Here is a 55,506-nt window from a genome sequence, read left to right on the forward strand (position 1 = left end):
AGACAAGTCATGCTTGCTACCACAAGACTAGCTTTCCTTATACAGGTGAAACTCGGAAAATTAGAATATCGTGCAAAAGTCCATTAATTTCAGTCATGCAAATTAAAAGGTGAAACTGATATATGAGACAGACACATTACATGCAAAGCGAGATAAGTCAAGCCTTAATTTGTTATCATTGTGATGATCATGGCGTACAGCTCATGAAAACCCCAAATCCACAATCCCAGAAAATTAGAATATTACATGGAACCAAGAAGACAAGGATTGTAGAATAGAACAATATCGGACCTCTGAAAAGTATACAGTGTACTGTGCTTGATTGGCCAGCAAACTCGCCTGACCTGACCCTATAGAGAATCTATGGGGCATTGCCAAGAGAAGGATGAGAGACATGAGACCAAACAATGCAGAAGAGCTGAAGGCCGCTAATGAAGCATCTTGGTCTTCCATAATACCTCATCAGTGCCACAGGCTGATAGCATCCATGCCACGCCGCATTGAGGCAGTAATTGCTGCAAAAGGGGCCCAAACCAAGTACTGAATACATATGCATGCTTATACTTTTCAGAGGTCCGATATTGTTCTATTCTACAATCCTTGTCTTCTTGGTTCCATGTAATATTCTAATTTTCTGGGATTGTGGATTTGGGGTTTTCATGAGCTGTACGCCATGATCATCACAATGATAACAAATTAAGGCTTGACTTATCTCGCTTTGTATGTAATGCGTCTGTCTCATATATCAGTTTCACCTTTTAATTTGCATGACTGAAATTAATGGACTTTTGCACGATATTCTAATTTTCCGAGTTTCACCTGTATTCCTTCCTAGCATTGCAACAGCTGCCACAGCTGCCCCTAGCATAGCAGCAAGCATGGCCATGAGCTTAATTAGAGCAGCTTCTGCCACGTTTTGACAGAGTACAGCTTGCAATGCCGATTGCCGTGCTGAGGCACGTCAGTCTCAAAGCCAGACATGGAGCTCATCACAGCAATCACCAAGAATTATTAGAGAGAGAGAGCTGCCACTGTCTATTTCTCACCACAACATTACCTCACAAACAAACCAAGCCACAATTGATGGAAGATTCAAGGCAGGCACTCAAGTTCTGCCTTTGTCAATCTCACATCCCTCAGAACCAGATAGTTCCAGCAACAATAGCATATTTTCCTCAGTGCAGAGAAAAAACAGACTCAAACTTTCCTTCCTCATGTATCCTCTTCTTCAACAGAGACTTACATTATTCTCTGCCTCCCCGTCCCTTTGAATACATTCTGAATTTGAAATTCATTCCTTTTGTGTGTCTCACCCACCCCTGGCAGCCAATGGGGGCATAGTTACCCATGGCAACACTTGATTTGTATGATAACAAGCCAACCAAGAAGCACCGAGATCCTAAGTCAATTGGAAGCCAGTGCCAGAAAACCAATCAGCAAGGGGAAAAACAGGCCTCCAAGATGTCATTTGAAGCATTAACGGGGTGGTTCTGCTCCAAGTTTGAAACACACCCTATTTTAAGGGTGTTCTGAGATCAAAACAGCCCATTTTGCCAGCAAAACGTCCTGCACATACCTGCTTTGTAGAGGTCAGTACTGAAGGGGTTTTTGGGGCCAAAGTGGTCCCTACATGAAAAAGTGAAGATCCCTGACGTAAAGTGTCACTCACCATACACAACAGATTTTATAATATTCACATTACTTTCCAGTAAAAACAGACGACACTCACCTCATGACTGGACACCCAAGGGAGCTTGTGCATCAAGCCACCTACTTCACCCCACTGCCTGTAAGGAAATTAACGACTAAAAAAAATAAATCGCAAGAGTGAAAGGTGCATTGAAATAATTTCTTTATTGAAATGCTTCCAAGGAAATGCACAACCCATGTCACCTCTTCCCCGTTTCCCCTCAACTGGACTAAAAGGTCTGGGGAAGAAGAGCTCCTGCTTGGGACCTGATCATCCTGGGTCAGGAATGGGCCACCTCATTGATCCAGACGCTCTTCTTTTGCCCCTGGAAGTGGCACCATTTCCCCCCACACACCCCCTTTCTCCACCATCCTGCTAGCAAGTTCCACCCAATCCATGTTCCCACGATGTCACACACACAACCAGGACAGAACGGCCATACATATGACAGCCGCACGCTCCAGCAACCCCAGGCTATGATGCCTGGTAGGGACATGCACAAAATCTGCCAGCATCAATTCAAATTCAAAACCACTGAATAGGGCGGAGGTCCACTCAAATCGATTTGAATTTGCCCCAAGTTGAATTGAATTCGGCTTTCCAATTCAACCACATTTGAATCGATTCCAGCGAATTTCATGCACCTCCCTACTGCATGGATCGAGCCCCTTGCACAAGATGCTAATCAACCAGCTCGGGGGTGTCTGCCGGGCAAAACAAGGCGGCGGGCGGCTGTCCAATCCTGCATTAGGTTGCGACAGAAAGCACCGCCCTCTTCTCTCCCCAAATACAATACAATCGTCACATGACAGAAGACACTTTTTTCTTTCTTAAAAGCCAAGTCGGAAACGTTGTTATTGCAAACATCAGCAATGCAATTCAGTATCAAGTTAGTAGCAAGGAAGGATGAGCAACCAGACTGTATTTCAAAACACAGCACAGTACATTCCGGGCCTGGGAGGGCAAAACCCAGCATTTTCAGAGAGCAGCGTGTCAGGAACAGCAGGTGGTTGCCAGCAGATGGCGCTGTGCCGAGCAGGAAACACACCATCTTGGGGAGAGGAAGGGCTCCCATTTTGGGGCCCATCCATTGCCAGCAATGGAGACCTCCTTGGGAGAAGAGTGGGGCCAGTCTGGCCGAGAGGACACGCGGGGGCAACCGGGACAGAGAAAGGGCACAAGACCAAAAAACCAAAACCCTTGTCCAGGGCTGAATGTTCAACAGCATTTATTTCACTAAGAGGAGAAAAATCAAAGGGGAAAGCCAGAGCTTGTGGTTAGGGTCATGATTCTTTAATACATTCACAGGTCAACCTTACAAGTCAGAACAATGATTCGGTTGGGTGTGACCGCACAGCAAGCTCTTCCGACGGGCAGCATGGCTGTGTGGACAGCAGTCAGCAGTTCTCCCTTCGCCCGGCTGACTCGGACTCCCTCCCCCTCCCCGAAGAGATGCTTCCAAGACAAGGCTTGATCTTGTGCGGTTCACACAACTCCCCAAGAACGCTAGGAGTATAGGCACTTTTACCACTGTAAAAGCAGGACTGACCAACCTGAGTTGAAGCAGCCCAGACAGGCATCTTTTGAGGGGCGGGGGAGAGATGGCCCCAGTCTCCCAAACACCCACTGACCCTCCCCAAAAACCCTGCTAGTAGCAGCTGGCAATGGCCGGTCCATTGAGAGTTTTCCCTCGACTCAAGATGGACACTGATCCTCAGGGATCAATGGGGTTTCAAACATTTGCTGTCGCTTTATTCTTTGGACACCCCTTCTTGGGCACTGCTCTCTTTCTAGCATGGTATTAGGAACGGGGATGGGGGGCAATGCCCCAAGACCACCCACCCACTCACCACACAGGCAGCAGAGGCGATGGAGAGTCCTAGACACTCTCCACCCAGACGCTGAACTGCCACAATAGGGGGAGTGGAACCCAATGGCTATTTCCTCACACAGGGATCAGAAGAGCTTTCTGTCTCCAGACCCTCACGGCCTCCTTCCGGACTCCGTTCAGGTCCACATCAAATCTTCGATTAAAAAATATGGCAGCATTTATATTTAATCTCTAGTATGTATAGCAATCGCCTAAACAGAGAGGGGAGGCTGAAATGGGGCCAGGAAGGACGGCGGGGGGGCGCCTTCCTTTCCGCCAAGTTAAATGTCCTTAAAGTCAACATAAAAATGACCTGAGAAATGTTCTTGTACCTTACTTGGAATTAAACCTCTTATGTACACAGCAGAAATGGATCGATACAGACACACACACGCACGCACGCAATACACCCCCCTCGTCCCCGTCTCTTCCCTCCCCCCCACCGGCCAAACACGGCACCCCAGGGTGGGGCTTCCCGCCCTCTGGGGAAGCTTCCAGCTCAGACAGGTAGGTTTCTATTTCTCCAAAATTTAGTTCTTTGCATTGTGTATTCATTGTACCAGTGCAAATTAAAAAATAATAATAAAAAACAACTGCCAAGGAGAAGCCGCCCCGGAGTGGGTGGGTGAGGGACCGACCGAGCAACCCCGGGAAGAGATTCCAGCAGCAGGAAAGCGAGGCGGTGCCGGCTAGGGGGCTGCGGCCAGGGGCGGGCTGGGCTGGGCTTCTCTCCCCTCTGGGACTTTTCCTTCCGACTCCAGCTGATCGCTTCTCTTCAGGGCTTCTTGCAGCTGCTGGCGGCGCTGGACTTCCGCTTTCAGGTTCTCCAAGTCTTTTTGGCTACGGAAGGAAGCAGAGAGAGGAGGAGGTTATGGCCCCACCAACTGCCACCACAAAGCCTCCAGGGACCATCTTTGCTTGGAGGAGAGGGGAGCCTAAAGCCCAAGCAAAGGTGGCAGCGGCTTCTCTGGGGTTTCGGGCAGGAGTCTCTCCCAGCCCCACCTAGAGATGCGTAGCGTGGAGAAGAGGTCCAGTCAGCGCACTGCAGAAGAGTTTCCAAGAACAACTCTGAAAAGATCTTGGCTCCCACAGATCTCATCTTCTAAACCTCTGCTAACTGGGCAAAGAGGCATCTTTTAACGTGGTGATTCTCTTTTATTTAGCAGGGGGAGAGCAACTGGCCCTATCCACCCCCAGCACAGTAGCTCCAGTGACTGTTACTGGTGTCTATCTTATGTTTCTTTTTACATTGTGAGCCCTTTGGGGACTCAGGAATGCTGCTAGTCCATCAAACAGTAGAGGAGAAGAAAAGAGGCCTTGAAGAATATATAAAGGACAGCGAAGGAGATTCACTTCAAATGGCCAATAACGCAAAACTATTTAACACCAATGAAACAAAGCAGGCCTACAAGAAAGAACAAGTCAAGAACCGAGCAGAAAAATGGAAAAATAAGCCCCTGCGTGGTCAATATTTGCACAATATAAGTGGAAAATCAGACATCACCAAGACCTGGCAATGGCTTAAGACCGGCAACTTGAAGAAAGAAACAGAGGGTTTAATACTGGCTGCACAAGAACAGGCACTAAGAACAAATGCAATAAGAGCAAAAGTCAAAAAATCAACAACAAACAGCAAGTGCCGCCTTTGTAAAGAAGCAGATGAAACAGTGGACCACCTGATCAGCTGTTGTAAGAAGATCGCACAGACTGACTACAAACAAAGGCATGACAAGGTAGCAGGGATGATACACGGGAACATCTGCAAAAAATACAAGCTACCTGTAGCCAAACATTGGTGGGACCATAACATTGAAAAAGTGGTAGAAAATGAAGATGCAAAAATATTATGGGACTTCCAACTACAAACAGACAAACATCTGCCACACAATATACCAGATATAACTGTAGTCGAGAAGAAAGAAAAACAAGTTAAAATAATCGACATAGCAATACCAGGGGACAGCAGAATAGAAGAAAAAGAAATAGAAAAAAATCACAATACACAAAGATCTACAAATTGAAATGGAAAGGCTGTGGCAGAAGAAGACCCAAATAATACCAGTGGTAATTGGTGCCCTGGATGCAGTTCCAAAAGACCTTGAAGAGCACCTCAACACCTATAGGGGCCACAGAAATCACCATCAGCCAACTACAAAAAGCAGCTTTACTGGGAACAGCCTATATTCTGTGACGATATCTATAATAACCAACAGTATTGATGATAAAATTCAGCCATCCCAGGTTCTTGGGAAGGATTCGATGTCTGGATAAAACAAACCAGTCAATAATGCCTGTCTGACTGTGTAAACAACAACAACAATAATAATAATAAAAAAAACTAACCCAAAACTAGGAACATAGGAAGCTGCTGTCTACTGAGTCAGACCCTTGGCCCACCTAGCTCAGTGTAGTCTACCCAGACTGGCAGTGGCTTCTCCTAGGTTGCAGACAGGAGTCTCTCTCAGCCCTACCTGGAGATGCTGCCAGGGAGAGAACCCGAGACCTTCTGCATGCCAAGCAGATGCTCTACCACTGAGCTACGGCCCTGTCCTTTCTGTTTCAGCGTTGCCAAGCAAGTGACCTGAAATCCCAGCCATCCACCTCCTATCACAACCCCCCTGAAGCGTCCCCTTAAACCAGGGCTGCTCAACTTCAGCCCTCCTGCAGATGCTGGCCTACAATTCCCATAATCCCTGGCTATTGGCCACTGTGGCTGAGCAGGCCTGCCTTAAGCCCACGGCAGCGTGCCACCCTGCATGGGACAGCTTTGGCGCAAGGACCATGCTGGGTGGCAACCACCACCCAGCCACACCTGTTGGGGCAGGGGAGAGATGGGTGGTTTTCGGGGTCCCTTACCTTAGTGGAATGAAGAGAATCCCATTGATTATGTTGAGCTGCTCCAGGACGCTGGCCATGCTGGGAGCTGTGAACTGGGATTTGGAAACAAGAAGAGAGACTGAAGCATTTTTTTTAAAAAACACACACAAACCAAAACCAACTCACCACTGCAGGGAATTAGCTAGCACCAACTGTCTTCAGGAAGCTTTTGACCCAAGATCTGGTCCCTGAATTAAACCCAAGGACATCCTTAAGGATATGTGCAGTCAGTACAAGTTCTTAATATCATAAGGAGCTGCCATCTACTGAGTCAGACCCTTGGTCCACCTAGCTTAGTATTGTCTTAACAAACTGGCAGTGGCTTCTCCAAGGTTGCAGGCAGGAGTCTCTCTCAGCCCGATCTTGGAGATGCTGCCAGGGAGGGAACTTGGGACCTTCTGCTCTTCCCAGAGCGGCGGCTCCATCCCCTTAGGGGAAGATCTTCCAGTAATCACACATCAAGTCTCCCATTCATAGGCAACCAGGGTGGACCCTGCTTAGCAAAGGGGACAATCATGCCACAGGACCAGCTCTCCTGAATATCAAGGATGTGTACAACCATTACATATCCTTAATATGAGAGCCAGTGTGGTGTAGTGGCTAGAGTGCTGGACTAGGACCGGGGAGACCCGAGTTCAAATCCCCATTCAGCCTCATGATCCTTGCTGGGTGACTTGACTTTGGGCCAGTCACTTCTCTCTCCTCCTAACCGACTTCACAGGGTTGTTGTGAAGAGAAACCAAAGTATGACGTGTGCACTCATAACATATTCTTCCCCGGTTTTACCCCTGCGGCCAATTCCCTCCCTTGAGTACGCTTTAGACTTCAGGCCTTTGGGGCAGGGACGACCCACCTTCCCACGAGCCGTAAAGCCCCACGCACAGAGACAACACGCTGTCACCCACAGCCCAGCGGCCAGCAACCCTGCAGCTGGGCCACGAGTGGGTCACCCTAAGGAGCCGGGCGTGGGTGGGTGGCGTCCTCTCCCAGTTCCCGGCAGCAATGTTGGCACCGCTCTCTCTCTCTCTCGCCCCCCCATTAACGGGCAGCGCGGCCTGCAGGCCAGCCATTCCTCAGGTAGAGCCGTGACCAGGAAGCAGAGGCAGCCGGGCCTCGCTGAGCACCCCCGCAGGCTCCTTAGGACGGGCTACTGCCGTTGTGCATCGAGGGCACGGAAACGTCCGAGGCCGTCGGCTTCCTGCGAGCCGGCCTGATCTCAGCTCCTCCAAACGAGGGGGCCAGGTCCCCGCGGCGGCCCTTGGCCTCCCCCCCTGGGCCGCTCACCTTCAAGGGCATGATGTTGGCGTTGGAGCCGTTCTTGTAGATCTCGTTCATGGTGCGCTGCAGGGCCACGGCCTGCTGAGTCAGGTATTTCAAGTACTCCGAGCTCTCTTTGGTCTTCTCGTGCTGCTCACCAAGCTATCGGGGGGGAAACGTTGCGGGCGGCAGAGAGAGGCTTTTTAGAACCACCCAGCAATCCTGCTGTGCCAGAGAAGAGCCCAGCACCGAGGGAAGGCGCTGGAGAGAGCGCCTTCTCTGTCGTGAGCCCTGCCGCCTATCGAGACCGCCTGGAGAGGTCCGCTTACGGTCGATTACGGGGCGGCCTTCTTCTGTACACAAAGCAGATGCTCTGCCCCTGGGCGACAACGCCATCCCCACTCAAAGCCATCATGACTTTTACTCCCCCCCTCCCCGCTCACTGCTCCCCAGGGAGCCTCCTCCTCGTAGGTTCTGCTCCATGCAAGGCACAAGTATGTCCAGACCCACAGCAGAAGTGCAAGATGGCAGAGAAGAGCCTGACCTGGTGTTTGTAGATGGTGTAGCCTTCCTTCTCGTGCTGGAGGGCCGACCGGAACTCCGCTTTGCTCTCGTAGACCCGCGCGACCAAGTGGCGGCTGCAGAAGGAAGGAGACAGGAAGATGGGGGGAACCATTTCTGTGCTCATAGGAAGCTGCCATCTACTGAGTCAGGCCTTTGGTCTATCTAGCTCAGTATCGTCTTCACAGACTGCCAGCGGCTTCTCCAAGGTTGCAGGCAGGAGTCTCTCTCAGCCCGATCTTGGAGATGCTGCCAGGGAGGGGACTTGGAACCTAGATGCTCTTCCCAGAGCGGCTCCATCCACTAAGGGGAATTTCTTACAGTGCTCACATGTGGCCTGCCATTCAAATGCAAACCAGGGCAGACCCTGCTTAGCCAAGGAGGCCATTCATGCATGCTACCCTAAGACCAGCTCGGCTGAAGCAAGCCAGCGAGAGAAATCAGCCCTGCTTCTCCAGCTCACGAGGATCACAGTAACGGCTCCAAAACTTTGTGTCAAATATTTGTTAACGGAGAAGGATTCGTCAGTTACAGGCCGAGCTGCAAAATTTCACTGTTTTGCTCTAGGAGCTGGCTATATTGTGTTGGCTAACGGGCCAGATTAATGCATCGTTATGCAACTAGCATGTATAAACGCATGTAACTGTTTTAGCTGCGTTGGTTCTGGTCTAAGACTGTAAGAAGGACTGACACACACTTCTCAAAATGTACATACACTATTACTACTACTTCGGACAATCAATCAATCAATATTTATATACTGCACTTCAACCAATGTTCTCAAAGCGGTTTACATAGAAAAATAAATAATACATGGGTCCCCTGTCCCCAAAGGGCTCACAATCGGAAAAGAAACAAAAGACAGACACCAGCAACAGCCACTGGAGGGATGCTGTGCTGGAGCTGGAGAAGGCCAGTTGCTCTCCCCCTGCTATACAGTGGGACATATGTTGGTAACCTCCAGATTTGACTACTGCAATGTGCTCTATGTGGGGCTGCCCTTGTATGTAGTCCGGAGACTCCAGTTGGTACAGAATGTGGCAGCCAGGTTGGTCTCTGGGTCATCTCGCAGAGACCACATTAATCCCGTATTGAAAGAGCTACACTGGTTGCTGATAAGTTTCCAGGCAAAATACCAAGTGCTGGTTATAACCTATAAAGCCCTAAACGGCTTAGGCCCTGGGAATTTAAGAGAGTGTCTTCTTCATTATGAGCCCCATTGCTCACTGACCGTTGAGGTCGTCCGGAGAGATCCGTCTCCAGTTGTTGCCAGCTCGGCTGGCGGCCACACGGGGACGGGGCCTTCTCGGTTGCTGCCCTGAGACTGTGGACTGCGCTCCCTACTGAAATACAATCCTCCCCATCTCTGACCATTTTTAAAATGTGCAAAATATGTCAGTAACAGAATCAGAAATCAGCAGGAGGAGAACTGGTCTTGTGAGTGCAAGTGTGAATTGTTCCCTTTGCTAAGCAGGGTATGCCCTGGTTTGCATATGCATGGGAGACTGCATGGGTGAGCACGGCAAGATAATCCCCTCAAGAGATAATGGGGCCACTCTGGGAAGAGCACCTGGAGGCTTGCATGCAGAAGGTCCCAAGTTCCCTCCCTGGCAGCATCTTCAGACAGGGCTGAGAGAGACTCCTGCCTGTAACCTTGGAGAAGCCGCTGCCAGTCTGTGCAGACAATATTGAGCTAGATGGACCAAGGGTCTGACTCTGTATAAGGCAGGTTCCTATGATGCTCAAAAATTCCAAGTCTACAGAAATATTTTGCATGTTTCAGATGCTATCTATAATATAGAATGGTTTCTAAAAAGGTACGGCCTTATAGGAGATATCGTGTGCCTACTGACAAGCAAACATGCTACAGTTGTTGAGTTCATTTACCCTTGGAATTGCCCGTTCTTAGAGTTCTACATTAAAAGTGTATAGACAAATATCTTTGTCATAACAGCTGCCAACACAGTAACTCGCACATTATCCACAGGAATGGTTCAGATGTCGCACTGAAGTAAGGCTCTGTTTTGGTCTTCCCCTGTATTCTACGCTCAACTGAGGTTAAACACAAACCAAGATCAGTCATGCAGTTAGAACGGAGCCATCTGGGTTTATTCTAACCAGCCACCTTGAAACAGAGATCTGAACCGAAGGCTTGAAGTGAGTTTCGGATCTTGGTGTATTTCAAGCAAGTTAGAAGAAACCATCTTGGTTTACTGCCAACCGTAGACAGAAGCAAAATTCTTCCAGTTCACGAGTGGGTAGGGGAAGGTGTGTGTGTGGGGGGTACATTCCTAAAACTCAGGAATGTTGCATGGAACAACAATTCCATGTCTGGACTCACCTCAGTGCAACTTTGAGGGATTTGGCGCCATGGTACTTGGAGTTGATCTCCAACGCGTTCTCCAGGAACCGGAGGGAGAGGTCGTATTCCATGACACCGTGGAGGACCAAGCCAATATTGTTCTGCGGACAAACGCATCATGTGTCCGTTAGACCAGAGAGTAGGGGTGTGCACAAAGCGTTCGATCCCTAACGGGGTCACCTCGAACCGGGCCAATTTAACAGTCCAATCACGACCTGGACCAGAGGCAGTCTGATCGAGGGGCTATGCTTGTAAAGGGGAATCTGGTAAGGATTCCCTTTTACAAGCAAGGGGGTGGGGAAATCCTTGAAAAGTCTTCTAAAGGGCGGTCAGGGTCAGTGGCGAGAGAGCCCTTTTAAAGGTAGATTAAGGTTCTTACTGGCAGCTCCTCAAAGCCCCCCCCCCCCGTGGTGGTGACAGCAGTGGCCGCCAGGCCAGTAACAACCATAATCTATTTTTAAGGTGCCCTCTCACTGCTCCCCGGGTGTCCCATTGGAATTTCCCCAAGGATTTCCCTGCCCTTTTGCTTGTAACGGGATTCTCTTTTACAAGCATAGCCCCTCAAAACGCAAAACCGGTCTAGCCGAATGGACCAGACCGGCCAGTCGGTTCGACCAAACCCATTCACGGACCAGCGGTTCGGTTCCAATTCAATCTGAACTCGAACCGAACCACAAAATTTTGATTCGTGCACACCCCGACCAGAGAGGAGACAGCAGCAGCAGCAACAACAAAATGTGATTGATCGAAACCACCAGATGAAATGGGGAGTCGAAACGCTTACATCCAAAAGTGCCATTTCGGGGTGATCTTCTCCAAACACCAGCAGCATGAGGTAGCGGGCGCGGTAGAGCAAGTTGAGTGCCGTGGAGAGCTGGCTGTTGGCAAAGCAATACAAAGCGAGGTGCATCTATGGGGTGAGAGAGGGAGAAAGAGAGGGGTCCAGTGACATTGCTGCCCTCTGCTCCCGACACGCAGAAGCCTGCAACTGCCCTTGTCTGTAACCGGCTCCCAACTCTCCTACTAGGTACAGGCTAACATCGCAACAGTTCAGTGCTGGATCAGACCCAAGGAGGCCCATCTAGTCCAGCATCCTGTTCCCCACGGTGGCCCACCAGATGCCTCTGAGAAGCCCACAGGCAGGAGGGATGTGCATGCCCTCTCTTCTCCTGCTGCTGCTGCTCCCCTGCAACTGGGATTCAGAGGCATCTTGCCTCTGAGGCTGGAGGTGGCCCACAACCAGCAGACTATATCTATCTTTCTATCTCTATCTCTATTAATTAATTAATTAATTAATTAATTGCATTTATAAACCGCCCCATCCAGAGGCTCTGGGCGGTGTACAACAACTTTTTTTTTAAAAGTTGACTAATGACTAGTAGTCATTGCATAAATAAAACTTTGCAGCTGTATTCATGCACATATGCAACCTGTACAAAATCCCTAGCTCAGCAACTGCCCAGGCGGCCCACCCCTGCTATTTAGCTTGGGGGAGCACTCTGACGACCGCAGTGGGGTTACGCTGGGAAGCAGAGGCGGCTGGCGGCACCGTCAGCCCGGCTGTGATCTCCCCTTGGGGTCACGGGCCCTCCTACGCGTGTGTCGGGGTGGGGCATTCCCCCCGTGCTGTTTCCCTCGGACTCAAGGACCAGGACCCCTCCGTCCCAAACCCCAGGACCCTTCCGTCCCTATCCTGGGCTGCCTGCTGGGCCAAGCAGACGGCCCTCACGGCCCCCCAGCCCCAAGACGACTTACGTATTCCTGGATGGTGCTGGGGTGCTCGATGCCCAGGACTCTTTCGCTCATCAGCGCCGCTTTCTGCTGGTTACTTAAGGCCTGAGGAGAAAGGAGAGAGAGAGAAGGCTGCAAGGAGAGGAATCGAACTCTCTGGAACCGAGAAAGGGGACACCCCTCTGGTTTCCGCAGGAGCTTCTGCAAGCGAGCGTTTGGAGAGACTGTCGATCCAGCGGTATCTTTGCAAGCTCGGGGGTGTTCTTATGGGAAGCGGTCTCAAACCAAGTCAGACCACTGGCTCATCTAGCTCAGTATTGTCTACACAGACTGGCAGCAGCGGCTTCTCCAAGGCTGCAGGCAGGAGTCTCTCCCTGTCCTCTCTTGGAGATGCTCCCAGGGAGGGAAACTGGGACCTTCTGCATGCAAGCGTGAAGATGCTCTTCCCAGAGCAGCCCCATCCCCTAGGGAAGTTCTTACAGTGCTCACATGTAGTCTCCCATTCAATTGCAAAACAGGGTGGGCCCTGCTTAGCAAAGGGAAGCATTCACGCCTGCTGCCACAAGACCAGCTCTCCTCTCTTAGACCAGCTCTTCCCATGGCCACTGCTGTCCTGGACCTTGTTAAAATGGCTTTGTCTATGGCTTGCAAAATTTGCTTAAAGCCTCACTTCATTTCTTGGATTTTAACGATGGGTTAGTCATCTAATGCTACCTCTGAACACAGGTGAAGCGGCAGAGGAACAGCCAAACGTTGGTTGGGGCCGGCAGAGTTTTTTAAGGTGAGCTATTCACCTTGAGAAGGGATCTCTCTTGAAACAGGATGCACACAAATGCATGCAACACCACACAAATATCTGCAAATGTACAAACATGCACTGAAGATACACCTTCATAATGTAAGACATATGCCTCTCTCTCTCTCTCTCTCTCACACACACACACACACACACACAGTGTGGAGGGGAAAGGAAGACCATGCAATTACGGGGGGGGGGGGAGCTGAAGACGACAGAAAGCCAAAAAGAAAAGAAGAGAGGAAAAGTACAACATACAAAGTTGCTGTCTGCTGAGTCAGACCATCAGTCCAGCTAACTCTGGCCTGCCTGCACTGAGTGGCAGCAGCTCTCCTGGATATTTTGAAAAACCTCCTGGTTGGGGTTTTCCCTAGCTCAGGACCGACAGGCAGTGACTCTCTCAGGACTCAGAGAGGGTCCCTTCCCGGCCCTGCTGGCTGGAGGTGATGACGGAGATCAAGCCAGGGGCCTCCCCGTACCTCTGAGTAGTCCCCCATGATGTAGTTGAGGCGGGCCAGCAGCCGCAGGCAGGCACAGATCTCCACGTGCATGGCGCCGTAGACGTTGTTGAACAGGTTTAAGGCCTCGCTGATGAGCTCACAGCCCTCCTTCAAGAAACCTGAGCAGGCAAATCAAATCCAGTCTTTATTGTTACGGTCATTCGACCAGCAAAACACAATGTACAAAAGCTTTACATAAAAGCGAGCTTGACATAAAAGTGAACTTGGTCAAATAAAGTAATAAACTGTTAAAACATAAAACAGAACTATAACACCCTACTGCATCCATTACATAAAACAGAAGGCTCCACGCATTGTAATAATCTAAAATTTCATTCAATCCAGCCCCAGATCTCGCTTCTCAACATTTCTTATCCTAGTCTTATTAGCCAGAAAACAAAACTCCACCACGTTATAAGTTACTACATCCCAATGGTCTGTCAAAAGCAATTCCAGATAGAACTAGCTCAGAACTACTGGGGTACGCAGGCAAAGGGAAAGTCTGCCGTGTTTTCTGTCTGGGCAAGAGGGTTTCAGATCCAAGGTCTGTCCTGGCGTTTCTAGGAGGACGGATTGTAAACCGCTTGGGGAACTTTGGCTGGAGAGCGGTATAGAAATATCTCCAGTAGCAGTAGTAGTAGTAATCATCAAGACTTAAGTTTGGGATGAAGAAATTCCTCACTTAGTTAAAATGTTCCAATTACCATTTTGCTAAACAATACAGTCAATAAAGAGAAGCACCCACGTCCTTGGAGCCATCGTCTCCTTTGGAAGAGACAGGGCAGCTGAGGTGCCCCCCCCACCCCGGCTGAACTCTCACCCGCCACCGGAAGTGTACCTTGCTGCACTTTGGCCTGTCCGCTCTGGAAGAAGTGGAAGGCGTCCGAGGCCTTGGGGTTGACGTGCTTCACCACAGGGAAGATGTTGAGGATGTCCTCCTCGGTGAAAGTGGGTTTGTGTCGGCTGTCAAAGTTATACTCTTTCAGCAGGATCTGAGAACACACACACACACACACACACACATGTACACACCATTTGTGAGCACAAGACATTGGTATACCTTTCCAATGGCAACAGCAAAGGCAGCAACAGTCACTGGAGGGATGCTGTGCTGGGGGTGGAGAGGGCCAGTTACTCTGCCCCTGCTCAATCAAGAGAATCACCACGTCAAAAGGTGCCTCTTTGCCCAGTTAGCAGGAGGAGAGCAACTGGGCCTCTCCAGCCCCAGCACAGCATCCCTCCAGCGTCTGTTGCTGGTTGTTTATTATCCTTAAGTCTGCCCCTCTCCAGTGTTTTCCATATGGGGCTCTAGGAAAGACCCTCTCCACTTAGACAAACCCGCTCAGGGCCAAGGTAGACAGGAAGCAGGAGTTGTGCTTCATGCTTACACAGTAAGAGGAATAGATCTAAACAACTCAGAAGTTTAGCATTACGGAGTGTAGCAAACAGCTACATGAACATGCAGGCATCATCCAGGAATGTTTCATAAACGATCTAGAAGTTGGGGTGAACAGCTAAGTGGCCAGATTTGCAGAGGACACTAAACTCTTTCGGGCAGTGGAATCCAAAATGGATTGTGAGGAGCTCCAAAAAGGATCTCTCCAAACTGGGGGAGTGGGCGACAAAGTGGCAAATGCGGTTCAGTGTTGGCAAGTGTAAAGTGATGCACATGGGGGCAAAAAACCCCAACTTCACATATATGCTGAGGGGGTCTGAGCTGTTGGGGACTGACCAGGAGAGGGATCTTGGGGTCGTGGTGGACAACTCATTGAAGGTGTTGACTCAGTGCATTGCGGCTGTGAAAAAGCCAATTCCATGCTAGGGATCATTAGGAAGGGGATGGAAAATAAATAGCATAATGCCTTTATACAAAACTATGGTGTGGCCAAATTTGGTGTACAGTATCTTGGTCACTGTATCTTGAGGAGGACAGTGTAGAACTGGGAGAGGTGCAGAAAAGGGCAACCCAGATGATCAGGGGCCTGGAGCACCTTCCCTTTGAGGCAAGGGTACAACACCTGGGGGGTTTTAGTTTGGAAAAGTGGCAACTAAGGGGAGACATGATCAAAGTGTATAAAACTATGCATGGAGTGGAGGAAGTGGACAGAGAAATTTTTCTCCCTCTCTCCCAACACTAGAACCAGGGGTCCTCTCACAAAACTGAAGGTCGGGAAATCTAGGGCCCACCAGATGCCTCTGGGGAGCCCACAGGCCAGAGGTATGTGCATGCCCTCTTATCTCCTGCTGTTGCTCCCCAGCAACTGGTATTGAGAGGCATCGTGCCTCTGAGGCTGGAGGTGGCCCACAGCCACCAGGCTAGTAGCCACAGAGAGGAGTGCTTTCCTTCCACTCTTTCTGGAGCGGAGTACCAGTTCTGGGCTCACCGCCTCCGCCTCGCAGACGAGCATTTCCCCCTCCTCCCTGGTAGAATTCTCATGATGGCCAACCAGAAGCACGCACTGCTCCCGGACGAGGGTCAGACCCTAGTGACCACTGCGAGAAGAGTCCTAATATGGTCCGTCACATGTCATTTCTACTTCTCAGATGCCCAGCCTTGTGTAGGCAGCTCCCTGGGAGAAAAGATCAGTGCTATTTGGCGTGAGCTACCTGGATTCCAGTTTTCAGGGAGATTTCGCGCAGGAGGGTTATCTTCTGTAGACTGTACATCTCTGCTGCCTGGTCGACGCTCTCACTATCGAAGGAAAGAGAAAAGTTGGAGAAGGAAGGCCAAACTGATTGCACTCAAAGCTTGTGTCCAGGGCTCTCCTTCTCTTCCTCAAATCCCTCCCCGGCACAATTGCTTAATCCAGGGGTTCTGAAGTTTGGGTCTCTGGTGTTGTAGGACTACACTGCCCTGGGCCTCGCCAGCTGCCTTGGAACATTTATAAGAAAATTCCTTATGTAGATCACCTTTGCCCGTGTGGCGTGGGCGCCATCGAAACGACGACTCATGTTTTATTATACTGTGGCTTCTGTAGAAATATTCATGCTTACTGTAACACACCTTTATTAACTAGCTTTCCAGGCTATACGGATCTCTTTTATTTTCAGTATTTACTGCCTGATCAGAATGATGTAATTTCTTTAAATGTTGCCAAATTCTGCTTGACCAATTGTAAAATAAACTTATTTTACAAGTTTTATCTTCTGTATATCTCTGCTGCTTGTATCGCGATTCCTTTGGTCTCTGGCTGTAATAAAAGTACTACAGCTACAATCCCTTAATCCAGGAGTTCTCAACCTTGGGTCCCTGATATTGTAGGGCTACAGAACCCATCAGCCCCATCCACAACAGCTGGAGACGAGGGACGTGCAGACGTTGACACTGCAACGTTTCGAGTGTCTCCAAAACACTCTTTAAATAAAGGGCCAGTTTCAAGCTCAGAATAAAAACTCTGTTTTGATTCAAAATGTTTCGAGCGCCATTTTGGAAGCCTGTTTTCCCTTGCTGACTGGTTTTCTGTCACTGGCTTGCGATCTCCTGGCTTGATGATGGGGCTTTTGGGGAAATGTTACAAATTTGTATAAAACCACCTGCTTGCCCATTCCTTTTGTGGGTTGGATGGTAGTAGCACCTATCATGCCCTACCATCCAGCCTACTTTGGTATCTCTAGGCGCTAGCCGTGGGGAACAACAGGATAGTCCGCGTTTCCCCATTCTTCCCTATGACGGAAACACTCAAAACGCTTCAAGGTTTGTTCCGCTAGAACAACTAGGTTGACGGCTGTTCCAACGAAATGTTTCGGCTGTCTGCGTTTTGCTTCGAGCTCGAAACAAAAAAGGCAAAATCCAATTCATGAACATCCCGACCGGAGACGGTGGGCCTGCCCAGGGATGCTGCCTTGTGTTTTTGCGGCCGGAATAAAGAAGTCTGGATCTGCCTTGTGATGCCAGGCCTGCTCCAGTGTGCTTCTGTTTCGTGCAAGACGGCAACCCCCACGAGCAGCGCGTTTCACCCACCATTCCAGAGGGAAGTCAAAGTAACTCTTGGCCTCCAAGCAGATGTTCTTCCACAGATCCTGAGGGCTGGTGCTGGTCCAGGCCGTGTTGTCAGCATTGCCCAAGTTCCGATTTTTCCTCCTCTTGTTCTTCTTCTTAGACACCAGCTCATCGGCGGGAAGGTGAGCGACCGGGTTCGGGAAGGAGCTCAGGAAGCAGTTGAGGAAGTGGCTGATGGCAGCGGATAAGCCCAAGAGCTCCACGCCCTGCGAGAGCAGAATACGAGTCAGATGCTGTGTGGGTGTGTGACCTCCCAAAGGAGCATAGGCAGCTGCTATATACTGAGTCAGACCCTTGGTCCATCTGGCACAGTATTGTCTGCACAGACTGGCAGTGGCTTCTCCGAGGCTGCAGGCAGGTGTTTCTCTCAGCCCTAACTGGAGATGCCAGGGAGGGAGCTTGGAACCTTCTGCATGCAAGCAGGCAGGCGCTTTTCCCAGAGAGTCCCCACCTCCTAAGGGGAATCTTTTACACGTGTAGCCTCTCATCCAAAGGCAAACCAGGACAGAACCTGCTTGGCAAGAGGGGACAATTCATGCTTGCTACCACAAGACCAGCTCTCCTCCCTGAAGGTACCTATGTTGCTCTGACACTCCCGGCACTCTGGAAGCAACATGATAGTCGCTCTTCAGATACCAGTTGCCAGTGGGCTAAGGGCAACTGTGGCTTTCATGCCCTTTTTTGTAGGTCATCTGGAAATACCTGGGTGGCTACCGAGGAATACGGGATGCTGCCATGGACAGACGTTTGGCTTGATCAAGCAGGGCTGGCCCAACAATTGTAAGTCTGGACCAGAGGACACGACGGAGCTGGGAGAGGACCCCAACCCCTTTCCTACGGTGGCCAGAAAGCGAGAGTTCGCTGGAGCCCATCACGTGCTTTGCAGGCCAAGCACCCAACTTTTTATCAATGGAAATGCCAGGGGAGAAAAACCCTGAGAGAAAGACACACACACACACCCCTCTGCACCTCTTTTGGACCTTAATGAGATTGCACTTCAGGTTGCCAGGCAACGTCCACAAGAGACCGAATGAGGGGACGGCTTCCCTCGACTGGGAAAGAGTGTGTGTGTGTGTGTGTGTGTGTGTGAGAGAGAGAGAGAGAGAGAGATGGACTGACACAAACCCCGAGAAAAGAAAAGGGCACCAAAAGGGAGACATGTGGGGTGAGTGAGTCCCACGTGTACCTGCAGGTAGGTCCTGAAGATGTGTTTGGCCGACCGAGTGATCAGTTCTGCAATTCCTATTTTCTGTACCAAGGAAAAGGAAAGAAGCAAAGAGGACTGGTCAAGCGATGGAAGCACACAGCAATCTGTACCTTCAACTTTTTTTGGGGGGGGGTCCCTTTTTCTTTTAAAATATAATAAAGGCTTCAAGCTGTGCATTCTGGAAATTCTGTGCTCGAACCTTCTCCCGCAGGTCAAAAGGAAAGCATGCTTGCATTTCAACAATGTAGCCACCGCCATTTGAGCCTACACCGTGTCTAGCGATTGACTGAGAACAGAGGAAGCTGCCACATACTGAGCCAGACCCTTGGTCCATCTAGCTCAGTACTGACTTCACAGACTGGCAGCAGCTTCTCCCAGGTTGCAGGCAGGAATCTCTCTCAGCCCTGTCTTGGAGATGCTGCCAGGGAGCGAACTTGGAACCTTCTGCATTTCCCAGGAGTTGCTCCATCCCCTGAGGGGAATATCTCACAGTGCTCACACATCAAGTCTCCCATTCAAATGCAACCAGGGTGGACCCTGCTTAACTAAGGGGACAAGTCATGCTTGCAACCACAAGACCAACTCCCCTCTGGGAGACTGTATTATTGCTATCTGACTATGTGCCCATGAAATTAAGGGGACTCACCTCTTTTATTTCAGGAAGACTTATTTGGATCCTGCCCATGATTAGGATTATATATATCATGCTATTTTTGAACAAAAAATTCTGAAAGTGCTTTGCATGGCTAGGAGTAGAAGAAAATGTTTCCCTGCCCCTAAAGGGCATACAACTCGAAAATGGGCAGCAGACACACCAGCAAGAGCCCCTCAGAGGGATGCTGGGCTGGGCTGAATTGGGGAGAGTTTATTTTATTCATTTCAATTTTTATGCTGCCTTTCATTAAAACAATCTCAAGGTGGAACTTCAGCCCTCCTGCAGATGTTGGCCTACAACTCCCATAATCCCTGGCTATGGGCCACTGGGGCTGGGGATTGTGGGAGTTGTAGTCCAAAACCAGCTGGGGGGGGGAGAATTTGAGCAGGTCTGGCCTAGACAGGCCAAGCATTTCTTGTCCTAGAACACAGCTTCATATATCCAAACACTGTATTTCTAAACTTTATGCGGATTTAGACAAAAAATATTAGATGGTATAAGGGCGATGAGACATGCATTCACTTCGAAGCATTTCTCAATGAGCTCCTTTAATGCTCAATTGAAAGCTAGAAGTTTAAAAGTTTAAGACAGTCAAAAGTTTAAAAACATGTTTTTAAACTTCTGAATGTCTTAAACTTTTAACTTTCAATTGTGCATTAAAAGGAGGTCATTGAAAAGAGCAAAAAATATTATTATTTTAATGAGCGATGGTTGCCTGTCCCCAAGAGTTAGGAATGCACCATAAAATGTATATGTACAATCAAATATGGAGGAAGCTTAATATATCCAAGGAAACTCTCCATATATCCAAGCAAACTCCAAAAGCGGTCAGAACAGAGCCTCCAAACAAAGAGAGGTGTTTCCTTTTACGCCTAGGCTTACAAAAGGCAGCTACGATAAATATTTATATATATATACATATACTGCTTTCCAACAATAGTTCTCAAAATGGTTTAACACAGAAACATAAAGATATACACAAAGAAGATGGGCCCGTGTCCCCAAAAGGTTCAAAACCCAAACAAACAGACATAATAAGACAAAAACACACACACCCCTCCAGCAACAGCCACTGGAGGGATGCTGTGCTGGGCGCTTGATAGGGCCAGTTGCTCTCCCCCTGCTAAACACAAGAGAATCGCCACTTTTTAAAAAGGTGCCTCTCGGCTGGGTTAAGAAGGGGTACCAGTCAACTTGGAACTTTGCCTGGGCAAAAATGATCCCCAATAACAACACAGCCGCAAGATCTTTGTGTGTGTGTGTGTTTTAAGTGGCAACCAGCAGTGAAACTCACATAGACGTGATCGAGCTGAGTCCGGGCCGGGGTCTTGGCGATGAAGTCAACCACTTTACCCAAGTAGCGCATGTTGATACCTCGCTGGTGCATCGCTTCTGCTAAGGTGGCACCATCCATCGGCAGCATGGTGTGGTCAAGGCAGTCTTTGACCTGCAAGGGCAGGGAAACCCACCCACCCCAAACAGAGCAAACTTAGCCACACTGGCTCTAGGACGGCTGGACCTGTGTGGTTTTATGCACTTTTTAATGCACTTGGAGAAGCAACAATTAAAGAAGCCTGGGAGAAAACAGGCGGCGCTTTAAGAGGCCCTCCGACTTATCTGGCACTAAAACAACCTGGACCATGCAAGCAGAGAGACAGGCAGGGCTTTCAATATTCTCCGAGTTAAACAGAGAGCTCAGGCCTGCTTGTGAATCCCCGAGGCCCGTTTTCTAGCCCCACAACTGCAGTTTGCTCACCAAGCCCGGGATCTGGTAGGAGACCAGAAAAGCGGCAGCGTCCTTCAGTAACCTCTTCTGATCTTGAATCTGTTCTTTGCTGGACTCCGGGAAACGCACCCCTAAGAGGCAGAAAGGAATATTGGACCACGAGAAGAGGACAAAGGAACAGCTTCTTCTGCCTTTGCCAGCCTCTCCAAGAATGTTTTTGTTGAGAAGGGGTATATAAGCATGCGGAACAATAAATCCAATGAGGTTTATTAGTCCATACATTTCACTTTTAGGCTTGAGAGTATGTATACAGTAAAGGTAAAGGGTGCCATTGAGTCAGTGTCGACCCCTGGGGCCCACAGAGCCCTGCGGTTGTCTTGGGTAGAATACAGGAAGGGTTAACCATTGCCTCCTCCCGCATAGTATGAGATGTTGCCTTTCGGCACCTTCCTATATCGCAGTTGTGGCGACGCGAGGGAGCCTAGCCCTGCTCTGAGCGTCACCTGCGGAGGCAAGCAAGAATCTTTGCAGGGCAACTTGCAGACTGTTTCCCCATTAAACCGGGCGAGAGAGGGCGGTTGCCCGGGGGGCGAAAAGGACGCCCGCCTCTCTTGGCCTGGAGCACTTACCCGGCGAGAAGATATCCGGGTTGAAGCGGATGTCGAAGGACGTGTTGCTGATGGAGCCCACAGCTTTGCAGGCGTTCTGAATCACCTCCCTGCTTTTGGGGTCCACTGGGCACCAGAAACACAGAGAGAGAGAGAGAAACAACATTTACAGAGAGGCTGCTGCAGGCCAGAAAGGAGGAGGCACCCCGGCCGGGGAGCTCTTGCCCTCCGCTCCTGAAAAGACCGACATTTGGGGGAGGGCGCAGGGTTCTGGCTGACCTGTTTCAGAAATGGTTGCGGGGAGGTGGGACAGGGACCTAAGAATGGCCCTGCTGGGTCAGGCCCAAAGCCAGCGTCCCAAAGCCACAGAGGCCCTCCAGATGCCTCCTGAGAAGCAGGGGTGAGGGCATGCCTGCTCCCCTACAGGTGGCATTGAGTGGTATTAGGACGACCAGCAGCAAGGTGGATGGGCTTGATGACGACAGCCATGAATGCACCACTCACTAAGAGACCTTCAAGGCTAAGTGGAAGACAGACCACCATCCTGGAGAGAATCTCTCTCTGTGGCCGCTAAGAGTCAACACCGACTTGACAGCACTTAATCAGATAACCTTTATGTCAATTATCTTTAAGCGGATTTGGATAGGGTATGGATATCTCCAGATGCTGCTAAGTTCAGCTTAGTAACTAGCAAGCAAAGTCCGACAGAAGATGTGCGTTTCGCTAGAATAGGTCGAGAATGAAATGGGAGTGGGTTTTAATCTGCTGCAAAAATGTTATTTTGTTCTCAAGGTTGCTGGTTGACTGGTATATAAATATTGACTAGCCTAAGAGATTTTAAACCTTTTCAGTCAGATTCATGTTTTTATATTTTAGCTTTAACATTTTAATTTTATGTATTTCTATAGTCTCGTTTTATGTGTGAACTGCCTTGGGATTGTTTTCATGAACGGCGGTATATAAAACTTAACAATAAGTAAATAAAAAAAATAGATTTCCCTTCTGTTGATGGCTCTGCTTCTAGTCGATGATCAAAATAAAGATCCATGCATTCCCTGCCTCCACAAGATACAGCCAAGCCAGCCGTCTCACATGGCCTAAATGGAGCCTCCACTTTCAGAGGCAATATTCCTCTGAGTTTCAGGCAAGACAGACGTGGAGGGCTATTGCCTCCAGGCCCCACTTGTAGGGCTTCCTGGGAGGCATCTGGCTGGCTACTCCGGGAAGCAGGATCCTGGCACGAGCACAACCAATACCTGCTCCATCGTCCGAGGCAATGGTCTCCGTCAGCTCTTTGACCTGGTCCAGCCCAGACACGTTTTCCACCCCTTTGCCGTCTTCCAGCTTGACCTCGGCCAAGAGGGGCTTCTCGCTGTCCCCGGCCCCGTTTTCCGGAAAGGGCGCCGTGGGGCTGGCACTGCCGTTCTCCAGCGAAGCCGAGCCCTCTGGCTGGCTGGCCTTCTGCTGCATCAGCTGCAGGGCAGCCAGCTTCATGAACATGAGGTACCTGGCGCGGAGAAGAGGACCAGTCAGCCCAACGCAGAAGAGTTCTGCACATACAGCTCTGGAAAGACTTCGGTTCCCACCAGACGACATCTTTTAAAACTAACCCAAACTAGGGACATAGGAGGCTGCCATATACTGAGTCAAACCCCTGGTCTGTCTAGCTCAGTACTGTCTACCCAGACTGGCAGCGGATTCTGCAAGGTGGCAGGTGGGAGTTTCTCTCAGCCATATCTTAGAGATGCCGCCAGGGAGGGAACTTGGAACCTTCTACTCTTCCCAGAGCGGCTCCATCCCTTAAGGGGAATCTCTTCCAGTGCTCACGCACGCCGTCTCCCAGCCAAATGCAAACCAGGGCAGACCCTGCTTAGCAAAAAGGGGACCGGTCATGCTCACTACCGCCCAGCTCTCCTGGACAAACACGGAGTGCTGGGAGGCCAAAAAGGCACCCCAAAGAGAAAAATCCCTCGGGACTCACCGGTGTTCCACAAAGGCGTCGACCAGCTCTTGCCGAAGGCAACACAGCTTGTGCCGATGCTGTTTGGGGAAGCCCATCTTCCGGCACTCCTCCGGCATGGCCTCCCCCTCCACGGGCAGGAAGTTCAGGTCCGGGGGGAAGGTGCGCAGAAGGTCGAGGATGTAATGGCGGCTGTCGTTGCCGATGATCCCTTTGCACTCCACCGAGGAGCACAGCTCCACCTCCTCGTCCTTGTCGTTCAGCACCTCGTGCTTCTGGATCTTCAAGGGCCGGCTGGTCTTCTCCAGCAGCTCCAGGTACTTGGGGTGCGAGACGACCGTCTTGCCAAAGTCAATCGAGCCGTAGATGACGCTCTGCTCCTGCTCCCGCTCCAGGATGCCCGGGATGATCGACTGGGCCGTCACGCGGTAGCCCCGGTAGTCGATCACGACCGTCCCCAGCGTGTAGAGCCCTTCGACGTCCACCGCGTTGTACGTCCGGACCCCGTTGAGGTCGTTCGTCGGGGCCACGTAGGCGGCCACGTCCCCCCCGAAGTCCTTGTAGTGGTCGCGGACGTCGAAGCCCAGGCTGAAGAAGATGTTGTTCCAGATGAACATCTGCATCTTCGTCTCCTCGCTGGGGTTGATGGCCATCACGTTGCCGTCGATGACGGCCATGGCCCCCCTCGTGGCGGCCGCCGTGAAGTCGCTGTGCACCTAGAAGAGACGCGCCGTCACCCGAGCTGCATAAATGAGGCGTCGTTGACGCAGGGCGTCTGCGGCCACGAGAAAGGGATCCTTATGCATGGCTTTAAGGGGGGTTTAGGTAAATTCATGGTGGACAGGTCTATCAAGGGCTGCTAGCCCAGGGCCTACAGACCACCTCCAGCCAACAGGCACCAGTGACTACTAGCCTGGGGGCTACAGGCCACCTCCAGCCTCAGAGGCAAGATGCCTCTCAATCCCAGGGGCAGGGGAGCCACAGCAGCAGGAGAGAGGGGGCATGTCCTCGGTTCTTGCCTGGGGGGTCCCAGAGGCATCTGGTGGGCCACTGTATGAAACAGGATGCTGGACTAGGTGGGCCTTCTCGGGCCTGATCCAGCAGGGCTGTTCTTACGTTCTATGTTCTTAAAAGGGAAGGCACCTAGCTCAGGATCTTCTCACAAGACAGTGGCACAGGCTAGGATGCAGATGCATAGCGTGGAGGCAGATACAAGCTTAGAAATGCTTCGGTCCCGCTTGGCTCTTCCCTGGCTGCGGAGAGCCTGGCTAACTGAGCAAGGAGGCATCTTTTTAAAGTGGCGATTCTCTTGTATTTAGTATGGGGAGAGCAACCAGCCCTATCCAGCCCCAGCACAGCATCCCTCCAGTGGCTGTTGCTGGTGTCTAGCTTAGATTTCTTTCTTTCTTTCTTTTTAATTTAATTTAATTTTAATTTAATTTAATTGTGAGTCCTTTAGGGGAATGGAGATTTATTTTCATACACACACAATGTATTTGTTTATTTCTAGGTGAACCACTTTGGGAACTTTGGTTGAAAAGCAGTATATAAATATTTCCCGTTTTCATAAATATTCTTCGTGTTTTTAGCCACAGCTCCTGAGTCTGGGAACCAGGGTATTTCCTGTGCCTCTGCCGTGAATGAAATACAGCCCAGAGACCACTGGGAGGCCCTTCCCAATGCCCCCCCCCCCCCACACACACTTCCAATGTCCAATTACTAGCAGAAAGACAACACTGTGCTGACGTTTCTCTTTTCTAAACAATGAGGACTAGAATTTTAGTCCTCACCTTCCCTGCCCACCCCCACCCCCTGAGAAAACCAGACCTTAAAAATGGCTCGTTCCCGCAGCAGCCTCTCTGGAAGATTTTTGCGGGGCAGTTCTCTGGTGGTCTGCAGCTCTTCGTTCCAATCGCGGGTCTGAAAGCAAGAGGGTGGAGAGAGAAGGATGAAACCCCCACAAAAGGTTGCCGATAGGTTTCCGGGCAAAATACAAAGTGCTGGTCATAACTTACAAAGCCCTAACCGGCTTAGGCCCAGGGTATCTAAGAGAGCGTCTTCTTCGCTACGAGCCCCACCGCTCACTGGGGAGCTCCGGCTCCAGTTGCTGCCAACTCGTTTGGTGGCTAGACAGAGACGGGGCCTTCTCGGTCGCTGCCCCGAGATGGTGGAATGCGCTCCCTGCTGAGACGCGATCCTCCCCATCTCTGGCCGTTTTCAAAAAAACATTTGAAAACCCCCCCCCCCCTTTTTTTAAACCCAAGCTTTCTCAGGTTTTTTAAAAAAATTAATACTGTTTGTTTAGTTTTACGGTTTTTAAATTATTGCATTGTTTTAACTTTTATATGTGTTGTTATATGTCTAACTGTTTTAACTTTTATATGTGTTTTAATTGTTGTTAGCGGCACGTCACCAGCTCTGACGAGTAAACTGTTTAAACACACACATAATCTGCTTTTTGCCATTAAGGGCTCGTTATTTTTGCGGCTGATTCTACATAAGCTGCTCTACAAACTTGGTTGGCAGAACTTTTGAGAAGCAAAGCAAACAGGCCCTGTAATCCCTGCCCGAGCTTCATTTCCGGAAGTCTGCGTTCTGGGCAGAAGGAGAATTCGCCTGCTTCCATCCAAGCACCGGGACTCTGAATTTAAGGTGGCCTCCTGATTTCTAATATCAAACAACCTGGGGGGGAACCTAGTCTTGGATTCAGGTAAAGACAGTGATAACAGACCCAAGGGGAACTTCAAGACCCACCCAGGTCTCGTTACCTGTCCCGGGATATGCTCCTCATAGCCCAGCCTAGAGGTATAGGCGTCTTCGGCTCTCACGCAGTCCATGGCGTGTTCTGCGACCGGTGCTGTCCAGCTGTACACTTGGAAAGGGGTGGAGATCCGCTCCAACGGGTGTCTCTGGACGCTGGTTGGGAGGCAGAAAGGCACAGAAGCAACCGTCACCGTTCAGTCTGCAGGCGGCAGTAATCTGATCCATTTCCTTTAATTCTTCACAGTCTAGTATACTGTGGTTCGGGTGCAATTTCCACTCCTTGGAACTGGCCCATCTTATTGAAACAGGGATGCACCGAGACTGCACATGCGGTAGTGAGCATGAATGGTCCCCTTAGCTAAGCAGGGCCTGCCCTGGTTTGCATTTCAATGGGAGACTAGATGTGAGCCCTGGAAGAGATTCCCCTTAGGGGATAATGGGGCCACTCTGGGAAGAGCATCTGCCTGCTTGCATGCAGAAGGCTCCAAGTTCCCTCCCTGGCAGCATCTCCAAGAGAGGGCGGAGAGAGACTCCTGCCTGCAACCCTCCCTGGAGAAGCCGCTGCCAGTCTGGGTAGATAGTACTGTGCTAGATGGACCAAGGGTCAGACTCTGTATATGGCAGCTTCCTATGGAATTGCAATGCCTTCCACAGCACTTTGGAAGGAACCAGGGCTTTTCAGTGGGCATTCCTGGGCATTCATTCTAGTACACTCCCCAGAGCATCAGCTTTGCACTGAGACAGTTCCAAGACCCCTCCCTGGCAGTATCTCCAAGGGAGGGCTAAGAGAGACTCCTGCCTGCAACCTGGGAGAAGCCGCTGCCAGCCTGTTTAGACAATACTGAGCTAGATGGACCAAGGGTCTGACTCGGTATATGGCAGCTTCCTACACCCCTATGTCTGCACATGTCCTCTTGGTACATCTGAAAACACTGCTTAAAAACAAAACATAACCAGAACAAACTTAATTCAGAACAAACCCAGGAATGTGGGGAAAGGAGAGGCAGAGGTGAAGACGAGAGGAGAGGAATAGAAAGTGCTGGTGGAGAAGGAGAGGAGAGGAGAGGTGAAGGAGGAGGAAGAGAAGAGTGGAACAGAAAGTGCTGGTGGAGAAGGAGAGGAGAGGAGAAGGAGGAAAAGAAGAGAGGAATAGAAAGTACTGGTGGAGAAGGAGAGGAGAGGAGAAGGAGGAGGAGGAAGAGAAGAGAGGAATAGAAAGTGCTGGTGGAGAAGGAGGAGGAAGAGAAGAGAGGAATAGTAGGTGCTGGTGGAGGAGAAGAAGGAGAAGGAGAAGGAATAGTAAGTGCTGGTGGAGAAGGAGAGGGGAGGGGAGGAGAGGGGGTTACCGTTTCTTCTGCAGAGAAGCGAAGTTTCTTTTGAAGGTAGGACTGATCTGGTTGAGGAGCTCTACCAGGGAATGGCTGAGGAAGCTTGGGCTGGCGGGCTTGGGGTTGAAGTTGTATGCTGTGGACCTGCAAAGAGAAAGCAGTCGGAGTTTATTGGCGAGGACAGGGCCGTAGTGCAGTGGCAGAGCATCTGCCTTGTATGCAGAAGGTCCCAGGTTCAATCCCTGCCAGCATCTTCCAGAAGGGCTGGGAAAGCCTCCCTGTCTGAAACCGCAGAGAGCTGCTGCCCGTCCATGCAGACAGTCCTGAACTAGATGGACCAAGCGTCTGACTCAGTAGAAGGCAGCTTCTTCTATTACTAGGGGGCAGTAACTCAGCGGAAGAGGAGCATCTGCTTTGCCTGCAGCAGGTCCCGGGTTCAATCCCTGGCAGCATCTCCGAGTAAGGCTGGGAAAGATCCCTGTCCGAGACCCAGGAGAGCTATGACAAATATTTATATACTGCTTTTCAACCCAAGTCCACAAAGCGGTGTAGACACATGGAAGTAAGCAAGCAAAGACGCCAGCCAGCGACTTACTGGTTGAGGTAAAACCCCCGGGTGGAGGCGGTGATGCTGACGTGCCGGTCTTCCGTGGTGATGACGTAGAGGTACATCAGGTCTCCGTGCATCTTGCGGTTGCCGGGCGGCGGGTTCCAGCTGCTCATGGTTAACACTTTCAGGCACTGCAGGGGCTGATGAGTCGGACCGGGGCGGGAGAGACGAGACTGGATGTCAGCACCGTCGAGAGAGGAGGACAGGCCAGAGGATATACAGTTTGGGGGTATTGGGAAGGGCCAGATTGGGGGGGAGGGACCTGGACAACTGGCGATCGAGAAGGGAACCATTTTGGAGACATACGTTAAAAACGTGGGCCCCCTTGGGACTTTATGAAGATATTCACTGGGGGGATGCCTTGTAATTCATGTCTCTGTTCAGTTTCTGGATGGCATGGCCGTGCTGGGTTAGATTCCCGGCACCCTGTATAAGGATATTTCAGGATTTATCCCAGCTTTTGTTCATCGAGTCTTTTAGGAGGAAACTCAGTGGCATCAGAGTCAGGAAATTTGATGGGATAAAGGTTCCTAAGAGGTTTTAGCTGGATCCCAGGTATTAAAACCCTTTTTCTTACTAGGGTGGAGCCACTCTTTGATAACTGGGGGACATAAATAAATGGCCATGCTGGAAGAAAAACCAAATTTATAGTGAGTGTAGACGCTGTCCGTTTTTCTAGAAAACTGTTATGGGGATATCCAATGTATATATAAGAGCCAGGGGGCAGAAGGTGGAATGCCCAGCGATGGGGCTGGACGGAGCAGGACGGGTGGGTGCCCCTCCCCGCCCCGGTGACTCTACCTTCCAGTCCCTGTTCTGGGGCTGAAGGGGGCAGAGGGGCTTCTCCTTGCCCCCTGGCAGGATATGTTCCGGAGGGGTGCAGTCGATCTGCTCCATTTCTGTACCCTTCTTCTTCCGTTTACCGCTGTCTAAAACCAAACAAACGAGCAAAAGAAAGAGGATCAGCACAGACAAGAGGGGGAGAGGAGAGCAGAGCAGAGCTGGTCTGGTGGTAGCAAGCATGACTTGTCCACTTTGCTAAGCAGGGTCCACCCTGGTTTGTATTTGGATGGGAGACCACATGTGAGCACTGGAAGATATTCCCCTTAGGGGATGGAGCCTCTCTGGGAAGAACAGCTAGGTTCCAAGTTCCCTCCCTGGCAGCATCTCCAAGACAGGGCCCAGAGAGACTCCGGCCTGCAACCGTGGAGAAGCTGCTGCCAGTCTGTGAAGACAATACTGAGCTAGACAGACCAAGGGTCTGACTCAGTATACGGCAGCGTCCTATGTTCCTAAGCTGGCTGGTCAGCTTGGGAAGCTACTTATGTACTGTACTGACCAGAATAGGGGATTCCTCTGAATTTAAGATGACCCTCTTAAAATAAGTTCAATACAGGTTGTACCTGTATCAGGGGTGTCTGCAGGACGGGGGGGGGGGGCAAGGTCCAGCGGGTGGCAGGATATAAGTTCACGTGTTAAGGGGGCTGTCACACCCACACATCCCCACCCAGAAGACCAGCTCTGGCAGCCACGAACCTCCAAGGTCTCCATCTGTGAAGACGCTCAGGAACGACAAGGAGCTACAGTCGACCCCATTGAAAGCATCCGAGGGGTCGAGACTCTTCAGGAGGTCACGGATGTGACGGACGTGGATCCTGGCTTCCCGGACGGTGTAGGGCTCTGCGGGGGGGGGGGAGGGTTGGGAGAGGGACAGAAAATTCAGGACTGACAAAAGGAAGGAACTTTTAAACACAACGCATAATCAGCCCATGGAATTCTCTACCACATAATGTGGTGGCAGCCAACAGCCTGGATGGCCCTGATAAATTCACAGAGGACACGTCTATCAAAGGCTCCTAGTCTGGGGGCTATAGGCCACCTCCAGCCTCAGAATCAAAATAGCTCTGAATCCCTGTTGCAGGGGAGCAGCAGCAGGAGAGAGGGCATGCCCCTTTCAGCTCCTGCCTGTGGGCTCCCCAGAGGCATCTGGTGGGCCTCTGTGGGAAACAGGATGCTGGACTCGATGGGCCTCCTTGGGCCTGATCCAGCAGGGCTGCTCTGATGTCTCTTTTGCCCAACTCTTGGAAATGCCACAACACTCAGAAATGCGACTCTGTGCCCTTTCACAGCTTAACTTGTACACCGCCCAGAGCCTTTAGATGGGGTGGTTTATAAATGTAATAAACAATAATAACTTCTATCCTACGTAGGAGGAGGGTTGGTCTTGTGGCAGCAAGCATGAATTACCCCCTGATATGTGAGCACTAGAAGATGTTCCCCTGAGGGGATGGAGCTGCTCGGGGAAGAGCATCTAGGTTCCCAGTTCCCTCCCTGGCAGCATCCCCAAGATCAGGCTAAGAGAGACTCCTGCTTGCAGCCTTGGAGAAGCCGCTGCCAGCCTGTGTAGACAATACTGAGCTAGAGAGACCAAGGGTCTGACTCAGTATATGGCAGCTTCCTAGGTTGGTTGGTTTGGGCCCTTCGAGTTTTACCTTCAACCACTTTCAGCACAGAACCCTCCTGCAGGCCTTCGATGGTCTTCAGCTCGGCAAAATTGTCCAGGACATTGCCGTCCAACTGCAGGGAGAAGCACGTCCGGTGGCATGTATCTTCACGGTCCATCAATACTTGGTGGATCTCCTGGACCATCTCTTGAGGAGAGACCTTTCAGGAGGGATGGAGGGGAAGAGAAATAACAGGAGACCAGCTTAGTTCTCCCAATGTGGCTTCAGTTCACCAGAAGCTGCAGCTGCCACAGACAGAAACAAGTTGGGCCACGCCAGAAAATCTCCTTCACAAAAGAACCCCCTGGTGATGGAAAGCTAGCCTGCCAAGGAAAAGGCTTCTGGCTCAGTTTTCTTCCTTCCTGATGAGCTAGCTTGCCACACACAGGGTTTCTTTCCCCTGCTTTAAGGCAGAGGGTTCTCGAACTAGGGCCCACTGATGTTGTTGGACTACAACCCCTATGATCCCCTGCTGCAATGGCCAACGGCATACTGTAGCTGGGGATAGAGAGGAGAGCTGGTCTTGTGGTAGCAAGTATGACTTGTCCCCATAGCTAAGCAGGGTCTGCCCTGGTTGCATATGAATGGGAGACTTGATTTGTGAGCACTGTACGAGATTCCCCTCAGGGGATGGAGCCGCTCTGGGGAAAGCAGAAGGTTCCAGGTTCCCTCCCTGGCAGCATCTCCAAGATAGGGCGGAGAGAGACTCCTGCCTGCAACTTTGGAGAAGCCGCTGCCAGTCTGGGTAGACAATACTGAGCTAGATGAACCAATGGTCTGACTCAGTATATGGCAGTTTCCTATGTTCCTATGCCAAAGCCAAAGGTCATTGTGGCTGGGGATGATGGGGATTGTAGTCCCAACAGTATCTGGGGATTCAGGTTTGAGACCCCACCCCCTGCTTTGAAGCCAATGAAACTGCTCTGCCTTTCAACTGAATGGAGAAAAACTAAACAGGTTTGGACAAATTCATGGAGAAGAGATCTATTGACAGCAACTAGTCTCCAACCTCAGAGGCAAGATGCCTCTGAATCCCAGTTGCAGGGGAGCAACAGCAGCAGGAGAAGGGAGGGCATGCACATCCCTCTTGCCTGTGGGCTTCCCAGAGGCATCTGGTGGGCCACCGTGGGGAACAGGATGCTGGACTAGATGGACCTCCTTGGGTCTGATCCAGCAGAGCTGTTCTTAAGAACATGTAAGTTTGATGGTATTTTATACTGCTGCTGGTTCTCTCACCGGCTTGCTTTTCCCTTCATTTCAAGACTGGATCCTTCATTTTATTACGAACCGCTCTGCATAAACAGACTGTTTAGAAAAGCAGTCTACGTATGTTTTAAACCCACCTACCCAAAACAAAGGTGGCCTGTTCTCCATGTGGTCAACTTTTGCAGGTTACAGAGATGTGCACTCTTCACACGACTGCCTGCCTGTCCTGCGAGGACAGTGAAAACGACCACGTCCCCTCCTTAAACCAGAGGATGATTCCAAGGGGAACGGAATCAGTTACGTAGCCCCTTTTTCAATAGGACTGTGGCCATAAGCAAATTCTCACGTTGATATTACGCAGACCCACTAGCAAAAGATCATCTCCATAAGGAAAGAGACTTACAAAACCGTTCAGTATTATCAGCAAGAGTCTGAAGCATGCAAAGTAAGTTAGGAATTGTGATTCCATTACTGATGTATTTTGTCTGTTTCAGACACTATCGATAATATTTGAAGGTAGTAGTAGTAAGTTGTAGTAAGTTTATTGCGGTCACAGACCAGATTAACAAACAATAACAATTAATAGCATTAATAAGAAAATTCAAGATTTAAAGGTTTTGTTAAAATATGGCCTGTTCTCTTGCCAGTGGGTACACATAATATCAACTTGAAAATCTGCTTGCGGCTAGTCATTGAAAAAGCGGTAACAGGCCTGATTCCGTTGCCCTCGGAATGGCCCCAAGGTCCTGCTAGGGAGTTCTCAAGCTAGACAAAGGCTGTCCAGACAGATCAGCTTAAGGTGGCTTATACTAAGATGCTACAAGAAAGGAGAACACTCGTTAATCTAAGCCTGTTTTAGAACTAGCAGTTCAAGTGTTTCAGAGGGCTTCTTCTCCCTGACCTGTGCCTCAGTTTCCCTCAGGGAGCTCGTTCTACCGACATTCTCTCTCCCTGCCCCACAAGCCTCTGTCTGGCTTGTAAGTTTAGGAATGAGCAATTTAGTAAATTTTAGTGATTTTCCTGGCTTGCAATTTTAATTAGTCTCTACTGATCAGTGTTCAGAAGGGCGACGGACCAGGCGAGGCATAAGGCAGGGGTCACTCCAGCTTCCACTCACTTGCAAGGGGAAAGGCTCCACTCCCGGCGCGTGGATCTTGACCGTGAAGCCCGTGTCCTGGATAACAATGACCTCTTGATCGTTGCCATCGTCCGCGGGGTCTGCCTCTTCGTGGCCGTTCTGCGGGGTTTCTTCCTTGTGGTTCTCATGCAAACCATCTCCGTTCATTAGGGTTATGTTGGATGGGTGTTCCTCTGCCCAGAAAGAAGAGGGAGGGAGAAAAAAATTAAATGTCTAGCCTGGGAGAGACCTAGAAGTCTGGTGGGTGTCACTGGAGAAAATCCTAGTTGATTAAATCTGCATACAAGAACACGGTTCAAGAGCAGAAGTGCACACTTGTTCTCCCCCACTCCTTTTTAACCCCCCTGCGGGGTAGGTTAGGCGGAGCGCGCGGCCAGTCCAAGCTCACCCCCAACTTCATGGCAAGGTGAGGACTCGAACCCAGCTCGTCCCCACCACCAACGAGCCTAAGCACTAGACCACACTGCCTCTTGTCCCTTCGGGCACAGCAACAGCCTGAATGACGAAGAGGAGGAGAACCAATTCTCTCTTCCAGTTGAGTCTTCCCTGGTCTGGTCACCCACAGGAGATGCTGACTCGCCAAAGGTAAACAGGCCAGAGCCTCGGAAGGCCAGGGTGCCACCAGAGGCCCAAACTAGGGATGTGCACGAAATTTTGCTCGAATCAATTCGAATCGAATTGGAAACCATTGAATAGGTTGGAGATTTGCTCACACTGACCTGAATTCACCCAAAGTCAAAACGGGTTCGGTTGAATTCAACCGATTCTGATTCAGCTTTGGGTGAATTTGAATCGTGCTGTCTTATCTCCTTTTTCTCTCACCTGCTTGAAGGCCCCCCTGTGTCCCCTGAGGAGGTATGCATCATGGCGGGGTGGGGGGGAAGGAGAAAGAGAAGCAGTGCATGTACAAAAGGAAAGGCGGGGGGCGGGGAGAAACAGAACAAACACTAAGCCAGTTTGCAGAACTCTCTTAATTTAAAACCGTCACCACAAAAAGAGGGTGTGGATCGCGCAGCACAGCCCCAGGGCACCTATAACCGGTACTCCCACTGCGATCTCCGGATCGTGCAGAAAGGAGTTCCCTTGCGAACCTGCTCTCCCGAAGACGAGACTGCAGAGACGGACCGCTCCCATGGGTGGCGCGCGGCCCATTTTCAGGGGCGGCACAGAAATCAGCTTGTGGCCAGGGACGCGCAGTGGCACAATGCCCGCTTTGCAGGCAGAGCGCATTTCTGAGCAGACCGGGGGGGGGGGGGGTTGGGGGTTGGGAGTCTGAAGCCTGGGAGAGCTGCTGCCAAGTCAGGCCTGAACGAGATGGTCGCGCGAGAGAGAATGGTCTGACTCCAGAGAAGGCAGCTCATGCTCCAGGCGGAACCTGTCCTTGTGGTAGCAAGCCTGAACGGTCCCCTTTGCTAAGCAGGGCCCACCCTGGTTTGCATTTGAATGGGAGACTACATCCGTGAACACTGGGAGAGATTCCCCGTAAGGCAAGCCGGCTCAACTTAGCCCCCACCCACCCACCAGCTGTTTTTGGACTACAACTCCCATAATCCTCAGCCACAGTGGCCAATAGCCAGGGATTAGAGGAGTTGTAGGCCAACATCGGCAGTAGGGCCAGAGTGGAGCAGCCCTACCATAGGAGATGGGGCCGCTCTGGGAAGAGCAGCTACCTTCTTGCATGCTGGAAGTTCCCAGTTCCCTCCCTCCTTGGCAGCATTTCCAAAATCCTTGGAGAAACTGCTGCCAGTCTGGGTAGACAACGCTAAGCTAGATGGACCAGGAGTCTGACTCAATATATGGCAGCCTTCCTATGACCCTTTCCCATTCCAAGGAAGGAAAGGATGTCGCAAGAGAGATTTCGCTGATCTTGTGGGAGCCAGCATGACTTGTCCCCTTCGAGATGCAGAGTCTGTCCTGCTTGCAAATGTATGGGAGACTTGATGTGTGAGCACTGTCAAGAGATTCCTCTCAGGGGATGGAGCTGGGGGGGAAGGAGGTATCTTCAAAGCTACAGCCCTCTCCCAAGAGTGACCCAGCTCCAGGTATGGGATGGTCCCAACGGTGCTAGGGATGCAGGAAAACGCCTTATATAGAGTCAGACCCTTAGCTTACTGTACACTGACTGGCAGCAGCTCCCCAAGGCTACAGGTACGAGTCTCTCCCGACCTTACCTGGAGATGCTGCCAGAGAGGGAATTTGGAACCTTCTGCATGCCAGCTTGCAGGCTCAGGGTGGTTTTATTTTTCCATTTGTTTGCATGCAGCAGGTCCCTGGTTCAACCCCCATTCAGAATCTCCAGGTAAGACTGGAAAAGACTCCTGCCTGCCACCTTGGACGCTGCCCATCTGTGCAGACAATACTGAGCTAGATGGACCAAGGGTCTGACTCAGTAGAAGGCGGCTTCATATGTTTTTAAGGATAACTTCTAGATGTCTGCTTTAAACAAAACACACACACACACACACACAGAGAATTTCTTCTTTTCCTCTTGGGAAGTTAAGCTAGCCAACACAAGATCAAGGTTCCAAGTCCTCTGGCTTGTAACTGGATGGCCAGGCTTTACCCGCCTCTCCGCAAATCTTGTCGGCTGGCCTGCAACCGTCCAACGGCACTCCTGATGCTTGCAGAGTAACTTGCTACATCAAACATTAACCCGTTTTGCCTGGAAGTATACGCGGGAGAGCAGTACACAAGAAGGGGCCGGCGAGCAAGCTCCAAATTGGCAAGCAAGCTCCGAATCCTGTGGCTAAAAAGGTCGGCTCGAGTCTACAAAGGGGCACAGGAAACTGCCTTCTCTCCGCATGTTGCCGAAAGCATGCCTTTGGCTTTTTCTGTGTTGCTCCGTATGCAAACTGCTGAACGGCTGACTAAAACTCATACGGTTTAAGATCCCTTTAAACTGGCAGTTGGCCCTGTTAAAACTTACATACTTGCTCACTGGATACTTTGTGGGAAGCCTATAAAGGAACATAGGCAGCTGCCATGTACAGAGTTAGGCCACTGGTCTATCCAGCTCAGTATTGTCTTCCCAGACTGGCAGCGGCTTCTCCAAGGTTGCAGGCAGGAAACTCTCTTTACCCTCTCTTGGAGATGCTGCCAGGCAGGGAACCGGGAAGCATCTGCATGCAAGCAGGCAGATGCTCTTCCCAGAGCAGCCCCCCCAAGGGGAATATTTTACAATGCAGTCTCCCACTGAAATGCAAACCAGGGTAGGCCCTGCTTAGCAAAGGGGACGATTCACGCCGGCTACCACAAGACCAGTGCTCCTTGAGGCCTGAGACTCAGTCAAGGCATTTAATTGGAGAGTCAGAGATTGAACCTTAGCCCCTCTGCATGCATAAATCAGGGTGTGTGTGTGTCTGTGTGGGGGTTGGGGCTAGAAACCCACACCATCACAGGCCTGGTAGGACCCCACAGATCAAATCCCCATCCAGTCACGAAGCTAAAAGTCCACGCAGAGGACGAATTGCAATACCGCTGCATAAACTTTACCCGGAGCCTAGCCAGATGCTCTAACCAGTATGCGACACTGCCTGTTCATTCAGCTCAGAAGCCAGGGATGTCCACCAGGCGTTTCCCCCCACCCACCCCCACCCCCACCCCAGCATATCTTTGCAGCCACAGGAGCTGAAAACATCTTCAGAAATATTTCTGAAGAATGCTGAACTTTGCTCCGAGTACCCAATTGCTAGCAAGCACACACACACACACCCTGAGCTTGAGCTGCCCCACCACTAAACCAGGAATTAAAATAAAACTTTCTTTTGGAGGCAAGTGCCAAAGATCAGAAAACATTTTGCTAGTTCCAGGAAGGGAGGGATCAATGGCACAAACAACAGTATTCTTCGCTCTAAGGGCGGCGGGGGGGGGGGGGGGTGTCCTTCAAGGGCAAGAGAGACCTCTTGAGCCCCAGCGCCACCTTGCAAGGATCATGGGAGTTGTAGTCAACAGCATGGAATGCTGGGAAGTGTAGCCCTCCCCAGCGCTTCCCTCCCCAGCGCTGAGAAAAGCACCGTCCGGTGTGGAGGTCAGTGCAGCGGGAAACGGCTCTCACAGCAAAGATTCTTTGCCCGAGTGGCACCCGCTTGAAAGACAGTGAGGTCCAGTGGGTGACCACCCCCAAGACTCTACCACAGCTCAAATCGGGTAGGACAAGTCGGCCCACTAGACACCTAGCACAGAAGCCGCCTTCTTCCTCCTCTTCCTCCGCTGCTGCCTCAGCCGCTGATCCGCTTCCCACTCCGGTTCGAGGCTGAACTGGCCACCGACGCCAACCTTTGGGTCCACCGAGAGGCACCCGACTCCTTGAGCTCCAGCCCCATCACTTCCCTCTTCCTCCACACCACGGGAAGGGCCCTCCTGAGCAACCTGGGCTCGTTCCCCAGGCGGATTTGAGCTCGGCTCGCCTGACAGGCTGCGGCCGCCCCGGCCACCGAGCACAGAAGTGGCTTTGCCGTTGCAAGCGAGTACCCTGCTCTTTGCCAGCGGGGATCCCGAACCCGCGCTCTGGCCCCTCACCAAGGCTTCTGAGCACTGGGGCGCACTGAAAGCAGGGAACCTGTGGTCCGAGTCTCTCCCATCACTCCGCCTCGTATCCTCTTCTGGCTCGTTGCTCCGGAAGCTTGAGCTGCGACCCGCCAGCGCCTCACAAGGCTGGCAGGCCCGACGCTGCCCAGAATAGTCCAGAGGTGGTGTCGATTCTTGCTCAAGGTCGGGAAGGAGGGCGGCCATGGCACAAGACCCCCGAGCCGGCCGGCCGGGAGCGGCAGGCAGCTGGCAGCTGTCGACGGAGGCCTCGCCTGTCTGTTCATCGCCGGAGAAGTCTTGGCCGGTCCCCTCCTCACTCCGCAGGTATTCACACGGAGCACAGCCCAGGAGAATATCTGGGTAGGGAGCCGGGCCCAGGGCGGATTCCGAGACGCCCACCTTGGTCGGGCCTCGGGCAGCGGCCTCGTATCCCATGGCGGAATGATCCGACACGAGCGGAGACCGCTCCCCAGGCGACGTCTCCTCACGCACCCAGAAGAGCAGCTCGGCAACGTATCGGCAGCACCCGGCAAAGAGGCTGTTCCCCATCATTCCCAGCGGGAGGGAGGATGCACGAAGGCACTGCCGAAAGCCGCCACACTGGCCGGCAAACTGATGCTCCCAAGAGTGAGGAGTTCAGAGGGTTTCCGAGACCCTCTCGTTCCAGATCCTTAAGGAACGAGCATGCTTGACAAGCTTCCAAAATAAGAAATCCGAAACATCCGGGAAACTCGGCATCCCCACGGCGGGAGTTCCGGTGGGGTTACCCCCACCCCCGGCCACCATTCCCTCCCACAAGCCGGAGCTCCAGAAAACTCCCCAGCCCTCTAACGCCAAGAGAAACCTGCAGCCCCAAAAGATGTCGGGGTTCCTCTTCTCGGTTGCCCAGGAGAACACAGTCCCGAGAAGGGGATTTTCCTGACCCCGAACCCGCAAGAGACAGAAAGAGCGGTGGCAGCTTCAAAGTCAGCTATAAATAGAGCCCAGAACGTGACGCTGGACGGCCAAAGAGCGACCCTGCCAAGGCCAGCAACGAGGGCGGATGCACTGAATGCGAGTTGCTATGGCATGCCCAAACTTCTGAACAGCCATCCATACCAAGGAGGCCGTTGGGAGGAGGATTAAGGGATGGGAAGTAGGTTAGAGGCCTGGTTCCCACAGCGGGGGGTGGGGGAAGCCCTCTGCCTCCAAGTGTACAACTTCGGGCAAGTGGAACCCGAGAGAAGGCAGGAATAACTCCCTGCCCACAGAAAGCTAGCTTCGCAGGCAGCATTCCCTGTAACAAGGATTCCTAGATGCTGTTGACTACAACTCCCATAACGGCCTTTGGCCACTGCGGCTGGGGATCGTGGGAGTTGTAGTCAACAGCATCTGGGGATCTCTGTTACGGGTAGCATTCCCAGATGTTGCTGACTCCTACTCCCATACTCCCTAGCCACAGTTGCCTTTGACTGCTGAAGCTGGGGATCGTGGGAGCTGTAGTCAGTGTCCAGGAATCCCTGTTAAAGGGAACACAGCTAGACTGTCATCACGCGAACACACTGCACACAGAAAACGAGCCCGTCACGGCAACTACAAATCCCCGACACACGTTTACCCTGTCGAGGGTCCCGTTTCTAGCTTTCTTCCTCAGATGCCAAGTGCATAAAGAGCCCCACCAGATGTGTCCAGAGGAGGAGAGCTGGTCTTGCGGTCCTCTCTTGATAAGCAGGGTCTGCCTTGGTTCGCATTTGAATGGGAGACTGCTGGGAGATATTCGCCTTTCGGGGTGGGGCTGTTCTGGGAAGAGCACCTGCCTGCTTGCCCGCTGAAGGTTCCAGGTTCACTCTCCAGGTAAAGCTGGAAGAGAATCCTGCCTGTAATCTCGGTGCCAATCAAGGGCAGACAATGCTGAGCTAGATCTGGACTGCACAGCTCCGGCTGTTCTGCAGAGCCTGGACTACAACTCCCATCAGCCTTGACTGTTTAGTTTCCCCACTGGGTTTCTGGACCAAGAGTGAGCAAGATCAAACATTCAGCCCAAAGGTTGTTTCCCTGCACAGCCGCTCTGTGTCTGGCACGCTTGTCGAAAGACGTTAACAGGGCGTGGCCGAAACACTCAAGATGCCTCTCGGATCCTTTGAGAAGCCGAATCGGAAAGACGTCCAAAGGTGCTTCTCATTTGCCTGGGGTGGGGTGGGGTGGGGTGGGGGGTGAGAGTTTGGAGATTCCGAAGCAGCACGCTGCCACTTGAAAAATCTCACACATTTTGCTGAGCTGGCCGATCCGGCAGACCAGTACGAACCGGGAGACCGGCGCACTCTGCAACATCCCAGAGTGGAAAAACTAGTGTGACCGGTCTCCGCGGCTGGCGAGATGGTGAAGCGGCCGGGGGGCGGGGGGGAGATATTGTGAAGTTACTCAACTTCTTTCTTTCCTGCACTGGCCAAAATGGCTGCAAATTTGGCCAAGAAAAATGGTTCTGCACGATCCGTTTTTGTGAAAGAGGACACAACTGCACAATCTGTGTTAGGTAGCCTTTTTTGTTCATTATATCCATGTAAACTGCTTTGGGAGGAGAGCTGGTCTGGTGGCAGCAAGCATGAAGGGACCCCTTTGCTAGGCAGGGTCTGGCCTGGTTTGCATTTGGATGGGTGACTACATGAGAACTTAAGAACAGCCCTGCTGGATCAGGCCCAAGGAAGCCCACCTAGTCTAGAAGCCTGCTTCACACAGTGGCCCACCAGAGGCCTCTGAAAAGCCCACTGTCAAGTGCTCATTGCATGCAGAGGGCTCCAAGTTCCCTCCCTGGCAGCATCCCCAAGACAGGGTGGAGAGAGACTCCTGCCTGCAACCTTGGAGAAGCTGCTGCCGGTCTGTGCAGGCAATATTGAGCTAGATGGACCAAGTGTCTGACTCAGTATATGGCAGCTTCCTATGTTCCACTCTTAGGAGGAGAGCTGCTTTTGTGGGAGCAAGCAGGGATTGTCCCCCTTGCTAAGCAGGGTCCACCCTGGTTTGCATTCCAAATATACTGGTGTTCAAAATGTACTTGGCTGTAATTCACCTGAACAAGAATTAAACAGCCCTCTACCCAGGGGTGCCCAAGGTGACTCATCATCAAGGGTGGGGAAGTGCATATAAACAAATCCAAAGTTTGCTGGAACTGACTTTACCAACATTTTACAGGACACTGACAAGCGTGGGAACTGATCTAGTTTCCTGTGGTGGGGAGCCCACAGGCTGGGCGCTGAACGGACTTCTCCAAGAGTTTACAGCACACTGACCAAGCAGGAGCTGTTGTCGCCCGTTCTGCCCAGCGGGCACTGGGGAGTTGCCACTGCCTCCTCTCCAGCCCTGCTCCTGTGCAATTCGGCAGCCACCTGGCACACACAGATTAAGCAGAATGTTTGCTCTGTGCTTTATGGGGGGGGGCGTCGCTCAGTGGTGGATCCTTAGCTTCGTATGCAGGGGGTCTGGGGTCCGATCCCTGGCAGCATCTCCGGGTAGTTTTAGGAAAGCCTCCCCCCCTCCCTGAAATCCTGAAGAGCTGCTGCCAGTCAGAGCAGACAGCACTGCGCTGGATGGGCTGGGCTCAGAAGGCAGCTTCCTGTCTAACCTACCCGCCCCGAGCGATCATCGAAGCCAGGATGCCAAACCCAGCAGGGAGAGAGAGCGACTTGAGTCCTAGGAACGCCTGCCTTCCTGGGAACATCCCCGGCATGGGGGTGACAGCCTGCAATCTGGCCACCCACAACGGAGTGAACTTTGGCTTTCGCGTTTCCAGCTACTGAACAGCTTATTTCTACTGTGGGGGAGGAAAGCAAGCACACACACAGACACAGACACACAACACCACACACCCCTCCCTACAGCAGTGCTGGGAGGATTTCACAGAGCCCAGCTGTCTCTGCTGAAAGAACGGTCTGAGAATCTGAGCCCCGGAAGAAACAGGCCTGGCTTGATTCCATGCAAGACAGCCCCCCCCAACACCACCATGGTTACCCCCGTCACCCTGCTGTGTGGAGGCAGGCTGCAATCACTCCCCACAGGCACTCTGTCCATGCTCAGAGAGCCAGGCTCATTTCCGTGCACTTTCCCAGAGGCAACATGAAGGCAACCTGACTTGGAAAACAAACTTCTTTTGCAGGCACGTTTAGGAACATAGGAAGCTGCCTTCTACTGAGTCAGACCTTTGGTCTGTCTAGCTCAGCACTGTCTTCACAGACTGGCAGCGGCATCTCCAAGGTTGCAGGCAGGAGTCTCTCTCAGCCCTATCTGGAGATGCTGCCAGGGAGGGAACTTGGAACCTCAGACACTCTTCCCAGAGCAGCCCCCTCACCTAAGGGGAAGCTCTTGCAGTGCTCACATCACCTGTCGTCTCCCATCCAAATGCAAACCAGAGTGGACCCTGCTTAGCAAAGGGGACAATTCATGCTGGCTGCCACCAAGCCAGCTCTCCCCAATTATTTGCAGCTTGCTTTTCTGGTCACTCTCCAACAAAGAGTAGAAAGTTGTCAAAAAGAGGGGTGTGTCTGTGTGTGTTTTGTAGAAATGTGTGCCTGTCTCTTTAAATCCTTCATAGAACGGGGGGGGCACCCTAAACCATGGCCAATTCTGCAAACTCCACCCTGCTTGGAATGGTGGGGAGAGGGAGGGAGGCTATTTGAGCGGTTCCCCCATCACCCCCCCTCCACAGAGCTCCAGATTTTTTGCCCTCCCCCTTGCAGGCCCAGGAAAGGAAACAACTTCGACCCACCCCTGAAAGAGGGCCAGGCTTGCGGGGGGGGGGGGATCAGAAATCCTCCATCCATCTCCCCCCGCCAAAGGGTACCTTAAAGGAGGCTGCGACCAGGAGAGAAAATCTCCATCAGGGCCACTAGGGGTCCTCGCACCCTCCTCGGATTGGCTGAGCTGGGAGGTTTACCCCACTGAAGGTGACCTTCACAGGGAGAGGGGAAAGCCGGCCCCGAAGGACGGGAAGCCAGCCGCCGGGATCCCTCGGAGGATCCAGAGCACGGGCAGGGCTCCGGTAGTTTCTGCTGCCTCTCTCTCTTTCCTGTTGCTAATGCTGCTTTTTTAATTAATCTAATAATAATAATAATAATAATAATACCACCCCCTTTAAAACTTGCCCGAGCTTGCTGATTTGCAAGGCACCCTGAGCCAGATTCGCGCACCTGACATGAGGCGGCCGCCTCTAGTTCCCGGCATCTCCCATTGTGCCTCTGTCTCCCCCATCCCTCCCCGGCATGAACGAGAGCTGCACTCCCTGCAGGCTGGACATTCATCAGGTAGAGCTGCACGTAGGACAAGCCGCTATTCCCCGAGATCAGATCCAGAGCAAGGGGTTTCAGATAAGAGCACAGACCAGATAGAGCCAAAGCGTGAGGAGTCCTTTCCTGGAACTCAGAGCGCGCCAAGTCTGTCTGCAACGTGGTAGTGCCCTTCTGACTCTTATCGAGCTCGGTGCACTCTCGTACCGCGGAGGAAAGGAAGCAGAGAAGGGCCTCTCCCTCGGAAAGCAGAGCGCTGCTTTCACTCTGGGTCTGCCCAGCATCCTAGACCAAAGACCTGGGCTTCAGTCAGCTTCAGAGAGGCCCCTTCTGCAGCATGACCAGCATCAAGTGGTCCGGTCCCGTGATGTCAACAACCTCAGCTCCAAACCTGAGTTAACACACAGCCCCTGACCGAGAACTTGTTGTGGCGACTTCCCTCTCTCAGCCTCAGTCTTTCCGCCTGTAAAATGGGGAGTGCCACCATCTAAACACACCTGTAACCCCAGACTCACCCACCGTTATGAGCAAGAGAACTTAAAATACCCATACTTAGTTCTTCCACAAAAGGTTTCCCACTTCTCAGACTTCTATTACTGGAAAAATTTTGGAGACAAAAGCAAGCACTAATTCACACGGCACATAACTAACTTATGGAACTCTCTGCCACTGGATGTGGCGATGGCCACTAGCTTAGATGGCTTTAAAAGAGGCTTAGACAAAGTCATGGAGGGCAGGTCTATTGATGGCTAGTAGTCTGGTGGCTATAGGCCACTTCCAGCGATGCCTCTGAGTACCAGTTGCAGGGGAGTCACAGCAGGAGAGAGGGCACACCCTCAACTCCTGCCTGTGGCTTCCAGTGGCATCTGGTGGGCCACTGTGGGAAACGGGATGCTGGACTAGATGGGCCGCCTTGGGCCTGATCCAGCAGGCCTGTTCTTCTGTTCTTAGACAGTGAGGAGAAATTAATATGGTGGAGGTGGGTTTTTCCCATTGAATAAAAAGGTCAGATGTCACTATCTATTTAGGGCATCAGGAAATTCTGTATAGCCATTTTTATTTTTTTGGCGAGAGAGAAATTAATGCAAATCTTATACAAACGAAGGGGAGGTTTTTGAAAAAAGTTTCCCAGAACTTTCTCCAACTGAACATTTTCTGGAGACTCACATCTCTGGCAACCACCGCATTATAAATATACCGGCCATTATGAGATTGTAGAGTCAAATGTCTCTTTAGGCACCATGCAAATTCACCATAACGAGCGTTCCTGGCCACCAGAGACAAAACCGTTACCTTTTAAGGGGAAACAGCAACTTCGATGACCATTTTATTAAAAACCCAATCCCTGGGTCTCCTAATTAATCCATTTGCACTCCGAGGACTCTGGGAGGCTCTCGCTCAATCAAGGCAGGAAAGAAGTTCAGGAAACTTACGAGGCAGCAGGAAGGGGACAAGAATGGAGCCTCATTCTCACAGGTACGAAGGAGAGATCTCAGCTGGCATCCAAAACACATTCAGCTTTACGCTCAGGATTCTGGGTACCCACCTTATAGGTGTGCCCTTCAAGGAGAGGAGAACAGCCATACTGCTCAGTGGTTAGAGCACAAGCCTTAAGTGCAAAAGGCCCCAGGTCCAAAACCTGGCATTTCCCGTTCACAGATGACAGTCTAAGAGCTGCTGCCAGTCCGAGCCCAACGCAGAGCTAAATGGACCAACTGTTTGACCTTCTTTACAGCCTTTCATAAGTTCGAACTGCCCCTTCAACAAGCAATGGAAGCCATTCTTGATCATGCTGTCCGTTCCAGAAGTGCAGAGACAAACTCTGGCACGCCACACAAATTTATCACATGTATAAAACATCAAATATATGCATCCTTACAGGGAGTATATGAGTGAACATACCACACACACACACACACAGAGAACACAAAAACAAAACAGTTTTGCAGAATACCTGGGAGCACTTAGCCCGATTAGGAACCTAGGAAGCTGCCATATACCGAGTCAGACCCTTGGTCCATCTAACTCAGGATTGTCAACCCAGACTGGCAGCGGCTTCTCCAAGACATTCTCCAAGACGCAGGTCAGACATTATGCTGTACAAGTGTACAGGTGTGTGTACAACGTGCTCGCGTGAACGACTGGTACCTGTGCTCGTGTTAAAAGTGAACCTGGATACAGGCCCTTCAAAGGCATGGGACAGATCGGGAGTGTACTTCTGTGCCTGCGTTCAATTTAATGTGTGAATGACTGTACCCTTGTTGTCTGAGTGTACAACATGATGTCTGGATCAGACTCTTGTCATCACTATGAACACAGGAAGTCAGGCGTTTGGACCATCTAGCTCAGTACCGTCTACTCTGACCGGCAGCCTGGTGTGAAACCGAGGCCTGATATGGATTATACGGTGCGGGCGATATGGGCCATACGAAGCGATACAAAGAAACCCGACAGTTTCCCCCTCTGCTGGCTCCTGCTCCGTTAGGGAAAGAGAATTAACTTCTGGCAGAAGTCACAAGCCAACGCCTTTCGTAACGCCTTTCCCTTCCTTCGAAAACGCCCAGGATTCTGCAGGAGAAATGCTCTCGGCACACCTCCTCTCTAGAGACGGGGCTCCCCAACCAAGGAACTGGGGACGCCTCCGTTATATCTCAGCGTTTCTGCATCTACCTTTCCCAAGCGGCATCTGAGCCATTAGCCTTTTGGGCCACTGAACCCAGGGTGCATGTCTGCGTGCTCCTTTCCCCGGTGATTAAACAGAACACCAGCCTGTACGTTGCTAGCAAAGGAAAATTAAACACACCCAGAAATGTCGAGGCTCATCCCTGCTTTCCGAATATCGCCACCAAACAAAGCTTCCTTCTACCGAGTCAGACCCTTAGTCCATTTCGCTCAGTACTGTCTACACTGACTGGCAGCAGCTCTCCAAAGCTTCAGGCAGAAAACCCTCCCAGCCCTACCTGGAGATGCTGCCAGAGATTGAACCTGGGACCCTCGGCATGCATGGCAAACACTCAGCTGTGGGGCTGAGCTATGGCCCTGTCCCACAAATCATAAAAAGCTGCCTTTTACAAGGTCAGAGCCTCGGTCCATCTAGCTGAGTATTGTCAGCAGCACTGACAGGCAGCATCTTTCCAGGGGATGCAGGCAGGGGTCTGTCCCAGCCGTACCTGGAGATGCTGCCAGGGAAGGAACCTGCGACCTTCTGCGTGCAAGTGTGCAGATGCTCTTCCACTGAGCTAAGGCCCCATCCCCTAAGAGGAATACCTTACGGCGCTCACACCTCATCACCCATCCAAATGCAAACCACATCAGACCCTGCTGAGCAAAGGAGACAATTCATGCTTGATACCACAAGGCCAGCTGTTCACAAAACAGGGCAACAGCTGTTCAGAGTCTTGAACAATCAGCTCTTCTGCTCCCCAAACATGCAACACACAGGTGACATTTTTCTACCTAAAACTAACTGTATTTATCTGAGCCCGATGATGTTTTTCCCACGTTCTTTGAAGTGGTCTGCTCCTTTTGAGTAAATGCAGGTATAACCTGCATGCATTTACTTTTTAAGGGTGGTCATCTTAAATTAAGAGTCGTCTTTGATTCGGGTAATTACAATACGGTTCAGTTGAATACGATACGATACGGTTCAGTTGAATACGATACGATACGGCTCAGTTGAATACGATACGATACGGCTCAGTTGAATACGATACGATACAGTTAAATACGATACGGTACGATACAGTTAAATACGATACGGTACGATTCAGTTAAATACGATACGATTCAGTTAAATACGATACACAGCCCCTGTGTGCGTCTGAGGAGACCAATGGCAATGAAGCAAAGAAATCTCACGGAGGACGCACCACAGTGCCTGGCGGGGGACATCTCCCACCTCTTTTCAAACATCCACATCTTTGGCCTAAATGCCCAAAGCAATGAGGACCCTCATCCATCCTCACTACCCAAGAAACCTGGGAGGAGAGGGACGCTTCCCATGCAACTCACACGGCCATGTTTCCTTCCTCCGCAGTCGAGAGATCAGACAAGGCTCATCTCAGAACCTCAGAAAGGCAGGATGCCAGCACTGCTGACTCCAATACCCGCAGTTACAGGGAAATAATGCACAAGGAGCGGTTGCTTTCAGGCCCAGCTCTGGGGAAGCGGATGGCTGACCACTGTTGGAAACAGCATGCTGGGGCTTTAGTTGGATCCAGCCAGTTTTTTCCAAGGCGCTTCACCGCTGGAGAGAGAAGCCAGGCCTGAGGTCCTGGGATGCCTTACCTGTTGAGGAAGGCAAACTCTTTGGGGTGGTAGGGGCTCATTTAAAAGTGGGAGAGCGGCTGGGTGTCACCTCCAGAGGGAGAAAAGAACAAGTTTCTGAGCCTCCTCAAGGGGCTTCAGAGATGAAGAAGGTGTCCTTCATGTCTGGGGTGACCACCACTTTCTCAAAAGACGAGTCAGACTTTTGACCAAGAATCATAGAAACATCGGAAGCTGCCTTCTACTGAGTCAGACCCTTGGTCGACCCAGCTCAGGATGGTCTGCACAGACTGGCAGCGGCTTCTTCAGAGTTGTAGGCAGGAGTCTCTCTCAGCCCTATCTTGGGAGATGCTGCCAGGGCGGGCTGGGAGAGACTCCTGCCTGAAACCTTGGAGAAGCTGCTGCCAGTCTGTGCAGACAATCCTGAACTGGGTTGACCAAGGGTCTGACTTGGCACAAGGCAGCTTCCTAAAAATATTCACACCAGAAGTGGAAAGGAGGGGGGTGTCTCCCCTTAGAAAAGATCTGTGGCCAGCCATTACCCCTTCTTCCTACTCCTGGGGTGGGTAGTAGTTAAAGTGGGTAATTGCCAGTGTGGTGTGGCGATTAGAGCACTGGACTAGGACCGTGGAGACCTGAGTTCAAATCCCCACTCAGCCACTGGGCGACTCTGGGCCAGTCACTTCTCTCCCAGACTAACCTACCTCACAGGGTTGTTGTCACAACCCCAGAATGCAGCAGACACAAGGAATGGGCAGCGGGTTATCTAGCTCACCTTTCACTTTCACAGCCAGTCCTCTGCATGCTTTGAGGCCTCCAATGGAGTTGACCCCAAGGAAAAAGAGCACAGAGTCGTGGCCCAACAAAAATCCAACAGGGAGGAAAAGCAAGATGCGCTATGTAGATTTATTCACTTCTTATGTAGTTAATTTAGTTTTCGTCAGAATTTTAATAATTTGTTTTATGTTGGTTTTATCATGTTTTATTAATTTTAACCTGTGATTTTCGTGTTGGGATTTGTGCACTGCCTAGAGATTTACATCGTACAAAAATATCATAGATTTATAGTTCCATTTCTAGACAGCCTTTCATAAAGTGCCCAGAGACAGAAATCTGGGGCAGCTTACACAGTTTGGAAATAAATAAATAAATAAATAAATAAATAAAATCTACCCCAAGGTGGATAAACAAGTGATCTCCAAGGGACGTTCGCATGGGTCATTGGCCTAGAGGTCTATGAAGGTGAGCCATCGAGGAAAATAAGGGGCCCGCAGTACTTCCTGCCTCATGTTTTACACCACTTTGAATGTGTGGGCCAGAAAAGTGGTACATCCGTGCCAGACATAAACAAACAAGGATGGAATGTTATTCGGGGCTAGCCACCTCCAAAGCAGAGGCAAGAAAGGGAAACATTCCTTCTCTTACTACTGGAGGCACGACCCAAGAACTCGAACTTGGACCCCAGATGTTGGACTGCAACTCCCATAATCCCGAGCCCCAAGGGCCTCTGGGAGTTGTAGTCCAGCAACACCTGGGCCGGGTCATTATTCTAGGGTGGCACCCTTTAAAAGGGAGGCAGGCTCGCTACAAGGGTCCTCCTTACCCCAGAGTGCTGGGAAGGTGAGAGTCAGGGCTGCGAGGTGCTTTAATAAGCAAGGAGCAGTTACATCAGGGTAGGAAAGAGCGGGCCAGATCATCTGCCGCAGAATGCTGTGAAGCCCCGGAGGAGACTCCCCCCACTTCAAGGCACGGACAGGAAGTTGTGCAAGGCAGAGGCAAGAACGAGGAAGGTCCAGCCCGTAAAGGCAGCCCTGCTGGATCAGGCCCAAGAAGGAGGCCTCTCTGGCCTAGCAGGCTGGGTCCCCCACAGTGGCCCACCAGATGCCCCTGGGGAGCAGCCCCCAGGCAAGAGCGGAATGGGGCAGGCCCTCTCCCCGACAACTGGGGTTTGCAGGCAGCTTGCCTTTAAGGCTGGGGCTGGTGGGGGGCGGCCTGTGGCCACTATGGGTGGCAAGCACATGGGCCACCACTGCCTCAGCATGGCACAAGCCCGGGGGCCAGGGTTTTAACTCAGTCACGCTCTTCAGCAGTGGCGACCTCCGCCTCAGGGTCACTACCCCGGGGGGGGAGGGGTCACTACCCCCCCAAATGGTGCAAGGGCGGCGGCCAGGATCTCAGCGGGGCCAGCTTGCTCTGAGTCAAGAGTCCGAAGGCGGCTCGCAAGCGCAGGGGTCGCCGCTCCCCAAAGAGGGGGTGAAATGCACTTTAACCCTCCCCCCCGGTCACCATTCGGGGTATAGTGAAAAAGTGCAAGCGGGAGGGGGAAGTGGGGGGTTAGTCCAGGAGCAGCTGGAGGGGGGGCAAGAAGCAACCTCCCGGGCGAGGCGGGGGAGCGGAGCCGCTGCAAGGAGCACCCCCACGCCGGAAGCCAAGGCAGAGGGGAGGTTGTCCCGGGGTAGCGACCTCCAAGGGGAGAGCCGCTTCCCCGGGGTGCTGTGAAGGCGAGCGGCGGCGCGGCAAAGTCAGCGAGGGCAAACGGCAGCGGAAAGAGCGCCTGGGCACCCACTCGATCTGGACTGACTCCGAATTCACCCCTCCCGTTTATACCTGCTGAGCTCCGCTCCGGATCCTGCTCCGCTTTCCTGCCGGGGCTCTGGCTGGGCGGGGGCGGGGGCTGCTGCTGCTCCGAGGCTCCCGCAGCCGGAGCCATCTCGTCCGCCTTAATGACCATGGCCGGCCACCGTCGCGTCTGCTGCTGCTGCTGGAGGAGCTGGAAGGACAGAAGCCCGTCGCCGCCCCACGTGGTCCGCGCTTCACCTCGGCCGCCACTCCGACCCCTGCCTGCCACGCAAGCTCCGCCCCTCGCAGGCGACGGCGGCGCGGAAGGGACAGAAAGAGGGAGAAGGGCGTGCGGGCGGGGAGAGAGGAGAACGCCTTAAAGGGCCAGCGCAGGGGAAGGAGCAGAAATGCGGGGGTGGGGGGAAGTCGAGAGGGGGCTGATTATTCACGATCGGGGATTATTTGAGGAGCAGGTTATTTAGGATATATATATAGAGAGAGTATATATTGAGTGTGTGTGTGTGTATATATATATATATATATATTCTCCCTCTGTATATATAGATACACTCAATATATACCCTCTCTCTCTCTCTCTCTCTCTCTCTCTCTCTCTCTCAAATAAACAGTTAATTATTTTGAAATATTTATACCCCTCCCCCTCCAGTACACTGCTGCTCGAGGCGGCTCACAACATTTATAAAAGAGTTGCAAAGTAAAAGCAGACGCATAACATTCACCAAATCAAGTTACGCAAGTTAAAAACACCAAGCTAAAACCACAATCTGGATGACAGATTTTGAAATTTCAAATTAAAAGTTTTGTTTTTGTTGGTTGTTTTTTTTAACCTCCTAAGAATATCTAGTATGTTTACATAGGAGGCTGCCTCCAACCCCTTAGGCACTGCTCTGGGATGCTCTTCCCAGAGCAGTGCCTAAGGGGAATATCTTACAGTGCTGGCATTACACGTAGTCTCCCATTCAAATGCAAACCAGGACAGACCCTGATTAGCAAAGGAGACAATAAATCTTGCTACTGTAGCCTCACAACAAAATCATGCTTGCTACTGTAGCCTCACAACAAAGTACTCAGAGAGTTGACTTATCTAATGCCAAAAGGGAGGATTAATTTCTTTTCAACTTGTCATTCTTCCAATGCTTGCTTGCTTGCCTGCTTATTTATTCATATCTTTTTACATTTACACTCCAAGGAGTCCAGAGCAGAGTGTTCATCCACACAACAACCCTGCAGTGTTTCAACAATACCAAAAAGGTTTTCAGAGTGGCCGACAGGTTGCAAGGAATGGAAAGAGTTATTTAAGGTGGGTTAGGGTTTTTTTTAATCCTACCTTCCTTCCAAAGAGCATGCATGGTAGCATTATTTGCAATACACATATATACAGCTTTGTCAAACAAACCGTGTTCTGTGTGGCTTGCCTTGCGTAGATTTTAATGTCTAGATACAGTGAAAAAAGATTGGATTTTTTAAAAAAAACCCTCCGGGAATAACTACAGTCAGAGACTGGCAACCCAAGTTCCGTTCCTCCGGCAAACTCAGGAGAACACCCATGCTTCTCCCCCATATTTCTTTCTCTCACAACAATCCAGTGAGGTGGATAAGGTGCCAACGATCTAGGATTGTCCTGCAGTCTCCAGGTCTTGTGGAAGCAAGCATAACTTGTCCCCCTTGCTAAGCAGGCTCCACCCTGGTTTGCATTTGAATGGGAGACTACATTCATGAGCACTGTAAGCTATTCCCCTTAGGGGATGGTAAGAGCATCTGCCTGCTTGCATGCAGAAGGCCCCAGGTTCCTGCCTGGCATCTCCAGACAGGGCTGGGAGAGACTCCTGCCTGCAACCTTGCAGAAGCCGCTGCCAGTCTGGGTAGACAATACTGCGCTAGATGGACCAAGGGTCGGACTCAGTAGATGGCAGCTTCCTATGTCCCTACAAATCAACATCCATCTCCAGGTGAATCTTGAAAGCCAGCCTGGAGGCTTGAACAGCTTGGTCTTGTGCAAATACTGGGAGGAAAAATATCTCCACAAATCACTTCAGAGTGAGGACAGAAGACCTGACGAGGCATGAAAGGGGTAGGTACTACCTTTCTGAATCTCCAAGGCTGTGCACACTTCCCTAGAAGAAAGCCACGCCATTGAACACAAGGAGGCTTACTTCCAGGTAAGCACAGAGGCTCCCGCTGTGCATGTCTGAACGTGCCAGGTCTTTCCCTGTGCAGATTTGATGCTCAGACGGGGCGTCCGGGAGTGGTTCATGGCAGAAAGTTATCCCCGGTGAGGTGTTTGTGTACACTATTCATCCGGCTCGGCCAGTTTGGAGCTTTTTGCACTTTTCAGTAGCCTGGTTTTTCCTTTGTGCTGGGTGAGGGAAGGTGGCACACCCAACCCTGCACATCTGCGGAGCTTTCTGGCTTCACTTGGCAATCACTTTCTCTCTCCCTCTGTGTGGGTGTTTATGGGTGTTCTTTTCACCCCGCCATTTCACCAGAACGTCTGGCCGGCAGCTGACAAATGCAGATGGGAATGGAATAAAATATTGCCCAAATCCACAACCGCAAACCTCCAAACAAGCGTCGATGTAGATCACAACCAAATTCACCTGAAAGGTGTGGATCAAAACTGGAAAGGGCTAATCTGAATCTCCAAGGGCAATTTAGGCAGGGCAGCCACAACAGCAGAAACCCAGCAAAAGAATGAGGCCATTCACACCATCAAAAACTTAGCTGCGTGTGCTCCCAATTTCTGGTTGTGTGGAAGCAAGGTTGGAGGGAAACCTGGGTAGGAGTGATGATGTGAAAGCAAGGGAGGAGGAAAAGCTACCCAGGTTCTCCTCTTACCTTGCTTCCAACTGAAATTTGGGAGCACACACAGCTCCCAAACCCGGGTAGAACACAACTTTCGATTGCATGAATGACTTTAATATCGCACTGATTCCCTTTGGTGTCGGTTCCTTGGTGAAAAAGAAAAACTCTCCCCTTAGGATAGGGAGGAGGGTCTTCCTCTGATGTCTCCTGGCCCTGATGGATATGGAGGATCACACATCATGCATCTGACCAAACAGGATCCAACCCACAGAAGCTTATGCTACTCGCCATTTTATGTTCCCACCTAGAGATGGTTTAGAAGTGCCTGTCCTGGAACATAGGAAGCTGCCATATACTGAGTCAGACCCTTGGTCTATCTAGCTCAGTATTGTCTACCCAGACTGGCAGCGGCTTCTCCCAGGCTACAGGCAGGAATCTCTCTCAGCCCTCTCTTGGAGATGCTTCCAGGGAGGTAACTCAGAACCTTCTGCTTTTCCCAGAGCGGCTCCATCCCCTGAGGGGAATCTCTTCCAGTGCTCACATGTAGTCTCCCATTCATATGCAACCAGGGTGGACCCTGCTTAGCTAAGGGGACGTCAGGCTTGCTACCACAAGACCAGCTCTCCTCTCCTCTTCTGGATGGGTTTACACTCCCCTGAAAGATCAGCAACCTAGCCTGCGAATGCTCCTGGATCCAAAACTCTCTCGGGTTTCTCAGGTTGAGGCTGTGGCCAGGGATGCTTTTTATCAGCTTTGGTTGACACGTTTCTGAGTACATACAAAGTGCTGGTTATTACCTATAAAGCCCTTAAGGGCTTGGGTCCAGGATATTTAAGAGAGGGTGTCCTTAATGAACCCTCCCACCTATTAAGAGCATCTGGGGATGTCCAGTTATGGCTACCACCAGCCATATATACACACCAGCCACACACACACACACCTTAAGACACACCTGTTTTAAACTGCTCAATTGTTTTACTCTGTGAACTTGTTTTTTATTTTGTCAAAGTGTTTTTAATTGCTCTTATTCTGGGAAGAGCATCTAGGTTCCAAGTTCCCTCCCTGGCAGCATCTCCAAGAGAGGGCTGAGAGAGACTCCTGCCTGCAACCTGGGAGAAGCCGCTGCCAGTCTGGGTAGACAATACTGAGCTAGATAGACCAAGGGTCTGACTCAGTATCTAGCAGCTGCCTATGAGATCAGTCCCTTGTGGTCTACGCACCTCTGTGACTGGCCTGATTTTGTTAGATAGACTAGATAGAACGAGAGTGAGAGGTTCCCTTTGCTAAGCAGGGTCCAACCTGGTTTGCATTTGAATGGGAGACTACATGTGTGAGTAGTGTAAGATATTCCCCTTAGGATAATGGGGTCACTCTGGGAAGAGCAGAAGGTTCCAAGTTCCTTTCCTGGCAGCATCTCCAAGAAAGGGCTGAGAGAAACTCCTGCCTGTAACCTTGGAGAAGCTGCTGCCAGTCTGCGAAGACAATACTGAGCAAGATGGACCCAGGGCCTGATTCAGTAAAAGGCAGCCTCTTATGCGCCGCTTGAGGTCTGCATAACTTCCCCTCTGCTTCACCTTACAAAGTCCGGACTTGACTTTTTCCTCATGGCATGCCGAGGACCATCTTTCTCTTCTCTGCTCCACATCCAGCCTGAAGAAGCGTCCTGGGGGACCTGAAAACTTGCTTGCTATTTTGGAGGTTCTGGTCGGCACTGAGAAAGGACTTGCACAATCTTCTCTTTCGAGGACTTTGTTTGGGGAGCTGGCTAGGAAGAGAAGAGGTTTTGGGGTCACTGTTCCCTCTAACAGGGATTCCCAGATATTGTGGACTACAACTCCCAGAATCCTAAAGCCATTGCAGCTGGGGATTCTGGGAGCTGTAGTCCACCACATCTGGGAATCCCGGTTAAAGGGAACACTGCTTGGGGTGCTGGCTGTTTGCTTCTGGGGGGACAGATGTTGCTCTTCTCTCATTCTTGTACTGCAGTTCTGCTATCGTGACTTCATGGACGTAAGGAATACGTCTGATTTTGTTGTCAAATCACCCTCACTGTTTGTTTCTTTGTCTCTGCCACGGTTCACACTGTAAACATGGCACATGATCAAAACAAGGGTCTCCACAAACATGAGTAGTCCCTTCTAACCACAGAGGAGTAACATTATTCATTTCTGCAGATTTCCCTTTTGCAAGACAGAGTGGCCACTCGGTTCTTTTATTCTGCACACGCTGCTTCCTTGGAACCAAGATAACACTAATTTCTCACTTTTGTAAATGCAAAATCAAGACAACTCGAGGATGGGCAACCTGGCCTATCTGTTTATCTCATTTGTCTTTATGTCTGAGGGCTATAGGCCACCTACAGCCTAAGAGGCAAAATGCCTTTAAATGCCAGTTACAGGGGAGCAACAGCAGGAGAGGGGGCACACCATCTTCTGCTTGTGGGCTTCCCAGAGTCATCTGGTGGGCCACTGTGGGAAATGGGATGCTGGACTAAATGGGCCTTGGGCCTGATCCCGCAAGGCTGTTCTCAGGGCTCCGGAAATCCACTAGCCTACTAGTCTGTGACGAGTGAAAAACGATGCCCGACGAGTGGGGGGGCGGAAATCTTGACAAGTAATGTACCAACATAGCCCAAGGAATGATCTGATGAGTAAAATATTTTGTCTGGCTGGTGGACTGAGCTAATGATTCTTGACCCCAATCCTGCACCAGTGTTTCCCACACCTG

General features: G+C 51.2%; 1 protein-coding gene across 2 annotated transcripts; it reads right to left on the reverse strand.

Annotated features, from left to right (window-relative positions):
• Window positions 1-1,835: 1,835 nt before the first annotated feature.
• On the reverse strand, window positions 1,836-50,264 carry CLUH (clustered mitochondria homolog). Of its 2 annotated transcripts, none has more exons than XM_053275345.1 (26): window positions 50,005-50,264; window positions 33,329-33,522; window positions 30,994-31,165; window positions 30,038-30,181; window positions 29,303-29,430; window positions 28,487-28,641; window positions 27,910-28,035; window positions 26,569-26,716; window positions 25,628-25,720; window positions 23,822-24,516; window positions 23,097-23,347; window positions 21,862-21,966; window positions 21,263-21,363; window positions 20,801-20,953; window positions 18,831-18,893; window positions 17,606-17,850; window positions 16,252-16,336; window positions 14,483-14,636; window positions 13,624-13,763; window positions 12,373-12,453; window positions 11,402-11,527; window positions 10,597-10,718; window positions 8,239-8,332; window positions 7,722-7,856; window positions 6,417-6,490; window positions 1,836-4,400 (listed from the first exon to the last, which is right to left on the reverse strand). In XM_053275345.1, exons 1-26 carry the CDS (start codon window positions 50,126-50,128, stop codon window positions 4,250-4,252), a joined length of 4,059 nt encoding a protein of 1,352 aa, XP_053131320.1. In that variant the 5' UTR covers window positions 50,129-50,264; the 3' UTR covers window positions 1,836-4,249. The 2 variants fall into 2 exon arrangements, with proteins under 2 accessions (XP_053131320.1, XP_053131319.1); XM_053275344.1 differs by lacking the exon at window positions 50,005-50,264 and adding an exon at window positions 37,522-38,794.
• Between the last annotated feature and the right edge of the window lie 5,242 nt (window positions 50,265-55,506).

This window comes from Hemicordylus capensis, chromosome 12, assembly GCF_027244095.1.
Source record: "Hemicordylus capensis ecotype Gifberg chromosome 12, rHemCap1.1.pri, whole genome shotgun sequence".
Lineage (NCBI taxonomy): Eukaryota > Metazoa > Chordata > Lepidosauria > Squamata > Cordylidae > Hemicordylus > Hemicordylus capensis.

Bases quoted from the DNA above. Each gene is read 5' to 3' on its own strand.
- CLUH (XM_053275344.1), bottom strand. From the start codon at position 38,428: ATGATGGGGAACAGCCTCTTTGCCGGGTGCTGCCGATACGTTGCCGAG. The intron at 33,523-37,521 runs GTGTCTAGTGGG...CTTTCTGGGCAG, and splicing joins GAAGGCGGCTTCTGTGCTAG to AGGAACACCCATCCAACATA. The intron at 6,491-7,721 runs GTGAGCGGCCCA...TCCAAATCCCAG, and splicing joins CCAACATCATGCCCTTGAAG to TTCACAGCTCCCAGCATGGC.